This window comes from Chelonoidis abingdonii, chromosome 14 (assembly GCF_003597395.2).
Source record: "Chelonoidis abingdonii isolate Lonesome George chromosome 14, CheloAbing_2.0, whole genome shotgun sequence".
Classification (NCBI taxonomy): domain Eukaryota; kingdom Metazoa; phylum Chordata; order Testudines; family Testudinidae; genus Chelonoidis; species Chelonoidis abingdonii.
In genome coordinates, this window is record NC_133782.1 from 7,645,537 (window position 1) to 7,717,625 (window position 72,089).

Genomic DNA, 72,089 nt, shown 5'->3' on the forward strand with positions numbered 1-72,089 from the left:
CGCTGCCTAGTGTGTCTCCCACCCCTTTCGCAGCCACGGTTTCTGTTCCTGCTCCCTACAGGCCCCTTCCAGCTCCTCTCTCCTGTTACTCCCACCAGCACCTCTCTCATACCAAGTGCAGGCTGCTCCTTATAACTCCCTCAGAGAGGTGTTAGGTCAGTTACCTGCTGAGTCATCTGAGCCAGGCCTCTGAGCCCCATCACCTAAGAGGCAGCTAACTAGCCACAGGTGGGGCTGACCTCTCACTCCCGGGAAGGACCAGCCCACACTGTCACACCCAGGGGGTTGAGAAATTAGTTCCACATTCAAACACTCCTGAACGTTAATGGGAGTCAGGTCTCATTCCAGGTCTGAACAAGTAGAACATTGCAGCTTGCCACTACAGGCCAGATACACAAGGTGGGTTACAGTTCCTGCCCACCCCTCAGATGGCATAGTGAGGTTGCAATGATCCAGCTGCAAATGCCTAGCCGGGAATCCCCTTTCGGAGGGCCACTCCCTGTTGGGGCATCTGTTGGTTGAACCCAGACCTCCAGAAGGTGGCAGGTAGGGCTGTGCTATGCAGAGTGGGCACATCGCTTCTGCCAGATAGCGACAAACAGCCCTGGTTCCAACCTGCATTCTAAACAAGTCTGATTGCACACTCAGTAACTAGCCATTATAAAAGCATACACCAGTTGCTGCATTAAAATATTTTCCACCCAGTGAATCCGGGGAGCAGGAGCACTGTTTGTTCTGATTAACTTGGGAAATTGGCTTGGGTTTAAATAACATCACAATCCATTCTGCCATCATTATCCCTAGCATAGAAGTGAAGTTCATTTCTTGACAAAGCCAACAGGGGTATTTGTGGAGAACAGAATTGGAAACAGTTGGTTAACTCAGCCTCCTGAAGTCACCTATCCTTCCAAACTTGTGTCTTCTGCCATCATCTCCTTGATTCACCCAGGAGAGGAAGCCTGGGAGACCAGTATGTTTGTAGACACCAGGTAGGCAAGCTATAATACTAGGATCATCTAATGAGCAGAACCTTTTCATTCCTAGTCTCCTGCTTCTCCCATGATGTCATTCTGAATGGAATTAGTGTTGGAGGGGAAGAGGTGGGCTAGCAAGGAAAAGCAAGGTAGAAAGCACACTACAGATATGTGCTCAGAGGAGCTGCACCTCTGTGGCCAGAAAAGGATTTTAAAGTCTATATTTTGAAAACTAATTTTGCACAGGCAGTTTTCTGGGAGCTGCAAAATCCCACTTGTGGTGGCTACAAGGTGCCTGTGTGTGCTCAAATCAGGAATTTTGCAATTACAGGCAATTGATTGTGTGTGCATACGATTCCAGGCACACATCTAGAAACTGGCCTGACACTGTCTTGACAATTTCCCCCTAATTATCAAAGGGGCTTGACCAGGATGAAGGCAAGAAACACCAGCTGGGAAATTTGCTTGAGACTAGCACATCCTGACTCTCTCTAGCTAGGAATTTACATGCCCCTTATCTCCATATTATCTAGCTTCACTCATAAACAACCCAAAGGAAAGGAGAGTCCTCTATCTGCCTGACACTAGATCACACTTCACTTGGGCACATTCTTCAGCACTGATAGTGCCCGAGAAATCCTAAACTGCAATTTTGTAATGCTTCCCCTGGATGTCAATAGGTGAATCTGATGCAGAGCCTGATGGAGTGCAGCACATGTAACCAGTCTGAGACGCCAGACTTGGAACATGATAGAAGAGAAAACATCAAATGCTTCCATAGGGTTTGTTACTCATTTTTAAAAACAAGTATATCTTTATTTACACACACCTCAGTGGCCCCTAACTCTGTCCTGGCCACTTTATTCTGTATCCATCTGACAAGCCATTTTTCACACATGGCGCAGTTATTAATGGTGTCTATATACAGTGTTTTCATTGGCATATCTCAAAGTGCTTTACAAGCAGATAAGTACCCATTTAACAGAGGGTAAATTGAGGCATAGAGAGGTAGAATGACTAGCCAAAAGTCACCCAGCAACAGAGCTAGACCCCACATCCTCTGAGTAGCAGGCCAATGTGCTGTCCATTAAGCCACGCTGCCTTCCATAGCCAAAGCTTCACAGCTAACCTACTTAAAGGAGAGAAAACACAGGGTTTGTTTTGCTTTGGGCAGGTTGAAATAGCAATTGCCCAATGTTGTGTGGCCAGAAAGTACATTCATCTTCTAGTTCGTGGCTGAAGCCCTGGCGAACAGCATGTAAAGGGGGATTTCAACCATACCCAGTAGCTTGTGCTAACAATATGCATAATTTGTAACTAGAGCTGGTTTAAAAAAAAATCAAAAACAGTTTGAAAAAAATTGTGTCCCAACTGTTTTCCTTGGTTTTTTTTTCTTTGAAATTCAAGCTCAGCCTGCATTTTTCACTGAAATTTCAACCTTTCAACCAATTCTACTCACAACCCTTCTCAGTTCTCAGATGACACTATCGGAAGTAATAACTTCAGGAAGGGAGTGGGACCCAATAGCTACAAGTAAACGGAAGCGAGTGTCTGAAATCCTGAGCGTGCAGGCACAGGGATGGAGGCAGGGTTTATTCACATTCGACAACAAAGCCAGCCTTCCAGGAGCAAGCTACTGATTCAGAGGAACATTGCAAAAACATGAGGGTCCCTCGGCTTTGTGGGAGGAAAATGGATGTCCCTGCCATAGCATTTCATTTGAACTGAATATAGATGTAAAAAGAATGCTGAGCGGGGTGTGATATTAATACAACCTGCTCCAAATGAAGGAGGCTTGAGCAGTATTGCTAGTTGTCAGGTTGCTTGGGGGGAACACAACAGGGAAACAAGCAGCACAGAGCAGCTTGCTTGTTAAGTCCATTTGAGAACACGCACATATGCAATACACTAATACATTTAACTGCTGCCCCCAAAATAGCAACCAGTTCAGGCGCTCCAGCACGACCGCGGTAATTAAAAGCTTTGCCGAGTGTTCCCAGTCATTGCTGTAATCCAAGTTTTCATTCCATTTCAGCCAAATCTCCCATTATGTTGATGAGTTGTTAATACAATCCCTGTGTAATGTTCATACTTTAGTCTAGAGGGAGCAGACTCCAGCCTGGGCCATGTAAATGGATTTATGGGGTAGGGAGGGAGAAGTGACACATATACGCTATGTGTCTGAGGCTTCATTGCGAAACCCACCTTTCACATGTTGATGGCTGGTCAAACTCTGTGTATATAAATAGTGAGCTTTAATGGTCGACTGTTCAGTAAAGGGTTCTTTAGAAAACCAAAGCCTGTGTATCCCAGCTGGAGTATGGTGTTGGTTATATTACAGTCCTGTTATAAGGGATAAGTCTGTTAGGCTGCAGGGAATGTTCATGGTAATACAGATAGTCTCTTCGTGTGGGGAGAGCAGATTAGAGTTTGAAATAATGTCCCTCCATTTCGCATCTACTAGCAAGGGGGAGGGTTTAATAATTTCAGCTGTAGTGTAGTGTCTAAGCAAATGGAGATAATCTTTCATGGGCAAATCGAAAAAGGTGGATCAGGATTATGGTTTGTCTGCAGCTGATCCTGATGCTGGAGTAAAACCAAGACTTCGATTTGATGCCCTCCGTTGCCGCAAAGCAGCCAGGGCAGGTGCAAGGGGTTACATTGAGCGTGCTGCATTCCTTCTCATGTACCTGTTACGTCTCCTCTGATTGTGCCAAGAAGAAATGTTCAATGATTAGACCACAAAGAGAAGGGTAGGAAGAATTTCTGGAAGGAAAATTGTGCATTTGCTTTTCAACCTCATCTAACTTAAAAAAGGCCGCAGGGATTTGGCTAAGAATGTAAAAAATAAAATGAGTGACCTTTGGAGAGAGACCAAACAGGGAAAGTATCATCAGAAAAGCAATTTTTGTCTGAACCGTTCTGAGTGCAAGAAAACAGATGCAAGGGGGCTTATAATTTAAACTATGCTACCAAGAGCACATTACATGTGAATTGAGGTTTGATAGACCTGTAACTGTTACACGTCTTGGCAAAACAAGCCCAGTAAATCAGCTTGATGATCAGTTAGTCACTTGGAAGCTGCCCCTAAAGAACTGTATTACCTGACTCTGCCGTATCAAATAGCACGTCAGAAATCCATGCACACAGCATCAGATCTCAGCTGGGCTATTGATTAGGACTAGCTCATCCCAGTCATAATGTGGCTGGTTTTAATTAAATGACTATACAGATGGGCATAGCAGCTGGATTTTTTTTTTAACAAAGCTTTTGGGCTAGATTTCTTTTTTCCCTACATCGTGTCTGAAGGAGCAGAAGAGGAGTTTGGGATTGCGTCTTATTCTGGAATAGGATTTCCCCTCTCGCTACATTGGTGGACATTGGCTGCCTGGCCTCACTGTGTGTAGATTTGTGTTCCAGATTTGTGCATGCTAGAGTGCAGATGGTAACACATGCGACACACACTGCGTCAGGGTATATAAGTTGTGAACCGTGATGCTAATTTTCAGTGTATGGATGGGCCCAACAACAGTGTGAAAGAAGGCTGTGAATTCTCCAGTCAAACTCTCCAATGCAGGGCAAATCTTGCTTCCTGCAGTCTGAGTTCATGGGCTGCGTATAGAAGGTAACCATTGCTTGCTCTTTTACCTTTCTCCAGAGGTTTTGGCTAGCAGATCTGAGGTCATAAGATCCGCTGGCCACACAGCTCCTTGGGCCTGCTGCATAGCTCATAGCAGAGCTGTGCTTTGCAACACATAGGGGTGTGAGGTCTCACTGCACAGCCTGCCCTTTCTCATACAGGGGCCTTCTATAAGTGCCACCGTGGTTGGGGTCTCCTGCAGTCCCTTTGCACCCAGAGTGATGTGATCCTTAGTCATTCGCTTCACGCTTGAAGGCTAAACTAATGGTTCTGCTTTGTAACTGAAAACAAAATGGGCCAAGGTATTCAAAGTGACTGGTGATTTTGGGCCCCTCAGCTTTTGTCTGTCCAAATCAAGACCCCGTAAGGAGGTGTGATTTTTGGAAAGTGCTGAGCACATACCCTGAAGGCAGCCCAAGTTGGTCCTCCAAAAATGGAGGCTGCCAAAATAGCTAGTCAATTTTGACAACCTCAGGGTGTGTTTTTGCAATGGCAATCCCAGCTTCCCAAATGTAGCTGCTATTTATACTGTGATCACTGCGAGGGTATTTGAGCCCCTTCCCCAGACATGTAAAGCCTGCAGTTTAAACACTATTGATCTTTCATCCTGTCTCTCCCAGCTTTGCGCATGGACCTTCTGTTAGTTTGTTTTAATATTCTGTTTTCCTTCTCTTTCCTTTCCCAGGGGTTGTTATTGTGGGAAAGCTGTAGTAAAGAGTGAGCTCTGATTACACTTTGGTATTAAGCTTCATTATAAAGCCATTTTGCAGTTACAGGCCTACTTACAGTCACACGCTGCAGAGACAAACAGCTGTATATTTTCTGGCAGAATACGCTATTGCGATCCTTCCCTTTAAAAATCATTTTGATTCAGTACCGGGGGTTAGTTTTAGTTTTACAATACTGTAGTGAGTTTGCTTCTGGGTTTGTTCTTTTCAATCTATCCGCCCTTCTTTTTTTAGAATACAATTTCATCAAAAGTAGTTTTAAAAAAATACAGTGAATTTCTCTGAGGTCCTTTTCTGATCATATGCTCAATCATTTTATGGACAGAAATCTCTTTTTCCCCATGGGAATGCCTTTGGTTCCCACTTTTATTTGTTAAAGGTTTAGCATGAACCTTGATTGGTTTATTTATTTTGAAACTGAGGAACTCCCATGTTCACCAGTGTAAATCTGGAATAAAGCCTATTAATTTATGTTTGCGGGGTGCCTAACGCAATGGGGTCCCGTTCTCCATTGGCCCCTAGACCCTACCATAGTACAAACAAATAATATCAAATAACATTCACCCCTTACCCATACTGCACACCTTTCCTGGGCCTTGACACTACAGAATTTTACAAAGGCATTGTCTGTACTGCCATCTAGTGGTGCTGTGGCAACACTACATAAATGTTGTGAATCGAGAAATAAAACTGCAAACATTTTCTGGGGTATGCATTTCACTCTGCCTGTATCATCCATTCCAGAGATAGCAACAAAATAGTATCAGGCAGGTGATGGCTGTTACAGTGTGTGTGGCTAGCAAGGGTCAGAGAGCACAAGAACCTTCTCCTCCCCATCCTCCTCTCCCCCCTGCCCCAGGATCCGACAGGAGCAGCTCCAATCCTGGGTCTTGTATGCATTGAAGACAATGGGCAGAACGCATATAGGTGCACCCAGGGCTATGGCCTCTTAACCTCTACAGCACCTGCTAGCAAACTGCAGACCGTGCAGAAGGAATGCAGACCACACCTCCAAAAAGGAAAGGTAGTAAGTGCTATGATCTTCACAGGATGCCTTCCTCCAATGCTTCCTCCAACGTTTACTCCACAGGCAGAATGCCCCCAGTGGAACTGCACACCTCTGAATCCACTCCCACTGTGGCAGATGCTCACAGAGCCACAACAAAGCCTTAACTATGTGTTCAAGAGACAGGTTATGGATGGGCGAGCTCAGTAGAGATTGACAGACGTTACTGCAGATATTCTGGGTTTCATATAATAAGCTCAATACTTTGTGAAAACTTTGTCCATAAATTAACTCTATAATTATTTTGATGGTGAGCCAATTAAAAACACATGCTTTCCCCCCTACCTCCCAGGACGCATGTGCTATGGAAACAATAAAGAGGCGCACAAGGGAATCTGATATGCTCTTTTGTTTTCCTGTCTAGTAACAGTGGACATGATGATATAGTGGATTAGGTCTGATAAATCCAGCCAGATGGCTCCACTCATTCGTGACACCTTAAAACAATGCAGTCTACTGTGAAGTCAGAGAAGTCTAGTAGAACATGGAGCTGTCCCCACAAGGATTTAATTAAATCTTGCAAACTGGTCTTATATACAGATTCAACATTTATACTAGGTTTGTATCTCTGTAATGCATCAAGCCAAGATCTCAGATCCAAACACCCCGAACTTCAGGTTTGGGGAAGTGGGGGGTGGGGAAAAATTGAAATTTGGATTCAAATTTTACAGCTTAGGCCTGTCTCTAACGAAAACATTTTAAGGAATCATCTGCGCCATTGGAAAAGCTGCTCTTAGTTTTCCCATGAAACCTGAGTGGAGAGAGCTGACTGATCTAGTAAAATACTTTATTGATACAATAAAAGGGACTTGACATGTAGTTAGTTCCATTTGAAGGCATGACAAATGTAATTATGGAATGCCATAGTTTGGGAGACTGCTGAACCAAGTATAATGTGCCATAATTTAACGGTAGCCAAAATACAGAAACATCTGAATGCCTACCAGAAAATCAGCACTAGATCTTAAAAAAATAAATTGAAAGATGTTTTAATTTAATATTTTATTTCAATGCACCAATACCAAAACAATGCAGGCTTTTATATCTCACATATACACAATCTGATTGCCTTTGTATCTCTTAATGTACCTGTACTGGACACTGGTTCACCAATACCATGCTTTAAACATCCAAGAACCTGGAGAGTTTACAGCCGTAAAGCCCAACAAAGCTGTTATTTGTCCTCGTAATCAAGAAGAACAAAAGGAAGAGCAAGAGTGGAAATTCAGCCTGGCAGGTGGCAACTGTTAACGAAGGCCCTGATCCTGCAGTTGAATCAATGCATGGTGATCTTTACACTCACCTGGACCACTGCTGAAGTCAGTGCAGCTCCTCGTAGACCAGAGCTGCGTGTGTGTACAGCTCCAAGGTCAAGATCAGGTCCTAAAACAATTCACTGGGGGGAAAGTGAGGTTCTGATCTTGCTCATTTTGCTCTTCTTTGATAACCAAAGACCTCTTGTTTTGCCTTTGCAAGGCTGCTGATCCTGCTTGTGCAGAATCAGGGCCGAGTCCCCAGCGAATGAAAAGTACCATAGCTCCATTGACTCTGCTGGAGCTACCTCACTTTACGCCAGCTGATGATGTGTCCTTCAATATTTGACAATAATGCACTTGACACAAGAAAAAAAAAACGGTTTTGTTTTCTAAAAATAAAGCTATCATTGCATTCAGGTTGGCACAATAAGGAAAAAAAAACGAAAGGAGTCCCAACTGGGCTGAGCGTAGAAGAGAAATCTCTCCTCAGAGCAAAAGCACACTGGCATTCTGTTTTGTTTGGTTGTGCTCACACTCTGCCCTATCCTCCTTTTCCCACAAAGATCCAAGAATAGGCTCTTGTTTCTACACTTGTCCTTGACCTAAGGTTGTCCCAGGTTCTTAGATTCTCCATACATTCTTATCTTGGGAATTGCTGTTGTCCTTCCACGTTGTCTGAGCTCAGTACTGTAAGATGAACCCTAAGAAGTTCAGGGGATCTAATTCCCGTGCCACCAAGGCTTCTCTCTATAACAGCCCACTGACCTAAGCGGGCATCATAGTGTGCTTTTTTCTCAAAGGTACTAGACAGATCGAAGAAGTCTTAGTGGCAGAATGGACCTTCTCTGAAATAGAATCATATAGCTCCTCTTAGGTGTCTCCTTACCCTGAGCCTGGTCTGATGCCCAATTAAGTCAACAGGAGGCTTTCCATTGTCTTCAGTCTGTGTTGGCTCATTTTCCCTAACCCCACTTGTGTAACCTTCCTCCATGAGCGCAGGAAGAAAGAGATAGTAGTTAAAAAGAGAACCAAAGCTGTGGTGTATCAAAACTTCAATCACAATCCAAAGAGCTACCTGGCACTAAAAAGTATTGTGTCCAGAGAGTTGCTTAGCACCACACTTCTCACTGATTTCATTGAGAGCTGCTGGTGTCTATGCCCCAACTTTTTCAGTTGTGACTACATTATAGCTATGAATAAGCTAATTCATTCTGTTTTCCTCAAAAGCACCATTCAGAATCAAATGAAGCTGATCAAGACACACACAAAGGACCTGTCAAATATTGCTTATATTTCTGTGACATGATAGCAATACAATACTTCACATGAGACGGGGAAATGTCCTTTCAGATACGATGTGCACACACATACTTTTCTATACACAAATGTTGCCCTAATAGGAACAAGTTTTTTTTGCTATTTAATTAAAATCAAGGATTTTCAATCCCATGTCAACATAATAAAACACCACTATTCTTTTGCTCTTGAAATAATAAATTCAAATAAATTTCATTTTATAAACACCACTGAAGCATGTCATATATATAAATACTTCTAACATCATAAGTACATTATGCACAAAATATTTCCCCAAAATAATGTCGTGCAACTCATCAGGCTACTGCTTGTACCCAAAGTGTTGGCAAGCCTTTCTTGTTTCTCATGTACTGGAGTGGCAGACTCCTGTAGATAGTGGTTGTCTTGCTCACAGGGGCCTGAGAAAACTGTTGACAGTCATGAAGAACTGTTTACTATTGGTCAGGGTTAATCTCTTTTGGCCTAGTCACACCCCTTAAACCCCCACAGGTGTGTAAGATGGGGAGTGGGTGTCAAGCAGCAGAGAGGGGGGTGTCAAGCAGCAGAGAGGGGGATGCCACACCTAGAATACTGCAAGGGCTCTGTATGCACCAGTGCGTAGGCGTTTATTCTAGGCAGGCACTACCAACAGGTCCATGACTACCCAGACCTACTGGCCAGGGATGCCTTCCAGAATGTCGGTATTCAGCAGGAGTTACCATGCTATGATACCAGAGAGGTTGCAGTGTTTCCCAATACTAACTATTCTCTTTCAGGGTAGGTATACATGGCATTTTGGAGTGAGCCTTTCAGCCCAGGTCAATGGCTCTAAAAGTTGAGGTATAGACAGTGCTTTGAACTTGCAGCTCGGGCTGAAGCTGCTGAAGTTGGGGCTGGGGCTGGGGGATTCAGAGCCCAAGCTCCAGCCCATGCCCCAACTTCAATGTGTTACTATACAGCTATTTTTAGAGCAATAGTGCGACTAGCCTGAGGCTGAGAGGCTTGCTCCTAGACACTGTGGTGTGAAAACGGTTGGTAAATATGGGCCTTTTAATGGTGGCTTCTGCATAGTAAATCCATGGCCTTGGTGGAGGAGGATTCACAGATGGCAGAGGAACTCTTATTCAAAGCCCGTTCCCAGTGAGCGTCAAGGAAAGAATGCCAAGTATCAGAGGGGTAGCCGTGTTAGTCTGGATCTGTAAAAGCAGCAGAGAATCCTGTGGCACCTTACAGACTAACAGACGTTTTGGAGCGTGAGCTTTCGTCCTGCATCTGACGAAGTGGGTATTCACCCACGAAAGCTCACGCTCCAAAACGTCTGTTAGCCTATAAGGTGTCACAGGACTCTCTGCTGCTTTTAAGGAAAGAATGGACATTTTATTTCAACCCCGTATCTCCACCACAGTATCACCCTGAGTAGAATGGGAAACACCAGGCATGGTACAGGGCCGTTTTTAATGGTGCCGGCTGGGCTTGGGAATGTTTGGTCCTTTGCGAAAAAACTATAAACAGCTTTTTAACCTTCTTCACTCTTTTACAAAAACATAAACATAAAAAAATATACAAAGTAGCTACAAAATCTTTCTAAATATTTTGTAGTGACCATTACATGTTGATTAAACAGCTCATTAGTGGTTGTCCTGTAATTCTTCACTACAGTTTTATGCAGGGTAAGGATTTCAGGGGCCTGCATCTTCAGAGGGGCCTCAATCCAAGTGCTGAATTTTTACTTGCAATTTTTTCTTGTGCAACCATTTGAAGAGCCAAATAATAAGATTCTGACACCTGCCTGATTTCGTGGGTGCAGGTGAGACAGCCACGCATAAATCTGGCCATCAGATGCTGAAAATCCATTGCTTGGCCTTGCCAACAACATATGGTTAATACTGCAGTGCATATTTAAAGGGCACTTTTGAAAATGTGGCCCAGTTTATTTGCAAACAATGGATCAGATCATCATCTTGTGCAAATCAGCACAGAGCTGTCGGGGGAGGGGAGGGCAAGTGGGGCAATTTGCCCCAGGTTCCACAGGGGCCCCCACAAGAATATAGTATTCTAGAGTACTGCAACTTTTTTTTATGGAAGGGGCTCCCAAAATTGCTTTGCCCCAGGCCCCCTGAATCTTCTGGGCAGCCCTGAATCAGCATAGCTCCACTGAAATCAACAGAGCTATGTCTATTTACACCAGCTGAGAATCTGATTGATCTTTTCATTAGCTTCATACAATAAAGTCTGTCACTATGTTAGGTTTCTCTTTAAACTAGCAGTCTAAGAAAAATTAAATTAGTTCTGATTTTTCTGCATACTTAAAAACAATGTCTTTACAAAGCAGAACAAGCAAAACACTGCATAGATCCATATCTTATGTGTTTCTGTGACAAACAGCACAATAGCTCAAGGACAACAAATAATCCAACTGCCTTTACAGGACATTACAAAATGTGTCCATCTTAAAACAATGGAAGAAAAGCAGATTGTAACTATATTGCAAATCCTGGGAACGGAATTAGGAAACCAGAGGCAGTGACAGAAAAAGGCTTGGGTAGTGAGTTCAAAATAGCCGGTGGCGTTCAAGTTTCAACAGTGTGTTGTATGTGATCTACTGATGAACTTCCCAGGGAATCCGTGATCTCAAACATATCTTCCATTGCACAGTAATATGAACTATCGCAGTTAAATGTCTATAACTGAAATGAACAGAGAGAGAATACAGCGTGCATTACGAGCAACGCCATATGTGCTACAGCAACACAAAAGACACGGTTCCTTGTTTCTTCCTTGCTTTGCATATGGTAGCAGACTGTCAACACAAGGATAGGCTGTTGATCAGACCTAAAAAGCCTGAACACACGTGCTTTGCAACTGACGGTTCTATGATGTATGTGTTACAGGCCAAATTCTCAGCAGAAGTGAATGGTGCCAGTTTACAATAGCTGAGAATTTGGTCCCACAGTGGTACGCTGACTTCTTTAGTGTGGTTCAGAAGTGCTATAAACAGGGTGACCAGACAGCAAATGTGAAAAATTTGGACGGGGGTGGGGGAGTAATAGGAGCCTATATAAGAAAAAGATCCAAAAATCGGGACTGTCCCTATAAAATCGGGACATCTGGTCACGCTAGCTATAGAGCTACCAGTGAGTAAAACAACAGTGTCTAGCACCAATGCACAGATCCTCATATGGCATCAATGGATATATCCTCTCATGTGCTTCTGCCATTCAGAAAATGTTATGCCAAACCATAACTTACTTCAAATATCCTTCTTTAAATAGAAAAACAAAGTGTAAAGCAATAGTGATAATAACAGTGATCATAAAAACAGGAACAGAACAATATCTTGACATGGTATTTATGAGGCTGAGAGAAAGTCCCTTGCAGTATTTACAGTGCTAGTCAGCAGCTTGGGTCTGGAGAGATGTGTTTTCCCGGAGGACACAGTTCCCATTTTCCAATGCATCTGAGCTCCCTGGTAGGGATTCTGGAGGAGGCGGTTTGTAAAGGAAACAGGCCAGCAGGAAGAAGACTGTTCCAACTACCTGTAATCATCAAGACATCCCCTGTTACTAACAGAGCCACTTTTAATACCCAGCATGACTCTAATTTATTTAAAAACCAGGGCCAGATCCCCAAATAATGTAAATCAGCATAGCAACTGTGAAGACAGTGGTGTTGCTGGTGCCAATGGAGCTACGCCAATTAACAGTGACTGAATAGCTCCCTCCAGGTTTCCCAGATCCAGATTAAAAGAGTTTGAACACGTTCTGAGGGAGTTGTAAAGACAATTTGATATGCAGGTGATCTGTGCAGGAGGATTTGGCTGGATTATAAAGACAAGGAAGAGATTAGCCAGGAAAACATATTAGTATGTGGCTCTGGGAATATGCTCCAGTTGATTATGAGCAGGTGTGCATGCCTACTTTTTAGAAATGTGCATGAAACCTCAGTGAGCAGCCAGTTAATCTACACAGTTCTCTTGAATGTAGAGGCAGCAGACCAAGACTGCACAAGGGTGAGGCCCGAAAGCCTTATTTTAGAAGCTCTTGCTACCATGTGAGTAGTGCTTAGCATGAGGCAAATTATACCTCTACCCCGATATAACATGGGTTCGCATATAGCGTGGTAATCTCTGGGCTCTGGCAGCGGGGCTTAGGCGGCGCTTTAAAGGGTCCGGGGCTCCGGCTGCTGTGGGGAGCCCTGGGCCCTTTAAATCACTGCTGGAGCCCTGCCACTGCTACCCTGGAGCTGTGGCAGCAGGGCTCGGCCGGCGATTTAAAAGGTCCGGGCTCCCCGCAGCAGCCAGAGCCCAGGGCTCTTTAAATCACTGCTGGAGCCCTGCCGCTGCTACCCTGGGGCTCCGGCAGTGGGGCTCCAGTGGTGCTTTAAAGGGCTCAGAGCTCTGGCTGCTGTGGGGAGCCCTGGGCCCTTTAAATCACCGCTGGAGCCTTGCCGCTGCTACCCCGATATAACGGGGTTTCAGCTATAATGCAGTAGGGATTTTTGGCTCCCAAGGTACCGTGTTATATCGGGGTAGAGGTGTACAAATAAAAGTTCATGCCATTACACACACAATTTATGGTCAAACTTTTTAGACCGACACTGTACTATGCTGTGGGGGGTAGCGACTACCCATTAGTATTATGAGGGGGATTTATCCACATCAAACAATTCCTGACGATGATGAAGATCACATATAAACTTCACACATGCCCTCCCATTGTCATCTTTCTAACAGACTGACCCCAAAACCTCCATTTAAACCACTGCAGCTTCAGGAAAGTTCAGCTCTGAAGCTGAACTTTGCAGTCATGACCTATCATCACATAGCCTCAAACTCTGTATGTAAAAAGGAACCGTGCCATTATTTCGGAAACAAATTGGTTTTCTTGCAGCTGGGATTTGTTTTTAAATGAAGGACTGTTTGGATTGGGGTTGGGGGAAGGTCTGCTCTTTACCTTGTTCTTGACAATTAGCGAGGGCTAGATTCTCTGATCACCTGACTCCATGACAGTAGTGCACTGGGACCGATGCTCCAGCCATTTAAAACATCTGGAACCACATTGCACTGAGCTACATGGATTTAGAGCAGCTGAGGATCTGACCTGTAGTATTTTGCTGTGTATACTAGCATTGCTACACATATATACCTTCTCACCACAGCTGCTGATTCCTACTGTGACCTGCAAGCTAAGTGCCAATTTGGACTGAGCTAAAACAATGCTTTCTGCTCATAAATACTGAAACATTAGCCCTCTCGACATTTTCGAGCCGTGATCAGAGAATGGCTATTTACTCTTCTTTACAGCATGAGCAGAGTGACCTTAGACACACTAGCTAATAGACTGCATTTATACACTCAACTCTAGTTCTAGAGTGAGTGATTTTAATAAAATGTGGATTTTGTGGAGTTTTTCCTCTAAAATTTTTAGAGGAAAAACATTTAGCTTGGAAAATCATATGAAGTCAGGAGAATGATGGTACCCAGAGAGTTGTTAAATTGTGATTCATAAATGGAATATTTGCATTTAGTGACAAATGTCTGTTACAGCTATCCCCCTATTCCATTTTCTTTCTTACAGCTGTCCCCATACTCCATTTTGTTTTTGTCCTCCTCCTGTGGCCGCCCCTCCCTGGCTCTTAAGTTGTTTACCAGGGCCACTGCCCTTCTCAAAGGGAGGGCCCCTTAAGTTGTTTACCAAGAGCCATTGCCCTTCTCAAAGGGATGGCCACTTGTGCTAAGTGGGACCACTGCCCTGTTCAAAGGGTTAGTCCTGTTATCACCTTTGTTAAACCTTGGGCTCGGTGTAGGTAGGCATGTCGGCTGCAAGACCTATTGTGTTTTTTAAAGATCCTGGGCATGAGTCATAGGCCTCATGCTGCTTCTGAGTACCTGAGATGTGACATTGATTGCTTATCTACTCCATATTGTTCAGGACTCCTGCCCAGGCACATTTTCTGTGCTTCACCGCAGTTTTTTTCCCCTGTGTCTCCTCGCCTTGACAGAGGCGAGCCTATTCAGGATTGACTGGCAGGAAAACTCGCCATGAGTATTGCCTTTAAAACAGGCATTTTTGAAAACAAATTCAGAAAGGTTTCCTGCATTTGGCTGCCTGGTCGTGATAGCCAGGTGTTCTGGGGGTCCTATTTCTCCGCTTCTCAGATTTTATTTATTGAGGCGTGACCTGTGTTTTAAACCCCCCCTCCCATGAAGAATGGAATTGCTGCCTGAGAAACTCTTGATTATCAGACCCGTCACCGAGCCGCTCACTTGCTTCTTCTGCTTTGCTGCTGCCTTGACTGTAAATCCGCTCTGTGATTTCTATAGCGTTTTATTTTATTACGTTAGCTGCCGGCTCTGTTTCCCGAGCACCACAGACTCAGCTTAAACTCTTGGTCTGTGTCTTAAAACCTCTCTTAACTCCGCAGCGCTTTGCCGACTAAAGATAAAGTTATTGTGTGCGTGCTAAGGCTCTGGCTCCTGTGGGCTTTGCTTCGGGCTCACTGCTTTCAGCCGTATCCCTGCTGCAGCCACCATTTCCTTGGGCTTCCTGGGGGTGCCTTGGGAGCTGTATCCTGGGCACATTAACCACTTACTCGCCTTTCGTGATTCCCCCAAGAGCATAAGGATGCAACCATAAGGTTTTGCTTTTTAGTTTAATTAAAGTCATAGTTTGCTAAGAATTGTTGCGGCTATGTAAGTTTCACCTGCCTTGCTATATGTTTGCATGTATTTGTTGCTCCGTATAGCTGATCTGTTATAGTTTTTGCTAGAATTGTTATATTTGTTGTGTTGCCTAGTCGTTGGTTAAGACAGATTTAAAAGCCCATTGCCTGGTTGTTATCTCTACCTGTTATGGTACTTTGTATGCTCTTGTCATTTTATACTAAATTTGATTAAGTTAGACGATAAGAAAGGTTGTTGTTGTGAATTTCGTCTTCACCGCTGTCTTGATCTCTCCCTGAACTTCCCGTGTCTTTTCCTCCACTCCAATCTCCCCCTCTGTGTACTTCTCGTGTCTCCCTGTTGTAACCCTTTGCTGCTTTTCCCCGTATCGCACTCTCCCCCGAACTTCCACTCTTTGCTGATTTTCCCCCGCGTCTGCATACCCACCCTCGAACTTCCCCAGACCCTTGCTGCTTTCTCCCCCTGGTGTAACTTCCCAAACCCTTTGCCGCTGTCTTTCCTTTTTTTTTGGGGGTCCGCTTGATGCTTAAACCTCCCTTAGCCCTTCTTTACACTTCTCTGCTGCCTCTTCCCTGTATCTGTGTTCGGCTCACCGCGTTGTCTCCGCTGCTCCTCTCCCTACGCGAGGAGTCACCATCACACTGCTCCGTTTGTCTTCACCCGCTGGCTCCAAACAACTTCCACTGAAGTGCTCCCGCTGCTGGCATCACTGTAATTCTTCCTCAGCCGAGTCCCCCATTCTCCACTGCCTTTCTCATCCGCTTGCACGTTCAGCGCCCTCGCCCTCGCTGCTCCCAGACTCCCTTAAATGAGCTCCACTGCTCTTGTCTCCCGTACGTCCAGCCCCAGAGTATTTTGCTCCTGAAGGACTGCTCTGGGCTTAACCCCGCAGGCTTCCAGAGTCTTCTCGCTGTTGCAGCTGCAACTCTCCCTTCTCACAGTTTGCCACTGATCATTTCACTCCCCTCCCCACTCCTTGTTTTCTTGACACCAGCCTTAGTGTTCACCCTCTTGCAGATTATCTTGCTATCACAGCCTCACAAATTTAAGTCATTAAATTTTTCTTTCATTATACTGTTACAATTGGCATAATTTCACTTTATCGCCATATTGTATCTATTGCTATCTGTGATCACATTTTACTGTGGTTAAAACACCCTCCATGTTGGTTGCCTCCACTTTTCTGATATATTTTGTATTCGCATTGATGCCATTGTGTTACATTGTTGTATATAATGCTATTAAAAGCCACTAATACATTCTAATCTTGAAATTTGTTGACCATTTCTATATAGAAGACCATTTACTTTTGCATCTTCTTTTTGGTACATTTTTGCATTCACTACTGGTCAATCTAGAGTGTGTTCCTATATAAAGTTGAGTTTGCTTACTGACTGTACTGTATCCCATTTGTCGCTTGAACCCCATACTTACTGGGGTAATGCCCCACTGTTGAACTCCCTACAATGTTAATAAGAACCCCCCCATCTTGTCTTTGTAAACACCCTATAGCACCCCATCGCCATCGTATTTTCATTTGTTAAATTCCCACCACTTCCTTTTTCCTTTAATAAAGAAATTAATTGGCACCCCACCTGTGTGGTAATTGCTCCCCAAGATCCCATATACCTGCTGGCAGGGACAAAATTGGCACCCCACCTGTGTGGTAATTGCTCCCCAAGATCCCATATACCTGCAGGCAGGGACAACAAACACTGTGCTGTGTTTTCACACCAAAGTTGCGTGAAGATAGGATTTGTGTTGTGATCAGAACAGCATAAAGGAGGTTTCCAAAATTCTGCCACAGTTGCCGCTGCTCATCTAACCAGTCATAAGCAAAAAGCACAGGCTAGTAGATGTGAAAGTGAAATAATAACTGCGCATCACCTTGTAGACAATTCCAGCAACCAGAGTGTATCGGCTCATGGTGGAGTTCTGGTATACGTAGCAAGAACCTTGTTCTCCACACTGGTTCTGCCACACCAGACATGATAGATCAATCATTGAGCCAAAGGCAATAGGACCGGGAATGCCTCCTGCATGAAGACAGAATGGAACATCAGTTGATATAACTTCTATTTATCATCCTCAAGGTAGCCCAAAGCACAAGTTTTGCAGGTACAGTGACTGAGTAAGCTAACACTGCAACCTGCATGGCTGGAATTTCTAAAAGAGCCTAAAGGAGTTAGGCACCCAAACCTTATTGAATTGGGTAACTAATGCCCATCAGCTCCTTTGAAAACTCCAGCCTATGAACTCAGCAATGACATATGTAGTTATTCAGGGCCTTGGACAACACAGCCCATTTTCTTCTTGGAATGAGCAGTTGCCCACCGCTATTGTTTACTCCTTTGGAAACCTGTTATGGGAGTTGTAGTTTTCCGTCCAACAGCCAGCTTACATGATTAACAAGAGAGCTCACTTCAGCATATAACACTCGTAAGAGTTCAAATCTGCATCCCCACCGGGACCCTCAGGAACTTCTGGTGTCTTGGCCAGGCTGGCGCCCTGGCTTTACTAAACTCAAGCTAATGACATGGTATGAAGCTTTGCTGTTCTGTATTAAGTTATCTCTACAGTTGGGTGAGCTATTCATAGTGAACAATCTAGCTGCAAAACTGAGCTCTTTTTTTCTTCCTGTTTGCAAATTACATGCAACAGGATTGGATGTTTATAAATAGTGTAGGTGGGTGAGAGAAAACATTCTCCACTCAAACGGCATGTATCCCCAGTCCCCTGCCCTTAAACTATCTGTATTCGGCCCATTGACACTCCTGTGATAAGTGGTTTATAAATACAATAGGAAAGCCATACACATTCACTCCATACTATACCTAGAGTTCTTACTACAATCCACTGGATTCCTAGTGCAAACGACCTCTGTCTGTCGGAGACACACCTGGAGTACATAAAGGTAGAATTTTAAAATGTTGACATGAAGCAGTAGCAACTCGCCAGCAGCAAAGAGAAAAGCCTCTCCACACCCTGTAACACCATCAAACAGTGTACTCTGATGATAAAGGGATATACTTTCAGCCAGAATGAGGCTCATTCTCCCCTTTTGTGGACATAATGTGCACCAGCAAAATTTGTGTCCACGCTTTTGGGAATTGTGAGGGCAAGTCTGGGTATTTGCACATCTAACTTCCTCATTGAGGGCACAAATGAGCTACATACAGGCGCAAGCGCTCAGATTGTGCTCACAATTGGAGCAAATGGAGAATCACACTCAATATCTTCAACACACTGAAAACTGGGCCATTTTCATCAGGCCCTGTATCACAATTGCTAGGATAAAATGAAAATGTTTGCGTTCAATTACTTCCTGCTGAAAGGGGGCTTTGTACGGTAAAGAGAAAGTTCCGCTGCTTACCGTAGAGTTGCAGTCAGTGCCGGAATACTGCATAAGAATGTAAAGAAAATCATAAGAAACATGAAAACCAGAAGGACAGTCCTTCTCTCACAGGAGGAAGTGCATTTCCCTGCTATCGCTTGGGCAGACCCAGTGGGATCATTCTCCAGGATACAGCTACACTCATGGTAAACCTGGGAAACAAACACCTCGTCAATTTCCCAAAGAGACAGCATTTCTATAGTCATAATTTGGGCCATACTAGAATTGCACATGGTCAGATCAGCTATTTTTACAGCTAGGTTTTGCTCCTGGAGCAGAATAAGGCAAGCACAGCAGGGTCAAGGATTTGGCCTTATGCCAGTTTCCAGCGCAGATATTATCAAGTTGGGTGGCAATGAACTTCACAAGCCTGCTCTCAACTCTGGAAACATTAGTTATTGCATAGTGTGAACACCCTCACACACACTGTCCCCTATGTGCACAAAATACTAAGAGGGGATTCAGAGCACACAATGGGACAAACTTTGCTCTGAGAATGGGAATTATGTGCAAACAATGGGACAAATTCAGTTCCCAGTTATACCTGTGTAAATTCAGAGTTCAGTTCAGTTATCAGCAAATATAGGCTTGAAATTAGATGAAGATTTCTGACCATCAGAGGAATGAAGTTCTGCCACAACCTTCCAAGGGGACCAGGCGGGCAAAATACTTGACTCGTTTCAAGACTGAGCTTGATAAATGTATGGAGGGGACAGTATGATGAGACTGCCTACAGTGGCATGTGATGCATCTGCAACTGCTAGTAGCAAATATCTCCAACCTCTGGAGATGGGACACCAGATGGGGAGGGCTCTGAGTTACTACATTGAATTATTTCCCACGTGTCTCGCTTGTGGGCCTCACCAATGTGTTAAGGGGCTAACTGACCACCATATTTGGGGTCAAGGAAGGAATTTTCCCTGGGTCAGAATGGCAGACACCCTTTTGGGGGGGTTCGCCTTCCTCTGCAGCGTGGGAGCATGGGGCACAGGTGTGTTTAAACTAGAGTAAATGGTGGATTCTTTGTTCTTAAATTATGATGTGAGGGCACAGAGGTTAGGGGTCTATTACAGGCATGGGTGGGGAAGGTTCTGTGGCCTGTGATGTGCAGGAGGTCAGACTAGATGATCATGATGGTCCCTTCGGGCTGTAAAATCTATGAATCTATGAATTATGCAGGATTTACATCAGTGCAGCTGAGAGCAGAATCTGACCCACTGCATGGAGTCTAGACCCCTAAGTAATAACATTTGGAACTTCAAACTCCAAAATGGAACAGCAGGACTAGGTCAGTGCTGAGCAGCAGAAGCATAACCAGAATACGTGCATCTCCGTTGGTGCCCAATGCTCACGAATCCTATGTATTCACAGGGGGTCCTTCTACAGTTTATATCAGCTTTAAAGCAAAGCTCAAAACCTGAATAAACTTAATGTAACTTCATCAAGGCTGGCCAGAATTTATAAAGGCAGACGTGCTAACTAATGTTCTTTGCTAACACCTGGGTTCTTCAAACCATACCTTCTTGCCACTATCGAGGATTGATATTTTTTTGCACCCTGCATGGCAGGCAGAGTAATACATGACGTCATCGCTTCCACAGACTGGATTGTAGATCTCCCTTAGACAGTCACATTCAGTATTGCACGCTGCAGTCAGGTTTAGGCTGCTTTCCAGTAAGATGCTAAAGGAAACAGTGGATTAGTCAGCAGATGTTCCTTTAACCGTATCTTCCAGGGCCAGGTGGGGTGGAATAAGGGCTTGTTTACATTACCTGCTGGATCAACGGGCAGTGATCGATCCAGCGGGGGTCGATTTATCGCATCTAGCCTAGACACAATAAATTGACTGCCGAGCGCTCTCCCATCGACTCTGGTACTTTACCGGAGCGAGAGGCACAGGCAGAATTGAGGGGGGAGTGCCAGCTGTTGACGCACTGCAGTGAAGACACTGCAGTGAGTAGATCTAAGTACGTTGATTTCAGCTACTTTATTCACCTAGCTGAAGTTGTGTAACTTAGATCAATCCCCCCTTCCCCCCAGTGTAGACCAGACCGAAGAGGAAAAGGAGGGCACAGGGGTGTGTGAGAGGGGATGCTAAGGCAGTGGGATGCTGGAAAGTGCTAGACTGTGTGTAGTCATACACTTAGAACATGCCTATAAGGTTGGCCTTGCAACCATGCAACAACATTATTCTGTAGTGCATTAATATTAACCTCAGTGTTGATCGCTCAGGTTTATCCTTGTGTTTCTGTACCATCACAACACACGACTGATGGGAACTGTGATCATTATTATTACCTTCGGTCATACACCTGCGTTACTCCCGCCATAGGCATGTTAGGGCAATGAATGAAAAATATGAAAACAGCCAGTAGACTTGTCACTGTGCAAAGTAAACACAACTTGATGATTCCTGAACAGCGAAGCTTAAACTTATTCACGATGAATCCTCCCAGGAATGTGCCTCCTCCCCCTGCTGGCACAACAAGATAACCTAGGGGAAAAGAAACAAGCCTATAAATGTCAGGAAGGGAGTTTCTATTCATCTGAATGAATACACTACAGAGTTGGCATAATTCTGTGCCACTGGCCTATGCTTGTTTCTTGATGGGAATTTATAGGACTTAAAGAAAAGAAAAGAAAAGGAAAAGATACCTTCTGCCTTCAGTAGCAGCTCTGAAAGCCTAGCCCCAAAACTCAGAAAATAAGGAAATATTTTCTGCATATAGTGCAGTTCTGCCCTGAAAAATGACTCTCCAAGAATAGCATTATGGGGTTCCATGTTTTTTGTATCCCACTGAATTCAGACCAAATTTGCTCAGTTTGCCAATTTAAATGTATTAACCTATATGTGGATGTGTGTATATATCAGCCTGGGGTCTGAGAGTGAAGCTGGGTTCTTTCCAGCTGTATGTTACCAGTAATACAGGTTCCGCAACTCAGATACTCTCCTCATTTGCACTTGAGTAGATACCACTATTGACAGTTCTCTTGATGGTGCACAAAGAGGAACAAACCCCAGCTCACTCTGCGTTGGTTTGACAGGATCAACTGGTGTAAAAGTTGGAAAAACATTTCCCACTAAAGTTAGTAGATATAACACTGACTACGCACACGGTGCAGGTCTAATGGGTCGGAAGGTGCTATTTATATCTAAGATTGCAGCCACATTTTACATGATACACACAGTGTCATTACCGCATAGGGTCAGGACTGCATTTGACTCTGTGATAAAAGAGATCATCTCCTTGGTCATGAGATTTTAGTATTTTTAGACAATATAAAATTTACATGGGTATTATTGAAAATCTGTTTTCTTACCAAACAAGGTAGCAGCTTCAGAGGCACTTAAACTATACTGTGACTCGAGGAACTTGGGTCCAAAAGTAGACATTCCCGCAATAAGCGTGGCTTCAGTTGCTCCAGCTAAACAGAGGAAGATGAAGGTCGGGTTCTTCAGAAGCAGCAATAATGATCTATCGAGTCCAAGAGGCGTACAGAAAAGACAAATATGAGGCAATTGCACTGGGTGGTACAGTTTTACTTTGTTATTGTCTCTTTGAATTTGAATTTGAAGGGCTAGAGGGGGGGCTTTAGGCTCATCCGTGCATAAGGGTGGTACCCAGCTGCCCCACCTTTCATTGGAAGAAAAAAGAAAGGAAATAGTTGAGGCAGCTCTTTGAAAATGCAGCATGTTTCTCTCCTCATGCTGATTCAGTCATGGCACCAAGGAGCAGCACCCCTCTCTGACCACTCCCTCTTCACCTACTCAGGGTGGGGACTATTGGATGAACATTGTTGGGCAGCATCTCCTGTCGACAGTCTCCTCCCTTGGAAGTGGAAAATCTCAAGTTTGTCCACTGAGTTTGATCCACGTTGTAGAGGTTTCTCAATATTTTTTTCCACTTGCCTATTCATGTAGAATGATGATTTCCCAAACTGAATACCTGGATTGCACCTGCAGACTTTGTGAATGCATCTGTTGTGTCTACCTAGCTGATATTTACATAAGCAAACAGGGACCACCATATGCAAAATGGATGTCGCATATGCAATCATTGACGTCATAGGTACAAAATAATGTGGGTCTTGCAGACACCAAATGGTGAAATCACAAATTCTGCGGATGCAGTTTAGATGGTGAGTTTTGAAAATTCGGGGCTTGTGTCTGCAAGGTGTTGAGCATCCTCAATTCCCATTCAGGGCACTAAAATCTGCGGGTGCTCAGCACCTTTCAGAATTGGGTTGGAATTGAAGGACAACATACCAATAAATACCACTTTTAGATCCTGATTCTGCTAGCTGTTGAATACACTCAATTCTCATTACAGTTTATGGGAATTATATCATTAAGCAGTGATCTTAATCTTTGTAACCCTAACCCAGACCAAGTGACTGAGGTCAGGAAATAAAGCTGTGTCTCATACCAGCACTCCTGTGTGTCACACGTTTACTGTTCTACAACTCAAACCTAATAAGTTTTTTTCCTGCTCTAAGTACTTTCATAAAGATTTTATCGTCCTACTGTAAAGCAGCAATCAACACAGGCCAGACAAAGTGGGTCCCAGTTTAAATTTAACTAGTATATTTAGCAAATACATCTTCCTTTTGACTAACTGCAATTTATTAGGGGAAAGCAGACATTCCAGACAATTTGCCATGTGCCATATTTATGCAGAAAGATGATCCAGCAGTGATCCTTCTGTTGGACACAGAAAAAGCCCCAAGCTTGCTTGATAGTCTCAGTTCTCCTCCTCTATCTGCGATATTGATTTAGGAAATCTACACTGCTTTGCTGGGATTTCTTTTGTTAACTGGCTTGAAATTCTGTCATGTAACTCTATTAGCCTACTCCAATTGCTCCTCTCTGAGGCTGTTATGTGTAATGAAAAGTCCTGCCAAAAGCAATTTGGAACATACTGGTTATCTCTGAAATGACAGTGAGTCATGTACTCATCAGAGTTCTCCATACAGACAGATGATGTGTGTGTGTGTTTTTTGTCAAAATCACTTGACAGTTGCTTATTGCTTTCGAGAGAATGTGGAATGGGGGCAAAACTACTGCCATGCAACTAGATGTCACATGAGTAGAGCTGGTCAAAACATTGCTGATGGAACTCTTTTCTGCTGGAAAATACCGATTAGATGAAATCAAAATGTGGGAGTGTATTGATTCTGTCAAAACTTTTGATGGAAACCAGGCAGGAAGGTAGGTGGGCCAGCCTCCATATGTTTCCCAGGCAGCTGCCTCCTGGAGCTTCTGAATTCCCGGGGCAGCCGCTTCCCAGGGCTGTCTGCTCTGGTTCCCATGCTACCTACTCCTCGGAAAGCTGGCTGCCTGTGGAGTTGGGCACCAGGGAATTGGTCAGCCTCCATTTTGATTCTCCTGAAATGGAATTGAGATCTTTTTCCCTAACAAATTGAAACATTTTCAGTGGGAGGGAAGTTTTGTTTCCGGCCAGTTCTAATGCGAGGTCTCTGCATCACACGTTCTGGGCATTTAGATATTCCTGAGTGACTACCACTGTGCTGCATATGACTTCTTCACACTCAAGCAACCAAGAAAGAAAAGAAAGAAAGAAAAATGGTAAATTCCTATGAGGTAATTTCACAGGACCCTATTGCAACTGTTCTCTCTAATTGTTAGAATCAGTTTAATTCCTTGAATATTCTTCCAGGGATGACCTTTTCTTTTTCCTCCCAATTATTTCCCTTAACTGTAACATGAAAGAAATTAATCTGCATGACTGCATTTTATTTGGAAGCATAATGTCTAATCTGTTGACTAGAAAACATATGGCTGATTATGCATATTGTGTGATAGCTCCTACCTTCTATGCTCAAGAGAAAATAGAGCAGTAGGACAGCAATTATTCCATCACAGGAGAGACATTTTTGCCTGCAGAGTGAAGGTGTATGTGTCAGATCCTCAACTGGTATAAATCAAGGTAGCTCCAGTGACACCACTGGAGGATCTACATCGTATTCTATTGCTAACACATGTAGAGACTGATCCTGAGAGGTAGTGCCCAGTACAAAGGGCACTGAAATCAATGGGAATCTTTCCATTGATATCAATGGGCTTTGGATCCAGGGAAGCTGCTGGAAGTCCTGGATGTCCTCAACTCTTGAATTCACTGGGAGCTGAGGAAACTCACTGTTTCCCAGGGATAAGGCCTGCTATATATTAAAGTCTGATCCTGCAACCCTTACCCATATGGGTAGCCCTTACTCATGCAAATAGTCCTATTGACTTCACTGAGACCATGAGAAAGATAAATAAAATACATAGAGATATACCTATCTTACAGAACTGGAAGGGACCTTGAAAGGTCATTGAGTCCAGGGCCCTGCCTTCACTAGCAGGACCAAATACTGATTTTTGCCCCAGATCCCTAAGTGGCCCCACAAGGATTGAATTCACAACCCTGGGTTTAGGAGGCCAATGCTCAAACCATTGAGCTATCCCTCCCTCAACAGGTGAGGATCTACTCACCTGTGCAGAATAGAGACAATGGGTTGCCATAGCATTCACAGTCTAGTTACATTTTAGTAAGTCAATAACATGCTACTTAAAAACTCTACACTTATGTTTACATCATTTTGGTGAATGTGCATGGGGACTTTTTCATCTTTTGAAAGGGTTATTGTTAAAAAGCACCAAATGAAACGCAATGAACTTCCTCCCTTTCCAAAGCTAAAACAGTGTTAAAGTTGTGATGTAAACCAACACTTCCTCCGCCCAGGTAATCCAAAAGGCAGGAATGTAATATTGAACTCAGCTCTTTGTTTTGGAGATCAGTGCATTGTGCATGCCTAATATACCAATGAGCAATCCTCATAAAACAGAGGTTTATCAATTTTGTATAAAACTCCCCTTCTTTGATCAGCCCCAGCAAACTATTTATCAAGCATGCCTCTTGTATATTCTGTTTAAATGTCTATTGGATTGACACCAGTGGACTTTTTCATGTGCACTACCAAAGTGGAATATGTGATAGAAATCTGCAGAGGGAAGTAGAAAAAAAAGGCAACTTTTATCAAGCTTTTCTGAACAGGAATCATGCTGCAATTCACTGATCGACTGTTTCATCTTATTGGCTTCATTCCTGGTTGTTGCTGGCTGCAAGAATAGTATCATGTTTTAAGCAGTATATGCTTTCTCAGGAGCAGAATCAGGCTACTTCAGGGGTTCTCAAACTGGGGGTCGGGACCTCTCAGGGGTCACAAGGTTCTTATATGTGGGGTCATGAGCTGTCAGCCTCCACCCCAAACCCTGCTTTGCCTCCAGCATTTATAATGGTGTTAAATATATAAAAAGTGTTTTTAAATTTCTAAGGAGGGGTCAAACTCAGAGGATTTCTATGTGAAAGGGGTCATCAGTACAAAAGTTTGAGAACTACTGGGCTACTTGGATCACACTGAGTGGTACCTTATTCTACAGGTAATTCCACATATCTCAACGGAACCCTCTTACTCTATAGAACATGAGTAAATGTGCCAGAGTCCAACCCCTAATTAACATAAAACTGGAATGGTGCTCCTATAAAATTAAGCTGCCTTTTGCCCTTATAACTGACACATCAGCGTATTCATCCAAAGCTGCCTCATTTACAGATGTGATCCAACCTCTAGAACAACTTCCCTTTAGGGCATTTTCTCTTCTCTCAAACCAAACCAGAAAACACAGAAGCATGTATAGTTGGGTTTTTTTTTTTAAATAAAAGGGACAACTGACTCATCTTTTAAGATGCATAAAAATACATTCAGGTCTAGACTGGCTCTTACTTTATATGATCTGGTTTGCCCATCTCTAATTATTCGCCATGTGTTCTCCAGGGACTAGGCACACTAAGGAATGTTCAAGGCCAATGAACTGATCCTGCAGCCCTCACTCAGGCAAAGTTCCCCTGAGGTCAATCAGAGTTTTGTTTCAGTGCAGCCTGTGGCGTGTGAAGCACTGAAGTTTAGATACAGCTCCCTTAACATTATTTAAATGCAGTTTTTGAATTTAATTTCTGTGTGGCGAGTCATGACCTCCGAAAATGGCACTCGGTCAAGAATTTCATTTAATAACAAGGTGGAAATCAGTTCAATGCAATATTCTTCACAAAATGTACTTAACCCCTGGTGAACTGCTTTGGTGTTGCCCTGTGTGAATAGTTGCTTAGAGTCAATCAAAGTTGGCTATTGTATGAGGTAAATTCGCATGTGCATCTCTGTTTCAATCCTCTTTTTCATGTGCAGAGGCAGTTAATGATTCTAAAATTCACAAATGACCCGTAGCAACAGGATTATGGTTCTGCAGCAGCTATTATTTTTGTTTGCATTGTGTGGGTATAACCTGTCAACTGTAGTTGTATCTAAGAATGATACTTGGAGAGGTTGAGGAAATAAACCTATAGTTGTTGGTGTTATACTCAGCTGCTACAAAAAAAAGTGCATCACAACTAACACAGAGCATTTCTCCAAGATCCAACTCCTGTACATTCAGTTAAAACAGAACTCCAAACATTACGTATCATCATACTGCATCATTCAGTAACTCCCAAACATTGCCATTTGGTATCATGTAGCTTCACTACTCTCTACACTTAACTACACTCCTCCAGATAAATGCTAACTGAAAACAGCACAGAGAAATTCAGTAGTAAGATGTTACCTGTATCTTATTTAGGTCAATTGTTCATTGACATTTCCTGCTTTACATTTCCAGAAAATAATTCCCCCTTAAACTGGCTTTTGGCCTGTGCGTGTGGCTACGTTTACACTATGAGCTAGGGGTGTGATTCTCTCATCAAGCTTCTGTGACTATAAATAGCAGCGTAGCTGCGGTAACATGGGAAGTAGCAGATGAGGTACAGCTCAGCCCTGCCTCCATGGCTGTTATCCATGCTACCTTGGCCACACTGCTCTTTATAGTCACACTAGCTTGATCAGAGCTAGTGCAAGTATATGTGTACACAAGCAGGGGAATTACACCCCTAGGTCATAGTATAGACATAGTATAGACATAACTTCTGTGTGTGCCTATACAGACAGCTGAAGATTGGTCCTGGTCCCGGTCCTGCACTCTAACACAGCTACTTTGCATAAGGAGAGAACAGAGGGAAAACCACAAAGAAGCTGACTGGCATAGCAGAAAGGAAATGGAATAAAACAGAAAGGAAACCGAGATAAAACTAGGACAACAGGAAATAGATTCTAAACAGAGATACTGTATTAGACTTGCTATGAGCAAGAAAAGGAAACAAAGATGAAAATTAAAGGGACATATGAGGAAGCCAACATGGGACTAAAATAAGAGGAAAATAAGAAAAGCTCAGAGAAGACAAAGATGAGGAAACACTGGACAATAAACAAATGAGCAGTGATGCAGAGTGAGCAGTTTATAAGCAATTTAAGGGGAAGAATCAAATGATGTACATGTAGTTTAGATCAGTGTTTCTCAAACTTTTTGGTATCGGGGACCAGCTTGCTGCCTTTCTAAACTGTATCTGGGAGATCTCAGGGACCAGTGTCGGTCCATGTACCAGTCGTTGAGAAACACTGGTTAAGCCTAGTGGTGACTGGTATTAAGCCATCTGCCATAAATCCCACCATGTCACGTATCCCGGATGGTACAAGGGTCTCGGTGGGCACAAAATTGTGCTTATGAAAACAGGTAACAGTTGCTGTAACACACTGTGATGCTCTATGCACTGGACTGGGTTTTATTTCAAAAGCTGAACACAAACAGTTCCATAAATGTAAACTGTCCCCATATCAACTATGGAGCTGCACTTGGTGTCTAAAGTTCCTAGATTTATTCCTGGCTCTACCATTGAATCTGTAAAATGGGGTTGATGATACCTATCTGTACAGGAGCATTATAGTATTAATGTTTGTAAAGTGCTCTGGGGACGATTGGCTTGATCTTGGAAGATGTAGAGTGTCATCAACTCAAACTGATTTCAGTAGCATCCTACAGGATCAAGCCTCAGGTATTGCAAAGTATTTCAATTATTATTGTAGAAAGCCAGATGGAATTGGGGCCATTTCCCTAATTTTGGTAAAAGCTCTATGAATGTCATGCACACGCAAAGGTACTCACTGTGGAAGATCTTTAACTGTTTTCCCAAAGTCGGGATCCGAAGCTGTTTCTTGGCTCCCATCTTTCAGCTGATGAGCCTCTGAGACTCTCATGATGATGTAGCGCTGGGATCCTGAAAACATTGATGTACGAAATAGAGACTATATGAGAGGAGGGTTTATGTGCCACACAAGTCACAAATTCATGAGGGAAAAAAGCACCATAGTATAAACCTGATGCTAATATGACTCAGCTAGTCAGAAAATGCTCAACAAAAATGTTTCCATGTAAAAGAGGATTTTTTCCTGCGAAATTTTTTCCATTAGACACTTCTGTGCAAATGTTTTACCACTTCCCAATCAGCCCAACAAAGAGCAGACAGGCGCCCAACTCTCTTTGAAAGTCAATAGGAGTTGGGTGCTCGACTCCACTTTATTCCTTTGAAGCCCCCCACCTCCAATTCCTTTGTCTCACATTTATGCCCACTCTCTCCCTACTCGTTCATAAGAAGCATAAAGGGGCGGAACAGAGAAAGACAACGAAACACGGGGAAGACAGGTGGCTGTGAAATGAAAGGTGTGAAATCAATGTATAAAGTACACTTTAAAATACAAGAGCTTTTTCCCCAGCCTATTTTTCCTCATTCACTGGTATTCATCCAGAAGGGCAACATTTAGTCAGGCATACCTCTAAATAGGAGGAGACAGCCCGTAGGAGTTAATGACAATCAAAGTATTATGCACATCTGCAGGGCAGACAGAAAATGTCACATTATCTCAAGTGTTCAGCAAATGAGAACAAAAGACAAAAGACAGAGATGGAGGGGAGGACAGAGAAGCAAACAAAAGACCTTAATGGGGAACAAAATACGTGGGTGAAATTGGATCCTGTTCCTTCCCGGAGTATAGGCAGAGCTGTACAGCATACAAGCTGAGGATAACTGCCTGAATGCAAGTGGTAGTGGCATAAAGGACAGCATAAATAGCAGGCTAATAGTAACAAAACAAAGAAATAGGGTTCTGCCTCACTGGAGTAATTAACATCTAATGACTAAGTTCTTTCCGCTCCAGCCTAAAGCAGCCAATTTGCATGGCCTCATCCATAGACTTATCAAATCTGTGACACTGAAATGAGAAACAAGGTTTGTATCACAGCAGCAGCGGCAAGGCTCAGGCAATGGCTTCACTGAAACACAGGCTAATGAGTCTCGGCAGCCGTCCTCCATTAAGAAGATCCCCAAGTGTTCTACCCAAAGTTATTCAGGATTTCATTCTTTGTATACCTGGCAGCCGGCGAGGGTAACCCAGAATGGGAATGGCAGTGAGAAGGGCAGCAGCTCCAGCACCCAGGAATCCTATCCACCAGGCCCCAACCCAGAGAGTATTATCTGGGGTTAGATCAATTCTGTAAAAGAACAAAGGGGGAAGGCAGTTACCTAACTGGGATGGAACATTAGAGGCTTCACCCTAACACTGGCAAGGATCAGGAGTAGCAGGGGAAGTCAGCAAAGTAAAACTGGTGCAAGGCGGAGGGCAATCTGCCCCCAAGTATATTCTGTGCACATGACAAACTGAAAACTTGGAGCCAAACTCTGCTCTTCCTGACATGAGTATAAATCTGAAATAACTCCCTGGGCAACAGTAGAGATAGCAGATTTATACTGATGCATCTGAGAGCAGATTTTAGTCCTTGGATTTTACTTCTTACTGAAAAATAAAACCACTGTCCAAGGGGGCTCTGTGCTGTAAGGAACTAGAGAAGACTTATCTTTACTATTAAAACATCACTATGGGCTAAATTTTAACGTTACAGCCTGATTGGCTAAGAGACTGTGATGTCTCAGGGGCAAACCCAAAGAATGAATTGAGACCCAGAGAGTCACAGCTCCACCCTCCTTTGGTACAATATTTCCCCCCTTTTCACAGAACAGCTTTCTCTCCTGAACGTGCCCAAACAGCTACTGGGGGTGGGGAAGGGGAAGGGGACAGAACTAGGGCTCCTTCCACTCCCAGCAGTGGAGTATCAGCTGAGTAGCCCCTGCTGTCCCTCACATGGCTGCAATAACAATTTGGCCAAGGCTAAGCAGGGGAATTACAGGGCTTTATCCCCCATATTCCCCTGTATGGCTGAGTAAGGGCTGTGGCAAGAAGAACAACATGTGGCTGGGTGTTCCCAGCCTGGAGTCAGTGCTCAACAGCAGTGTGAAAAGTACTGTCAGCCCTTGGCATTCTCCTGTAAGTCAATCATAACAAACCCCAGTACAAAAGGCCGAGTATTCAGAACCCTCATCTAACTGTGCAATGGAAGCTCTGCCAAAGGGCTCTTTATTCGCAAATAAACTGCACAAATAATCCTTCTGAACTAAGTAAATTCAAAGGCTGGCACAGGTGAGTTCCTTCGGTGACACAACCCCTAGGGCTGCCGCTTCAAAGCTGCTCCAAGCTCAGATGTTCCAAACACCTATGCGGTTTGCCAGCGGTGTGTCTTATTACATGAGAGAGTAGCAGAGTAAATTTAGCGCTTGGCTTTCATGATTGGAATCAAAGGGGAAGCGAAGTACTCCAGCATTTTCCACCCCTTTCTGTATGTAACCAAAGAGCTGAAATCTGATCAATGTGTGTGGAAACAGTATGAAACTTAGCTGAGAATATAACATCAGACGAACTCAAAAGTGCTCAGCATTTGAGGCAAGATTTGCAAGAGAGCCCAGCTCTTGTCTTGGCAGCTGAGCAAAACGAGCTGAATTCCAAACATGCCCAGCACTCTACAGGTCCCACTTTGGCAACAAGAGCTGATGGGAGCACTTCTGAAAATCTGCCTGTTTCATTTAGGTGCTGACATGGGAGTCGAGTCTGCTGAAAATCTGGCTGCTTCTTTTGCGTGCAAAACTGGGAGACGGAGGTGCTGAAACCATTGCAACCAGGTCTCTAATGTGGTGCCCCTATGATTTGTGCACACAAGCAGGTTTCTGAATGAATAAACAAAATATTTTTACACCTGGCTACCTACGCTAATGCTCAAATGTGAGCTTGCTACTGTAAGCCACCCCAACATCTTGGCCAACACAATTTGTCATTGGTACTTATATGGCCCCTGCTACTGTAGTACCTCAGCTAGGGTGACCTGATAGCAAGTGTGAAAAATCAGGACACTTTGGTGGGGGGGGGGGGGGTATAGTTTCCTATGTAAGACAAAGCCCTTAATATTGGAACGGTCCTGATAATATCAGGACATCTGGTCACCCTAATCTCAGAACTTTATAATCCTTAATGTCTTTATCTTGACCACACCCCGGTCAGATAGGGGAGTACTATCATCTTCATTCCACGGGTGGGAAACTGAGGCACAAAGAGACTAAGTGACTTGCCCAAGGTCACACAGGAAGGCCATGGCAGAGCAGACAATTGAATTCAGGTTTCCCAAGCTCTAGGCCAGCACCCTAACCACTGGATCATTCTTCCTTTCAGACTCACAGCCCGATTGGCGACTATAACAGATCATTCATGACAATGAGCCTGAAAACACGAGCTGTTTAACACTGTATTTATCTCTGAGCACACATCAGTTCCGGGTTCCATTTTCATTTCTATTTTTGTCACCGAGGTCTGCAATCAATAGCAGATCAATCTTTTGCTACAAGGCTCGTTGCCGAAAGAAATAATAAAACAAAATGATTCTGTCCACTAACCTACCAAATGTCACATCAAAATGACAGGCCAGGCTTGCTCATAAAACACTTTTGCAAGGATCATTTGTTTGCTGCAAATGAAAAAAGGACCCCTCCCCCCCACAGAGTAAACCAAAGAGTGACGAGGTGGCACTGCAGAATCATTGTGAGGCATACTGGAAAAGGTGACATGCTGCATATACAGGGGAACTTATTCAAGAAATCCTCTTGCTCATCACAGCTCAGCTCCAGCACATGACAAATCACTAAGATGATGGAGTTAGAAAAATAAGGCTTGTGAGTAATTCTTTTCCATTAATGAAAACCCATCTTTCTGGCTTCAACCATATCCACACACAGCCCACTTACAAATTCACTGCTGGACAAAACCCCTTTGAAGTCAATGGGTAGTTTTCCATTTAAGTTGCTAAAGGTTTCATTTAATTTTTTTTTAAAGGAACTGCACAGCATAAAGGAAAAGGAACAAGATTATTTTTACCAACTTACTGTTTGCCTATTTCAGTATAAATATTTAGAAACATTCCTCCTACCAGATAACCTGCTGCGGGCCCAAGGATTGCAGCAGTGTAGAAAATAGCTGAAAAAGAAAACAATCAGTGTTACAGAATCCTTTGCATTTTACTGAAAGCCCTGACTCTGCTCTTTCTTTAAGCAAGCCCTCAAATGAAACGGTGCAAAAAATCCTAGGGTGATGGTAGACACTGCCCTGGGCAAGGGAGTGGCATGAAAGTGCCATGATCTTAAGTGCAGCTCTGGAAGGAAGTGTGCCTCAACAGGGCCGTAACCAGGGTGAGGTGAGTGGGACAGCTGCCCCGGGCGCGAAACCGCAGGGGCAGGAAAATGGACCGGACAAATGCTGAAAAAAATGGCAGCAAATATGCTTGCTCACCCTGGGCGCTAAAATGGGTAGTTACAGCTCTGGACTCACACACACAGCTCTGGTGTCTCAGCTCCCTTCCGCTGTGGGGTAACGGTCAGTGCTGTGGAGGCTATGGACTGCAGCCAGCAAAGATCCTCCTTCATTTTGCAAGGCGGGATTCTGGACTGTAGGGGGCAGAAGAGCCTGGCTGGCTGTAGTTTAGAGCAGGTTCTCACAGCGGTGCCAGGTAACATTTAGATGAAAATATATTGGTTGTTATTAAATACAAGCTCTCTGGGTGGTAAAAAGAATAGCAAGATCCACCCCCCGCTTCTTTCACTCAGGGAAGACAGTAATTTCCTGCATGCCTTTACTAGCAGCAAATCATGACACTCCCAACACTGTCTCCGTAAGCAGAGGGATGAACTATGACTCTTCCTCCTTCCTGACCCTCCCTCCCCACATGCTCGAGCAAAGGAGTAAGCAGGCACGCAGACCTGGATTCGTACGGACTTGCATGGGCGTACAGTCCAAGTCATACTTTTTCCATTTATTCCTCCCATGGTTGGGACATAGGCAGACGGACAATCATGTATTTGGGACTAGTCCAAGTATCCTTGGAGGCAATGCATGTGCATGTGTTTGTAAGATGCGAGTCGAAATTGGTTTTAGCAGAAAAACTACTATGTAATTTGGAGTCAACTTTTTTCATTATTTATCAGTCAAGGGCTTAGCACAGACTACTGGGCATAATGCTTAGCACAGACAAGTTAGCACAGACTACTGGGCATAATGCTGGGAATACTCCTGTCGTCTCACCACTGACTGTGGCAAGCAACATGCATGGTAGTGACGGCAGGATTGGAGCCTACGTTTTGCTTTACCCATCACTGCCATCAGAATAGTGACATGGACCATGGACCTGAACAGACCCTTGTGGTTTCTTCCTCTATCTCCACAGCCCTCCAGTATTACAGCTCAGGCCCATATGTCTATCCAAAGCCAACTGAAGTCAACTGGAGTCTTTCAATTGCCTCCAGATTAGGCCCTTAGTGAACATGTTCTCTATCACGCCAATTTATATTAGAGGTCTTTTGCCATTCCCATATGATTAGCCATGTATAGAAGAGGATCTTTATTATTATCAATGCCCTTCTCATGCTGTAGCGCTAAAAGGAGAAATGCGATCTTCAGGACAGCATGTTTTGGGGAAGGACAAAGAACCAGTGGATTGTGCTCTAAGTGTAGAAGCTGAGGTCAGACCTTATGCATGGGGGAGGATGAACCTGGAGATTTAAAGTAATGCATCTAGTTGCTGTAATATTCAGGCAACTCACAACATTCTTCCTGTCTGTAAAAGGGAAAACTCAAAATCTTCCAGCCTGTTGCTTCCCCTCTCCTATTTTCATCTCTTCTGATATTTGGAACAAATTACTTGGATTACCCTTGGCGAGCTTCTCCAGCACTTTACATTCTGGGTCAGCACAGATGCATTTGATTTCTCTTCAGCCAACATGACTGAAGAGAACAGAAGGCTCTTCCTCAGTAGGCTACTTGACTTACCGATATACACAGGGGAATAGTTAGACTTGACATTTTCATCTAAATAGGTCACTCCAAGAGTGTAGAGTGGTGTCGCTCCAATACCATGCAGGAACTGCCCGAGCATGAAGACAAATCTGTAGTTTGAGAGGATCGAGATGCTTTCCGCACATGGCATGCTCTGGTGGGAAGAGCATATGCCGGTCTCTTCTGAGAAGTGTACTTCAGACTGGCTAGTGGTGAAGTGTGGCAATGCAAAGACAATGGACCCGACTCCCATAATGAGCACCCCCCATCCCAGCCACCGTGGTTTATGCCCATTGCCCCCAAAGTAACTGACAAACATCAAGCAGACACATGCTGCTATGTCATAAGAGCTTGCAATCAGTCCGCTCTGGTAGCTGTGCAGGTCAAAGCGCCGTTCTATTGAGGTGATGACTGTATTAATGAAGCCATTCACTATCATCCCTTGCAAAAAAGAAGCCACACAGAGGAATAACAAAACGCCCTTAGGTGTGTTGAAGAACTGTAAACAAGCAGGCGTGAAAGCCCCCCACCCACACTCCAGTTTGTCTCCTTCGGAAGAGACAGATTTAACTCCTTTGTTGCTTTTCTTTTCGGATGCTGCACTGCAGAGAGGTTTCACACAAGAATCTGAAGGGCTGTTTATGTTAGAATGTAAAGTATCATTGCTCAGTGGTGTGATAAAAGGCTCCTTTAAGCTGTTCTCAACTGGACTGGATGCGCCGGGTACAGTTAAATTCTGGGGGGAATTGAATTCATTTTCTCCTGTCGAATTATAAGACATTTCCATCAATGGGCTTGTTTGCCTGTTTCTGGCTGAGGATCTTTTACACGATGCAGTGAAGATTTGGCTCCCTGTGTGTCGCAATTTGTGGTCAGTTGTAAGCAGGCAGAGGGTGAGTGTCAGGTTCTGGACCACTTCATTCTGTGACAAGAACATCAGAAGAAGTTAGTAAACATGACATGTCAAGTAGTTCACCGTTCTCACTGATTTCTGTACCAAAACTTCATTTCTGAACCAATTCTCCCTCCAAGTTTAGCAAATCACCCAAGCTGCAGTGAGAACTTCAGATTTACCCAAAGCCTAATCCTGCCAATGGATTGAAATGTGCAGAGTCACCTTGAAAAAGGAGTAAGAAAACCCACTGTACATTAAATAATAGTCACGGGCAACATAACGTTCTTACAAAAGCAAGGTGATTCTACGCTCATTGAGCAGCAATGTCTCCCTTTTCCCTTATTACTACAACAGTTTATGCTGAAAGTGTATCTCAGTGTGTCTCATGCCAGGAAATATTGGGACAAATTTTCTTCTCAGAAACACATGTGCAACTTCCATGGAATCTGAGGGCAGAATGCAGCTGCTAGTCATTCTGAAAATGTTCAGCACAGATGCTGCAATGTACACAACCAAACTCAGACCATGCCCAGCCTATTTGTCTGTTTTGTCCATCTGTTTTGTCCTGTCTGCCATGTACGTGGTGTGCTCCTTAGGTCAGAGACTGTCCTCCTTGTTACTCATCTGTACAGGACTGACCACAACAGGGCCCAGATCCTATCGTAGAGTCCCTAGGCACTGCAATAACAGAGATAATAAATAATGTTTATTATGACGCAAGACCTGACAGGTGGACCAGGCATAACAAACCACTCCCGCTCACAAAGTTGCAAGTATTACAGCTGCTCAGTGCTGTGGTATGCCAGACCTCTAAGGCAGTGCAGCAGGTGTACCATGACTTAAAGGCAAGTGTGCTGTCTCCCTGTAATGGTCCCTCGCCCTCCCACTCCGAAGGAGGCCACTCAGTCCGGTCCTGTCTGGCCAGGACCAGAGTCCACAGGTCTCTGTTGCTAGGCCATATAAGCACTAGCCCCAGGTGTCCCACTAATGACTAAAACACATGGCTGAAGTGAACAGGTATTACACTAGAACTGGCAGAAAGGGGACAATAGCAGATATCCTCAGTACAGTGGCTTAAGCAGTTGCAATCAGGGAGACGCTCTATTATAGCCCAACTAGGCAGCTGCTTAGGGCGGCAGATTTGAGTGGCATTGTGACCCCATGCACCGGGTTGCAATGCCATTCACTCACATTGGACAGGCGGCGGGGCCAAATATGCTGCCATAGGCCTATGAAGGGGGGTGTAGTCAGGCCGAGTGGCCTCCCTCCGAATGGGAGAGCAAGGGACCATTACATTTCCCTTGGAAGGCGGAGCCTAGATCACCCCATCCCCCTTGCCGGAAGTACAAGGGCGTGGCTGGAAGTATAAAAGGCAGGCCTTGCAGCACAGTTGGGGCAGAGCCTGCGGAGGTGAAGGACGCTCTGCTTGTTTTGCAGCATCCCAGAGGGAAGCCTATGCCTGCCTGTTCCTGATCCCCAGACACTGACGAGGACTGGCCCAGAGTGCCTACCGCCGTGTCCCTGAAAGAGCCAGAAGAGGCCTGGAGGTCACAGGTACCGAACCCCGGGGAGGCAGGAAGTGGCCCGAGGCAGCCACAGAGCAGCCGGCTGCAAAGCCCGGCGTGGCTCAGTCGGCGTGTTGTGGTTAGATCCCCACTGAAGCAGGTGCAGCTAATCCTACCCCTGCCAGGGCCCCGGGCTGGGACGCGGTGGAGTAGGGTGGGCCCGCGTCCCCCTGCCACTCCACCATAGGGTGGCTGACTCCTTACATTGCGCAGCGAAGCTCTAGCCCTGAAGGAGCCTCCCTTACCAGCACCTGTAGACTGTTTGCTTTGCTGGCTGCCTGAGCTCCACCCAGGCTAACGCCAGCCCTGATACACTGTTGTGTTGCTGGCTGCCTGAGCCTTCTCAAGCCCAGGCCCCAGCTCAGTTATAGACTCCGTTTAAAGGCTGACAGGCTAAGCCGCGCAAACCCAGGCTAAAGCCTGACTGTGACTATTGATTGCCCAGCCCTATTGTGGGCTCTTGGCTGTCCTGCGGACTCTGGTCCTGGCCAGACAGGACCGGACTGAGTGGGCTCCCTCCGAGTGGGAGAGCAAGGGACCATTACGGGGGGGCAGCACACTGAAGTTTTCCCTATGGGCACCAGATTGTCTTGAGCAGCCTATGGTTGCAATTTAAGGTAAAACAATAGTGGTTCCTATTTGGGCCCCTGGAAAGGATGGCAGTCCAATAATAGAGGGTTAGGGTTAGGTTTCCTCAGGCCTAGTGCCATATCTATTGAAAAGAAATATGGTTTCCAGCCAGTGCTGTATCTCATTGGGGCACCTCTGCAATGGCTCCGAATCACAGGGCAGGATTCTACTCAGTGCAAATCTGAATTAATTCCAGTGGCTGCAGTGGAATTACTTTAAGGACTTGTCCACTTGGGGACACTCGGGAAAATTAATCTGAAATAACTAAAGGTGTAACTTTAAAGTGGATTAGTTAAACTGCATTAAACGTCTGTGTGGGTTCATTCAGAATTACAGTGGCCTTACTTCAGTTTAGTTTGAACAGAGGTTTCGTGCAATTTTACCAATCCACTTTAAAGCCATATATTTAGTTAACTCAGATTAATTTTCCTCAGTGTCCCTTGTGTAGACAAGCCCTAAGTTTCTAACTAGGGTAAGTGAAATCAGCATCTGGCCCAAGTTGCTTACCCTTAATAGATAATGTACAGGAAAAGACCAGCGATGCAGCCAAGGCAGAGGGATTGCAAGGTAACAGTCAGCAAGCATCTGATCATTTCCACCATTTGTACTTGTTTTAATGTGTAAAGACAGTCACTCTTTAACCATCTCTGGGGAGAGGTGCAGAGGTGTGGCAGTGGAGGAAAGTCCTTTCCGAAGAAGTGAGTCTGAAGCGGAAGAGGGTATATCATTTGAATAGCTGTAAACTGCTGATCGCTGCAGTGGCCATAAAGCAACAGAGAAACAGCTTATCCTGTATCAGAGGGGTAGCCGTGTTAGTCTGGATCTGTAAAAGCAGTAGAGAATCCTGTGGCACCTTATAGACTAACAGACGTTTTGGAGCATGAGCTTTTGTGGGTGAATACCCACTTCATCGGATGCATGACATCCTGGTAATCAATGCAGATGTGACCTCAGCAAAACCCTGCTCTGTATTAAGAAACTTTTAACAACTGCTACATGAAACCATGAATTTCACATTGTAAAAGGTCCCACGTGCTCATTCTTGGATATTGTTTAATAACAGGTTGTAACTATCATGAGAACTTTCCACACTTGGATCAATTTTATTTCAGGCCCTGAGATCTATTTGCAATTATTCTGTGAAGTCCTCTCTATAGCTAATTAAACTGTACATGCCATTTTAAAGCCAGCCAGAGGGCACAGACAGCTGACTATAAACTGATTACTGATGAGGACTGCCTACTCTCAAAGAAATTCTTAGGCCGGGTACTCTTGGCGGCTCCAGTTTTCCCCCTAACTAGTTGTGCTATACACTGGCTGAACTAGAATATGTGGAGACAGTGAGGAGCCCCATTGAACACTGGTCTTAAATAAATTACAAAATAAGATCTTTGAATTGTTTAGTGCAGGATATTTTCAAAGCATCCATATTTCACATTCAATCCCTGCATATTGGGCTGTTGATGAACCTGTGACGTGCTGCCAACACTTGCATAAGAAGTTCCTATAAAAATGTTTCCTTTTAGACTGCAATAAACCTCATGTACCAACAGTGCCATGGGCTTGCAGAGAGCAGGGGTGAAGGAGAAGAAGAAACTGTTTGTTTGTTTTCCCTTTAAAACAAAAACACTTTCTGATCATCTTAACCCAAGGGGAAAGCAGCAGCACTCGGCAAACCAATTAGTACTAAACTGCATTTTGCTGGAAACACTTATAGATTATTTCTTTGTATCTATCTATCTATCTATCTATACTGAGTGCACCAGCTTGGTATAGATTCACCGCTCTGTGTGCCTGTATGAGTGAGAATTTGACATCCAGAAAACCAGTGGGACCAACTTGTGTGCAAAGTAGGAGTTTGTGGCTGCAGAGTACAGGTGCAAACACTGAGTGTGCAATTTTACACTGCCAAAACAAATGCTGACCTCGGAAAATTCAGGCCTATGGTGCTATGAGAGGTATGGACCTTATGCCAATATTATTAACTATTTCACTGCTGAGCATTTGAGGCTTGATCCTGCAAGTTGCTAGGCATGCCAGCCCCCAATCCTGTCTTCAGTAGTTCAACAACCCACACACTTAAATTTAAGTGTTTTTGGATCACAGGAGAAAGTGCCTAGCAATTTTCTGTACTGAGCAGTTTACCAGGAATGTCCCAACTACTGTGGGACTGTGCGTGGAGTGTGGATTTGTGCCAGATTAGAGAAAACCATTCTTTTTGTTTTCCCAGTTGAACTCCTTTCAACAGGCTCATAATCTAAGAATGTATTCACATTTCATGAGTCATTTTCACCGAGATAAAATTTGTATTCTTCAAGAACTGTCAGTTCTAAATCCTCAGGGCTACTGCTAGCATGTGCTAACACTGAAACTAACCATACACTTTGAAATATAAGTGCAGTGCCTAATTTAAAAAAAAGTATCATCATAAAACGATAATGTCATAAATATAAAGCTATCTGTGACTTTTTTTACCCAGTGGCCTTATTACTGCCATCACCCTTCATTTATTTTCACTTCTTTTAATACAGAACAAGCAGCAATAAATAAAAATGCATCATCAACATTCTGATCTACATTAAAGTAAAAACATGGCTACTGCTTTGAGAGAATCTAGGCTATACGCTAGAAAATATATTCAGATGACCATCTATACTATGCACCAGTTTCTTTACTGAAGTTTACTTTAGCATGAAGCCATAAAAAAATCAGTCTCCCAGAGTGTATCATTTTTGCAAGCTCATCTTTCTGGTATTCTGATTACACCTGCTCCTAATAATCTAAAGATAATAAACTCTTAAACTATGGATGTGTGTCGTGGTATACAAACTCCCCACCCTGGACAAGTAGGGGTTAAAGAACAGCTCTGGGCTCAGCCAGCCCTGCCTGCTACACCTGTAGGAAATGCTCCAAACGGGGAAGGAGTTAAAGGTGGAGGAACAGCTCAGCTGGGGGCAGACCAGAGAAGAAAGCAGACCTGAGCCCTGTAGCTCCAGCAGAGGAGAGCTGAGGGCAAGACAGAATCTCTCCACATGACAACTGCCCAAAGATCCCTCCCGGAGCAAAGGGAGCCCCTGCTGCTGAGACAGCTTGAAAGGGAAGCATTTCCCTCTGCCTCTCATAGGGACTCCGAGTTTTGTTCATTCCCCTCTATTTTGTTTCAATGACCTCAGCAGGGGAAAGCCCTAGGACACAGCTGGTCCAGGAGGGTGGGTAGGCCATACCGCTGAAGGAGGAAGTTGCTGCCCAAGAGATGTAGAGAGCTACACACAGCCGGCCGAAGCTGCCTTGTGGTGAGTGGACACCCTTCACTCCGCCTAAATGCAGATGGCAACTGTGGGACCATTGCGGGGGAGGGGAGGCCAGGCAGAAAGCAGCACGGGGAGGGCAGCCGTAAGCTGCCCAAGCTGTCAGATCACTCAGCCCTCAAAGAGCCTTGGGTTGGAGACTCGTGGTGTGGGAGGGCCCCAGGCTCCCTTACCAACACCCCCCTTGCAAATCATGGGCCTACGCCCTGACCACTAGGCAATGCTACCCTACTGTCCAGCCCCTGAGAGAGGACTGTCACAGGATGTTTTATCTGATTTTTTTCCCCACACAGAGAAACTTCATTATTTAAACTGTCAGCACTATCTGCCTTTGTAGTCATATTCTGACTGTCTCAATGTGCACCTACATGCCGCATGAAGGAAAACTGCACTGCTTGAATATAATTTCCAGCAAACCAATTTTAACTGAGGGAAGTAATTTAAAAATAGGGCCATATTAAGTAAGAGCAATTCGCTTCCATAGGGGAGTGCACCTCCTTCAGAGGACAGAATACAGCCTTTAGAAAAGAGAGCTTGATTTAACGACATACAATTCCTAATTGTCACTGTTTATAGCACCACATAAGTATCGCTTTTCACTGATCTCAATTTTTAATGACTCAGCTGATCATTTCCAGATTATTTTAAATACTTACAGATTACTTTGCATACTGATTACACTATCATTTACCCATCTTTTCAGAAAGATTACAGCCAAACTTTCTTGCTTGTAAATCTTCTTTTCTTGTAAACTTTCTGTACAGCCAAGCCTGAATGGTCAATTTCGCAAAAGCAGCAAAGCTGCAAAAGTATTTGGCTTGCATTTGATTATGAGATTAATAAAAGATCTCCCCATGCCCCACCCCCAAAAAAATATTTGGCATTATATCAATAGTGAAAATGACAAAGGTTTTCATTGGATTAGCATTGAATATAGCACAATAAGTCACAGGACCAATTAAAAACACCCTGGAACTCAGTTGCAGACCTCAGTTAGAGGAATGGCATCTGACATAATCCTATTTGCTGAAGTATGCCCAAGAACAGTTAATCTTCCTTTTTACTCTGTGGCGGTTGGACTTTTATAGGGTCCTACTATAGCAAATGACATCCTTTCAGAATTTATGCTTTCCCATCGGTGAAAGTGGCTTACGCTATGTGGGTAGACGCTGAAGTACCATAGTGTCGTAAGGAATATTTGCTTGAGTAACTGAATAAAAACCAAGCCCCTTCTTCAGGAGTGAGGAAGGCTCACTGATTCTGAACGCCCATCTATGACTCCCTGGTCCCATGGCTTTCTAGCAGCATCCATGACTCCAAATCATTTGCTTTCAGGCTAGATTGGCGAAAACACAGCCAGGTGGCTGAGAAGCTTGGTGGGTCAGACCAAGCCTCATAGCAACAGCAAAGCCTATCCCTGGGGGAGTAATGGCCTGTGGATCAACCAACCTGCAAAACCACCTACTGCTCCCTGCAGGCCTGCCCCTGCCTGGCTGTCAATTCACCTTCATGACAGCATGCTGAGAACTGATCTCTATAGCAACCCCTCCACTATGGATTCTGCACACCCATAGCCTCTCCCCCTGACCTGTTCTCTTGCATGTAGTAAAACTGTAGTTGTATTTGCTCCTGTGTGAGATAGAAATCTCCATTGCTGCAGGCTCCAAATAGATTAGTCAACAAATGTCTGAGTGGGAAATACGAAGCATAGAACAAACATTCATTGAGTATGTATAGCCCCAAAATATGGTTCATTAGAGTAATAGGTACTATACTGGTTTCAGTACTTCTCATACGGTGTATGAGTGATAGTCATTGTGTCCTGAACCAGTTAAAATGACTGATGACAAGATATGGTGCCCAACCTAAATTCTAAACCCAAACACCTCAGACTTTAGGAAAGTTCAGATCTAGACCCAAATTTTGCATCTCAGGCCCATCCATCACTCAAGAACAGGCTATATTCTTCTGGCCCCATCTGGTTAATTTATCTTAGTAACATGTATTAAATTTTTCATGGATTATTTAGGTTATGAGGATTATCCATATTATTTCTGTCACAGATAATAAACTCCATATGGATAAAGTATAATCCACTCATTGATTTATGAAAGGCAAAGCCTCTCAAGGAGTGTCACAAATCCATATGATGCTTCTGGGAACTGGCTTTTGTACTGAGAGTGCTGATTTAGTAAAAGATGGAAAAAAACAACATGTAGAATATACTGACTATATTGGGATCCTTCCCTGGTATGTGTGTCACACTGTAAATAATTTCACTACCCTAAAATGGCTAAGGGCCTGAGATCTTTTACTTTGTAATCAGTCCAGGAAACATTGAGTAAGAGCGGGCCTCAAGAAAATATATGCCATTTAATAATTGCAAGGTAATAGTCTATTTCAGATAAACTCCTCCCTTTCCCATCCAGTTTGATAAAGGCTCACTGTGGTTCATTGGGGCTGTGCAAGTGTGATAAGGGCAAAATTTGGCCCTCTACATGAATGTAATTTACTCCATTCCAAGGCCAGATGATCAGCCTAAGAGCTATCTATGGCACCACTTGAGGAGCAGGGACTACTCAACGCATGTAAGACTAGTAGGATCTGATCTTAAATGATCACTTCAGCAAGGCTCTATACTAAAACAAAATATTATTAATAAAGAAAGCTTAGCACTTACAGAGCACTTTGCACTTTTTCAATGCATTTTGCCATCATTAACACATTTATGTAATAACACTATTTTCTCACATAATATATTTTGATGGGGTTCAATTGGTTATTTGATAACACGTTGAAGATGAATCAACTCAGATTTTCAGTGTATTTATTTATTTCACTTTATCCGTGCAACTATAACAGTGCTTGTGCACGGATCTAGGTGTCTTAGACTCTAACAACACACAGCTTCAAGTCAAGGAAGAGATTTAACAGCATAACTTTCATTCTGGCAGAGAAAACATTACTCAAACATAAAAGTTTGGCCTTCTGTAATATAATACCCAAGCCTCTCTCATTAATACCATTCCTTTTTTAATGCCTTTCTCCCCAAAAGTTTGAGCAAATATATGGAAAAGTGTGTGCTCAGTTGTTGTGCTCACCATCCTGTACAGTAATGGTGCTCAGATGTGGCCAGTTGGATGTCGAGTGAGTGCACATTTACTGAAGCAAGATAATTGCCCATGCAAAATTAGGCACTCCAGTGCACATGGACTTTTGTGCACATGCATTTCTGAGAAAGAGTTAAGTATTATTGTTTTCAAGCAGTTATGTTCTTTAATCATATCTAGATAAGTTCACTGGTCAGAATAAAATTGCAGCATAAACCTTTCAAAATCAGCTTTTCCAAACTGTTGTCACAGTGTAACTGTGAATATCTCCTTTTTTAAAGAGAGGGGGAAGTATATTAATCACAATGTGGAACATACTGTGGCTGACATTTTAATGCCAACTACTATATCTCTCACTTCTGTACCCTCTCTATATATTCATTAACCAAAGTAGAAACCTGACTCCAAAAACTGTGCCAACATTTTAAAAAAAACCCACGGATTAGCAGAAAATAGATAAATCTCTCTCTCTTGCTCTGAAAGTACGCATCTATTCAGTAGACACATCAAACCTCAAAAGAGTAGTAAAAAGGACTCTAGCATTGTTTTCCACACTTTTCATTTTTGAAAAACTTCATCATTAGTGAAACGAAATATCATTACCAGGCATAATCTTTGCAGATCATCTACAAACGTCAGTTTAATCCAGGTAGCTACCGTAGCAACAACTAATAAAGAACTACAGTCTTCTTCAAATTCTTTGTGAATAAGACTTTTTTGTACAAGTAACAATTTATTAGCCATCTCCTGTAGGGCCCAGTCCTGGAGTAAGATCGGGCCCCTGAATGCTGTGGCTTGACAAGCCTGGCTCATTAAATTGCATTAGTGGCTTAGGCAAAAGTTATTACTGTTTTGTCCATAGAGTGGGCATATTAGAGCCATGCATAGGGACTCACCTGATGGAAGCAGAATATTGGGATAAAGTCTATTTATTTTTTATTTTTGCTGGATACTTAATGTTATGTGTCTTTAACAAGATTCAGATAAAAGCAAACTTACAAACTGTCATTCCCACTAGGTTACATATTTTCAAATCTTTAACCTCTATTGCTTTCCTCCAGGGCAGCAAAGTTTCACACTGATAAGAAATGATTAAATTCCAGTGTCTATCTTGGAATCCACTTTCCCTTTTAAAAAAGAAAGATAACAATATTAGAGAGGAAAGGTCAGAAATACGTTCACCGCGAAAGCATTCAGCAAATTTGTTCGCTTTATTAATTGTTCAAAAATACATGGCCAGACTTTTCTAGTACTTCCACTGGTTTTATACTATCTTGCTACTGTTGCATTTGACTTCAGTGGAGTGACTCATTTATGCTGGTGTCACTGAATCATGCCCAGTGGGTTCTACAAATTACAATTATCGCTAGCTCAGAAGAAAGCTAATTGTGAGATGGTCCAAGATTTTTTTTTATATAAATCTCTTTTAAATGTGGGACCTAATCAAATGTTAAATTACAGGCTGGGGTCGGCGACTTTAAATCCACTGATATAAAATTAATTAAGCCATGCATCAAAAGAGAAGGCTGGAGATGGCAGGGATCCAAGTCCTTCTTGAATCCAAGATTATCCAGGAACAGCTCATTAGTGATCTTTAGAAACACTGGTATTTTCAGTATGTGTAAACTGGACACAAATTAGGACTATAAGCGGAACTGGACATTGTGTCCAGGTCTGCCAATATTTTTCTATAGCTGACAACAGAATCATGCTCTGTCTTCTTCCTTTACATTAATTTTCCCCCTCTATTGTTATTATTTGATACTGTGGTCCTCAGTACATGCAGCAAAGTCAGGATTTATGTACTTTGGGACCGCCACAGTTTCCTCCAAGTTTTGGCCGCTGGCTGCCTGGGAAATGTGGTCAGCATTCAACCCTTCATCACATTCTTTCACTCCCACTTCTTGGGCTGTCACCAGCTGCACAAGCTCCCTCCCAGCATTGTCTAGAATGTGCACCTTTCGGAAGATGGAGGAGACAATCTTAGCAAGCAGGGAGGCCCTAGTTTTGAAACGCTTATGTGAGCAAAACACCCATTGTCTTTAATTGATGATAATACATAGGATGCTGATAGTGGTTTTTCAACATGCTTTAGAAAGGTGGGGAAGTGTTATTACCTCATTTTACAGAGAAGGAAACCAAGGCATGGAGAGGTTCAGTGTCCTGCTCAAAGTTACACAGCAAGACAGTGACTGAGCCAGGGATGGAACTCAATCTCCATTCCTGTAACAAACTTCGTGTGGCTGGACTTCTGTGCCCATGTGAAACATCAGTGGAGGTCTGCTCACATCCAGTCCATTGCAAGATCAGGGACCAAGTCTCTTGGCTCTCAAGCTGGAGTCCATTGCCTCTGCATGATTGGCCTTGCAGGAGCAACAATCATGTATAATTATACACATGGATCTATTAGTAGCTATGGAACGGCTAACCACAGTGTGAGAAATTTACCCCGTGCCTAAAAACCCTATGTTAAGTCATATTTAATTGTTCTAAGTAGGCTGAATTTCACCCCATATCAACAGAAAGCCATAGCAGATGATTAAAGCATTTTAAGTACTAGATTACGTAGAGCCAAGATTCCAAATTCAACCAAGAAATAAGATGGACATTTTTAGCAGAAATGACAATTAACCTTTGGAACAGACTACCAAGGGCTATGATGAACTCTCTATTGCTTAGAATTTTTAAATCAAGACTAGATGACTTTCTAAAAGAAATACTCCAGTTCAACCACAAGTTGTTGGGCTAGACTTCGGAATCACTGCAAAGCTTATGGCCTGAGTTATGTAGATCAGATGATCGGATTGCAGGGTTCTTCAGGTCTATCTCGCTTCCAAACAGCGCTGGAAGGGTGTGATCTTTACATGCCATAAAGGCTCCAGCGTAACAAGGTACACAAGGAGTGGCTGTCCAGCTGAAACAGTCGTGCTTTGCTTAAATCAGTTCCTTAAAAGTATTTTAACATTGTTTTTACTGTAAGTACACTGCTTCCCAAACAATGTGCAGAAAAGAAAAGAAAGAGTTTCTTCTTGCATCACTCTCTTCTTGACTCTCCCCAAAAGCAAACTAAATATAAGTTTTATGATTCTTCTTCTTACATGAAATACTATGTCAGCTTTTGGCTAATTTGAATACTGCGGTCTTGCTGCACAACACCACATTATTACATTAGCCAGAATTCTGCATCCTGAAAAAGCCCCTACATATTGCATAATTGTACTATTACATAGGCTTTTGAGAGGACCCAAAATTCCCATCTCCAAATGCAAATATCAGAACCCCAGGTTGCATCCACAGCTGCAGCAGTTGGCCAAGGACACTAGGAACTCCATTCTGCCGAGCTAGGGATGAAAGTTGTGACAGAGTAGCACTGAGTCAGCAACAGGGGCTACTGAGCATGACATTTGGGTGGTCACAATACCAGAGGGTGAAGTAGAGTAAAGAGAGGAATGGGATGACAAGAACAGTGTGGCCAATAGATATCATGAGACACTGAGCAGCGGGTCAGGAACAATATGGTTTTCGGTCAGTGGCTGGCCTCAGGGCTGCCTCAGCTGTAGGCTTCTACTGTGGCTCTGGACTGGAAGCAGGAGACACTGAAAATCCCAAGTGTGCTCTCTATGCATTCATTGGGTTGCACACAGGCACTCTGACTTGGCCGCACGCTGTCTTCATCCCCCTGCATGCCCGTTTCTCCCTCTGCTTGCTGCCCTTTCTTAACGGATGGTCGTCTGAGTCTAAATTAATAAAAATCAGACCATCGGTTTTGTAGCAGAACTCCCCTTTGATTTCAAAGAAGAAAGCAGATAGCACATTATGACCCTGTGTTGTTAAACCGGTCCAAGAAATTAAAATTCACATAAACCAGTGACCCTATACAAATACAGATCCATGATTTAAACAAACAAACAAACACAAACAAACAACTTTATTCCAAGGGCTAGAACACTGGCTTAAAAGATATAAGCTCAGAAGGCGTGTAAACCTCCCTGCTTCTCAGAGGGCATTTTCAAGTCACGGAGCCATTGATCAGCTCTGTGATTCGTTCCCATGGCCAGCCAGCAAATTGCTGCCAAATGGTATTTCTTCCAGAGATAGAGGAAGTAACGAGTGTATAATGTTTTCATTGTCAAAGCAAAACATCTGCTGGAATTCAGAGTGGTTTGTTGTCCGTGTGTGGCAGTGAGAAAGCCTACGTTCACAGTCTCCACTCTCTCTCACACATGGGAAATTACAGTATTACACAGCAGCTGTTGGAGGATACGTTTACTTGGAAATCTGAAATCTGTCTTTAAAGGATTCTTGCCTTCCATGAAACAATTGTGTGATTTTCATTCATGATTCGAGAACATTTTATTGTTGTCCACAAAGGGCCGTGTATCTTGCCAGTCCCCTTAGCCTTTAGAATGTTAAAGGAGATGAATACAATGGAAGAAATCCTGCCCTTCAATTATGAACAATGGATGGGTGTAACGGAGGGCAAAATTTGGTCTACTCGCCTTTTCCCTAACAAACTATGGGTCTGATTCTGCCACCCTTACTCACCTTGAGTAGGATTTATTCACACAAGAAGTCCAATCAAGGTCAATGCAACTTCTCACAGTAAGTAAATAAGACTCAAGGAAGAAAGAATCTGGCCCCCTATGTGATGGAGTGTGAGAAAAACTTGCACTTAAAAAACTGCATTGATTAAAAAAAAATTAAGGTGGAGATATTCAAAGCTGCCTAGTGAACACGGGTGCCTAATTCACATTCATTGTAATTTAGATTTTTTAGGTAGCTTTGAAAATCTCCTAAAATACTTCTTCCAATGTTTTCCCTCAGGTTTTAGGAAAAAAAAGCCCAACCAAATGAGTCACACTCTGCTCTTGGTTACCCTAATGTCAAAGGAGTTATTCTGGATCAGCACGGGTGTAACTAGAATCAGAATCTGGCTTCAAGGAGCCAGATCCTTAGTCCAGAGTAAATCTACTTCAGCAGCACAAAGAGGATGTAAAACTGCCTTCAGGAGGCTGCTAGGGATTCCCTTGTTATAGGGGAATCCCCTGATAGCATAAAAGGCCATGCCATCCACTCCACCCTCATTCATCTAGGGCAGGGGTAGGTAACCTATGGCACACATGCCAAAGGCAGCACACGAGCTGATTTTCAGTGGCACTCACACTGCCTGGGTCCTGGCCACCGGTCCAGGGCTCTGCATTTTAATTTAATTTTAAATGAAGCTTCTTAAACATTTTAAAAACCTTCTTTACTTTACAGACAACAATAGTTTAGTTATATATTATAGACTTATAGAAAGAGACCTTCTAAAAAGGTTAAAATGTATTCCTGGCACGCGAAACTTAAATTAGAGTGAATAAATGAAGACTCGGCACAGCACTTCTGAAAGGTTGCCAACCCCTGATCTAGGGGATGTATTGCAGTGCTAGGCATGGAAAGAATGCGCTATGCGTTAGCAGTTCTAGACCAGCAGAATGGACATTCCAGCTGATATGAGTTAGAGCAACCCTGCACCTGCTCTAACTTGCACCAGGAATCAGGGTTGAGTCCATGGTCTCTATGTGGCCCCCAAAATGGAAGAAATTTTAAAACAACAATTTAGAATATCTTAATGTTTTAAATTTAGACTTGAGGTGGTTTTCTGGGAAGGGTATATGTAGGAACAGAAAAGGGAAGCACTTTTGGGAACCCTTATATTTCTTTATCAGGTGCTATGATCATTTATCAGACCTCTATAGTTTGTATTTATTTTTCTATATCCTTGACAACTAGCAAAATAAAAGCCCTATCTCATTGCCAGAGTGTGTCCCGAGAGACGTATTTCACAAAGGTGAAATTGTATCTCTGGAAATATAGAAAAATACTTTTGCTAGAAATTTCTTGAGACAGACCATAACAAATCCTTGTGTATCTCCTTTGAAAAAACAATATATGGTCTTCTCAACATGTACAATTACCTCCTACCTCCTCTAAAATCAATTTAAAAAACCCGTTAAGTGTTACACGTTTCCATTTCTTCTTAGACCTGTTATCATTCAGAAGAAACTGTATTCAGTTCCCTCAGTTTGCCATTCTGCAAGTTTGCATGGTAAAAAGTTGTTCATGTCACATATAAAATATACATTATATTTTAAAATTAGGGGACAAGTCATCCCTGGGATAGTTCTATGTAAATCAGTGGCATTACACAAAGGACGGAACTGACCTAACGTGTTTAATTACAATGGGAATTTCAAAGACTAATCTAGATGCTTGCCATTTCACTGAAAAGTAAAACACAATCGAATTAGAATAAAAAGGATGTTTTGCACGTATATTGCGCTCCAGCTATGGATCACAATCATTTTCATTTATTAAACCCCTGAGAGACAGCTAAATATAATGACATTACTTTTTGACACCAGCAACATGGAAATCTTGTGAAAAAGGTTAGCTAGCCTCTGTCCAAACAGAGGTTTAACATCAGAAAAACTTTTCTGTGTAAATATTAAACATTTTGCTTAAACAGTCCACCTATTTACCTCTCTGTCTTAGGTATTCCCAATGCAGTGGCCACTGTAGCAACTAAGGGCATGGGGCAAACCTCATTGAAGTCGATTACAGACCTTCCATTGACTTCAGCGTTCTTTGAATCAGTTCTTATGTCAAATCAGTACATTTCCTATCATGATTGCCAAAGTAGGATGGACATGTTTGGTTGGGAGTCATAATGGGATGGAGTCTATGACTCCTAGGACGTCATTGTTTCATATGGTGATGAATATGGTAAAGACTGAATATCATGGCCAGCTAGTACCTCTTCAGTGGCCTGCATGACAGAGTTGGGGATGTGGGGTTGCTCCATCTAATTTATAATGGACAGATGTCCATATCTAGAAACCATCATAACAATGGGTCTGATCCAATATCCTTCCGTGAACACTAATGAGCATTGGATTAGGCCCAATATGGTAGTTGAGGTACATTGGCAGGGCAATGTATGGAGCTTTGAATTGTCATTGCTTTTGCACATCTCAAGCTGAAGATAAAGGACTTAAGACCCAGATCCTCACAGGCATTTATTTGCCTAATACCCTTTGAAATCAGTGGAAGTTAGGAGCCTAAATATCTTTGAGGATCTGGGTCTAAGATTCTGATGCTGTCACTCCAGCATCTTTCACAGGCTCTAAATTCACTAAGGCCAGAATGGAGCTATGACAATTTATGTCACCTGAGCATTTGGCTCTAAATTGCCTTAATAACAACAAGAACAACAACAAATAGGAAAGAGAAAGTATTTCAAAGATATTAAAGGAGCACACGACAGGCCTGGTCCTATTACCATTGAAATAAAAATCAAAACTCCAACTGACTTCAAAGGCTGTCACCCTGAAATGCCTGCTAGGTGGGAATTTGTAACTAGCACAGAGCGTGGTTTTTCAGACCCACCTTAAAGTAACAGCACTGGAAGGACATGATCTTACATACCGTAAAGGCTGCAGAGGCATCAGGCTATCAAGGGGGAGACAGCATTAAAAGGGGAACTTTTCCTTTGATATCACACTCTATTTGGCTAACCACCAAGCCTGCAACAAACTAAATACAAGCAATGTGATTCTTTGGATTAGAACAAATACAGCGTCAGCTCTTCGCTAAATATTTGCATAGCAGGATCTTACTATGCATTACTATATTATTATATTAACCAGAATTTTGCATGATGGAAAAACTCTCTCACTGCATAATAATCTTACTCCACACCTCACTGACAGGAAGATGGCGTAGTGGTTAAGGAACAAACTGGAAAAGTCAATATTCTATTAACGCTACCCCAGTGTGGTCTGTTCATGCTACTGAAACAGAATTCAAATACAGTGCCCAAATACTCAGTTTGTATTCCTAGAGTAACTGTGCCTGTATAATAGGGACTCAGTCTCGCAGGGGTCTGGAGGAGGTCTTGTGAGAGAGCGAGAGGCTGCTGAACACGGGGCTTTGTTACTCATAATCAACGTGGATAAAAATCAATGATTGAAAAAAAAATCAAAAAAATGGTATTTTTTTTTTATAAAATGCTTTTTGAAGAAAAAACATATCTAAAGATACATTATAGCTCAAAGATATCTCATCATGGAATAGAGATTATAAATTCTAATTCTATAGTATGAGACAATATATTCATGTCATGTTTAAGAAAAGTTTTGTAAATGAGTTCCAATAGTTCATGGATTAGGGACTCAATCTTATGGGGTTCTAGGGGCGTCTGTATAGATTATTTAGCTTAATCTTTCTATCTACCCAATGAGACTCAGTGTTCAGTCTAGAAGATACCATCAGAGATGTTTAGTTTTGCAGTTCTCAAACTGTGGATTTGTGTCTCCAGAGATAACATGCTTGTTAACAGCAAAAATGTTTTAAAATAAATAAATAAATGATATATAAAGGTGAGAAATAACAGACCTCAACCCTATTGTCCCTCTTCAAATGTGTGTACACAGAGTCAATCCCTTACCTCTCTCTAAAAGTACAAAGTTTCAAAAAGTTCAGTGAACAGAAGATTGTTGGGGACGAAATTCTCTCACGAGAAGGGAAAACCTATAATGGCAGCAGGCCATAAAAGAGACCAAGTTTGGGTCTCATCCATCTCCTCTATCTCTGAGTTGTGAAGAATATGCATTAAGGTTATAACAACCAACAAGAATGCACTTTTATGTAGAAATCCATGATTAAATCGAGTCTTCTTGACCAGTGATTTAAATGAAATCCACCTTGCTCATAATAAAAGTGAAGTAAACAAAGGAGAGTGATCACTGCCACGTGTTGGCTTGACAAGAAGAGTATTATCATCCGAGATCATTCTAAAGTGCTATGCCATCCACTCCACCCTCATTCATCTAGGGGACGTGTTGGGGTGGATTAGGCATGGGAAGAGTGCCCTGTGTTCTAGCAATCATTCTGATTGATTTATGGTGCTGCGGTAGTGCCTAGCGGCCCCAACCACACACCAGGGTCCCATCATGCTAGGTGAGGTACACACACATAATAAAAAGACAGAGCTTGCCTTGGTGTGTTTGGAATCTAAGATCACGCAGCACTGAGTAGTTGGATGCTAATTTCTTTGCACCCTGGTGTGCTTTTCCATCAGTGACTGACTCCCCACACTGTCTCTGCTAAATGTCTCTGCTAAATACAGCTCTGAAGTAGTAGCAACTACTCCTGGTTGGCAGTAGAAGAGGTTGAAAATCCTAGCTGCTACGCACGTAAACTGAACTCATGGGATTGCACTCACCCTCTTTGCCACGGTCACCCTATGAACCAGATTCTCTTCTGCTGTAAATCACTGTAGCTCTAGTGACATCAAAGAAGCTTCTTTATGTCACATCAACTGAAGATCCAGCCTTTCATCTAAACCTTCCCTCCCCAGCATGTCCACTCCCCTGCCCCAATCACCAGCTCTCATTTCAGAGCACACACAGGTGTCAACTCGGGTTGCTGAGCTCATTGTCCTACACTACATGGAAGCCTCTCTGCAATTCTGAGGGCTGAGCCCTGGGTATACGTATACATTCACTGCATGCATCGCAGCACCATGTTTTGTCAAAACCCCAGACACATTCTTCCATTCCCATTATTGCTGATTACCAAGATCTATGCAGTATATATACAGGGCTCACTTGTATCCCTTTCTGCTCAAGTGATTCTGCACAGTAAAGGGTTTGTTTTTTTTAACATAAATTCATGTCCAACACTGCAATGCATACACCAGGAAACAAGGTATGAAAAAAGCTGAGGATCATGTTGGGACATCCCCATGCCTGGGTGAAAATGAACAATCTGTACAAAGGTGATAATGGCAGTGCTTAACCTACCTCACCGGAAGTAGTGTGGAGCTCACTTTGCTAATGCTAAATGCCACTGAGATCTCAGGAATGCAAAACATGATATGAATATAATTATGATTAATAATATCCCAACAAATAGACTAGCCTTGCAAAGTATAGCTGGAAACATGGTTTGGCAGCTGCTGCACTGTGATCACTGCTTATCACACTGAAATAGCATTTCCCCCACCTGTTGTCTCTCATCTTATAGTTAGATTGGAAGTTCTTTGGAGCAGGGAGCATCTTTTGTTCTGGTGTTTGTACAGCCCCTAGCACAGTGACATACTGAGTCTTGATAGGGACCCCTAAGCAAAAAGACAACAATACACCTCGTAATTGATGTGGGTCAAAAATATCAGAAGACAACATCTTAGTGAAAATAGGGCCTTATTTTGAAAATCCAGTGAGGTTTTTTTGTGGAAAATTATCAACATTTTTCTTTTTCTTGTGAAAAACATGCTTTTTAATTTTTTTTTCCATTTTTAAAATAAAAAATGTGATTGAAATGCATTTAATTTTGTTTTCAGTAAATTACAAAAAACTGAAACATTTCAAGAATGTTTTCAATAAAAATGGAGGAGGGGATTTTGATTTGCAAAACATTCTGAAAACATTGAAAAACAGATCAAATGAAAACAACCTCAATTTTTTTTTTTTTTTTGTCCCATGAGAAAAGGTTTTTCTTGTATGACCAGCCCTAATAACAACAGATTTTGTCCCTTTCCATTGGGAAAATTACAAAGACTGAGACTGGGAACTCCATGGGATTCAGCTCAGGGAGTTCACAGTCAATTATATACTTGAAGAGAAGGGTATTGGGTGAAGTGAAATGGGCAGGTGTCGTGGCCTCCACTTCCAATGGATTCTGATGCTCCAAGACAGAGGAAGGCAGAGCAGAGTGTAATGATGTGTCTGCATAGAAGGCTGGCCCCAATTTTCCCCTGGCAGTGTAGTTTTTTTGTGGCAATCGCAACTGGAGAGGGGCCAAGAAGGAATTAAAGCCACTGAAACAGCATTAATTTTCAATCAGGTATCTACTCAGGTTTCTGTGGGATCAGCCAGGGATGTCACTGCATAGAGAAGCTGGTCCACTATTCCACTCCCTCCTTCCTCCATCAGCTTTAAAATCCCATCAAGCCACATCCTTGCATGCCCCTTCAGGAGTCTACACGCTCCCAAGAAGGGACGGTGCCGTGAAGTTTTCTATTTATGCCCACAAAGACAACCACTGGATTGGCATCCCCTCTGCCCAGGGAAGAAAAGCAAATGATCCAATTCAAGCTCATCATAAAAATGGTGCTGTGCTCTGATTGACAAAGTACAACAAGATAAAGATAAAGAAAGAGTAAAATGCATTACTATCGTTATTTTATTATTAACTATACTTATTGTTTACTTAAAATTTGGAACATTTCAATGGTACCTTGCGATACCATTGCACTGATAAAAATATTGCTTAAAAAAAATCACGGAAAACATCATGGAAATTGAAAAATGTCAAGATTTTGGACAACTTTCTTTCGTTGGAATTTTTTTGGAAAGAAAAAGAAGGCATTTTCACGTTACAAAACGTTATTCAAAAAAGTCAACAACCTATATGAAAATTATTTATTATTATTATTACAATAAGATAAAAGCCTTCACCACTGCACTAGAGTATTTCTACTTTCTAAGAGATCATATCATTTGATTAACACCAAGCTCAAAGCATGACGACGTGTCAGTACAACATGCATTGTGCCTGAGTTGCCTGCTACTGGATCAGCCCATGTATGAGGCAGTAAAATGTTCTGTGCTGCTCATAATGGTGTGAGTTGAAAGGTGACCCCGAGTGAGCCATTACCTCCCATATATTACTGGGCAATCCGCAATAATGCTAAAGGAAATAGAGAAAAGGGTGCGTAACATTTGAATGTGGTTTGAGTGACCTATTGTAGATCTGAAAGTTTCCAAGTGCGGCAGTGATCATTCATGTTCTGGATTTTTTGCTTATGCCACAGGATTAAATTTAGAACCAGATGCTGCTCTCACTTACACCAGTGTTAATCTGGAACTGAACTAAGGTCTGGTCTACACCTAAAGATTAGATCGACCTAGCTACCTCGCTCAGGGATGTGAAAAATCTCATTCCCTGTGCAACATGGTTAAGTTGACCTAGCCCCACACTGTAGATGCACCTATGTTGAAGGAAGAATTCTCCTATCAGCTATCACCTCTCGAAGAGGAAGATTAATACACCTATGGAAACCCCCTTCTGTCGAGGCAGGGCACATCTACACTGCAGCACAACAGCGATTTAGCCGCAGTGCCGTAGGTGTGCCACTATGGTATAGACATACCCTGATTTACTCCAGTGTAACAGAAATCAGGATCTGCCCCTTTATGAGCAAGATTTTAATGTATCTGGGTTAACTCCATTGGACTCCACACAATTACTCCAAATGTACACTGGTCTAAGCAAGAGCAGGATCTGGCCCTCTATGGGAAGCATTTCAGTTTAATTTGATCATTAACTCCAGCGGGGGAGGGGATGGGCAGGAACTGCAGAGTATAGAGGGAGACTCATTTCCTGACAGAGGCGCAGGCAGGCGATTGCCTTGTGGCAGCAGCAGGTGCATGACCGAGAATAACCCGACAGAGTGCTGGAGCACACGCAAATCTCCCTTCCTTGCCTCAATTAAATAAGCCATTAGACACCTCCATCTCCAGCCCCTCCTCCTCTATCCTCTTGTCTCCTGGAAAAACTGCTCAGAAGCCCCAGCCCTCCCCAGGGCCCAGGGCCTGGGCTGAGTGTACACTTACCACATGGACTGCTGCAGGAGGAACAATGCTGCACCACGCTACAGAAGCAGGCAGTTTTCAGAGCATGTGGCTGCAGTGCTGCATCTCCCACATACCCTCACCCAGCTTCAGTGAAGGTTTCTGAGGAGAGGTGAATAAGGTCACCCAGCTTAACATTAATTCAGATCACCATCCCACATCTTTGCCCCCCAAGCAGAACCCAAAACTGCCCCATCAGCATGCAGGCCAGCGGCAAAATGAAAAGAAGCAGAGCTTAAAAGACCAACACATGCCTATCGGCAGCCTCTTCCCTCCTGTTCTATTCCCCCAAAATACCCACAGCCAATGATCATAAATTATAACAAAATACTGCTGCGGAGGGGGGGATCCCCTGCTGTCTCTTTCATAACATGTCCTCTTCCTCCCTTGAGGTCTCAGCCCATTCCATGTGCTTTGTGCTCCCTCCCAGACACATGCAAAATTGAGCTATTTAGTGACCAAAACAAAAACCAATAAACACCAAACAAGCCAGGATTTCACCCAAATTGTGCGGCCTGATCATTCTGCTATAAAAACAGGGAGGGAGGTAATGTGACATCAAGCCCTCATTCATTTGGTCTTTTTACTACAACTTTGTCAGCCACCCCAGTTCCCTAGCCACGTTAATACATTATTTATATCTACATGATTTAAACGGGGTGTCTAGGCCGTGCCGATGCTGGCTGGCTGGCTGTATCCCCAGAGCTAAGTGCTAGGGCCCCACGATCCTGTGGAGTAACTGCTGCGCATAACCCGACAATCAGAACACATAGCTCCCATTCATTCTGCACTGCTGCTCTTGGTCAGCCACTGAACACAGAATAAATATAAACTCATCCATGCTTAGTCCATATCTCTCCCCAGCCTGTATTTCCTGCCAGCCCTTAGCTGCCATCCTATTTCTCTAAGGCTGCCCACCTTGACCATTTACCCCCCGCCCCCCCCGAGAACTGAAAATAATATTCAGCAGAACAGATGCTCAGAGCTCTGAGTTTTGCAATAAACCTCAGCACAAAAGGGACCTAGATGAAAACAGGAAAGTCTAATCTGGATCTCTATAATCATTATTCCATAGTCACTATATAGATAATTTATTACCTTACAATCTATTACACTGTCTCTCTGCATTATTCCATACACACAGTACTGGCTACCCCATTCTCCCCACCCAGCCAGCCATCCACATCTACCTCCTCCTGGCCTCTGGCAGCTGCTCTCTCCTTCTGTGCATGAGTTTCTATTTCTCCCTCCCTCCTTCCCCATTCAGTACCATCTGGAGGCCCGGCTACTAGAAATGATTGATGAAGAGCCAAACCAATCCAGGCGGATTTAAGGTGGTGGCCTTATCCCAGCTGGACCAATAGAAGCGCATCCCCAGCTCAGGGTGACTTTAAAATCGAAAGTAGCAGCCAGAGAGGGAGGGAGAGAGAGAGAGAGAAAAAAAAAAGACGAGCCGAGCCAAACCTCCAGGGGTGGGGTAGGGGTAGGGGCTAGGCTGGGGGCTTGTGACTGCCTGGGAGATCCCTGCAGTGAGGTGGGTGAGCAGGGGTGGGGTGCGGTTACCCTGGGGCGAGGAAGATGGGGAAGGGAAGAAGAAAAGGGAGAAGGAAGAGAGGAGGGGGAAGGGGAAGAGAAAGTTGGTGAAGGGAGGGAAGGGGAGATAGAAGGAAAAGGAAGAGAGGAAAGGCGGATGGGGGGCAAGGGGAAGGGAAGGGGATGGACTAGTTCAAGGGGGGTGGTCAGTTTTATTTCCTGACCCCAGACACTGAAAAAGATTATCTGTCTCTATGTGTGTGTCGGTCCATCCTTTTGGGCATTTCCCTTTGTCTGTGCACGTACCTTTTTGGGTTTGTGTGTATCCCCCTGCATGTCCTCCTTTGTGCACAAGCATCCCTGTGTGTGCATGTCCTCTGTGTGTGTGTGTGTGTGTGCACAAGCGCACACATATTCACCTGTATGTCTTTGTCTGTGTGTGTTTGTGTCCCTCTGCATCTTTGGGTGTGTCCCTGTTTGCGTGAGTGTGTCTGTGAGGCTGCATCTTTCCATTTGCCTACCTGCGTGTGTACGAATGTCTGTGCATGTACACCTGTCTATATCTGTGGGTGTGTTTGTGTGTGTGTATGCCTGTTTGAGTTGGTGTGCGTCTGTTTTGTATGAAGTAAGTGAGGTAAAATGCATAATTTCCTGTCCTGGCCAAGGAAAAAGGTGCCCTGGGGCGTCTGTATTTTTGAAGAGATTCTTGTTTTGGTTTCATTGAAGCCCAGGCTCTCCGGGAGAGGACAATGAGTCAATGCTATTTTCCAGGAAAGACCAAAGTAGGGACACGCTGCAGCTATTGTTCTCTGGCGTGTTTGGGTGACACACTCCAGCATACCCATTATGCACAGCTGGAGAGTTCAGAGCCACACCTCATAGTGCATGTTCCTTCTAAAATGTGTGGGGCTGGTAAACAAACGAAAGAAACAATTACTGGTGAAACTGACAAGGCTGCAACCAGCAATGACAGATTTTTAGTCTTTACCACCTTATATTACAATGGAAATCAAATAAAAATAAATATTTTCAAGGTTTATGTTGTTTTCTTTTCATACACAAGCAGATTATCACAACATTTATCTTTATGAATAAAATAGAGGGGAAAATAGACAGCGCAATAGTTCCTGCAGAACTAAGAATTCCAGCTGAAATGCCACTTTACCATTAAAATGTTTGAGGAAGAGCTCTGTGTGGCTTGAAAGCTTGTCTCTCTCACCAACAGAAGTCAGTCAAATAAAAAATATTGCCTTACTCCCTGATCTCTGAATAATCCTAGGAAGAAACAAGGTTAGCCAAAGGGAATGCATCAAATGCCCTGTAGGCAGAATGGGCCTAGTTTTCAAAATGCGCCCCACCCCCAGTTGTTTGTGTAAATAACTTGCATATGCAATTATTTTTCTGCGTTGTCACTTGCATTCTCTAGTGATGGATTTTATACAGATGGGGGTCCTGGTCTGAATTATTATGCTTGTGAGTCCCTTGACCCAGCAGGGATGTCTGTGCACACCACCGCATTCAGGTTGTTCATGCTGTTGGCTGAAATAACCTATGCGAGGGGGTTGTACACATGTGAGGCTGCTACCAACCAAATCATGAACACACATCAGCGTTTCGGCAGCTTGTATGGTCTCCCATTTTAAGGGCCATTTTATTAGGCTCTGATGAATATGAGATGGGGAAGCAGGCAGATACCAAACACAGAGTTGGTATATAATAGTCTAAATATTTTTATTGATTACAGTATAAACCCCACTCACTCCACATTCACACTCCTTTCATACTACACCAGAATCTGAAGATCCAAAGGAAACTCTGATGGCCTGTCAAAATTCATTCTGATCACAAGGTGTGGGGATCCTCACGTTACACACCTCTTCTTTTTCAGGACGCTGGGTCGATGTCTGATTCCGACTTCAGCTATAGTAAACAACCTTTTTCATAGACCAGTCCATTGCATCATTAGTTCTTTTTCTGATTACTAAGAATTTCATCCATCACTCCAGAAGAGCAGTTCTGGGCAGGCTGCCATAATCCAAAACATTCCATTTCCTCTTATAGACATGACCAAGTTTGTTTTGCACAGACAATTCTTGACCGCTCATAACCTTAAATCCTTGCTTCAGCTGCCAGCAGGCAACTCATGTCCTCATGTCAAGCATACAGCATTTATACCAGACCCATGCAGCCTATAGCGTATTACAACATCTACATTACAACAATTTCATATTGTTTAAGAATTTGACTCTGTGTTTGCATTTTAAAAGCTAAATCATTCCATAATCAAATATGTGCCTGTTTAAAATATAAGTATAACTTAAAGTCTGCCCATGCTGTCCACACACCTGCAGGAATGGCGGAGAACAGCAGGTACGATGCAGCAATGTAGCCCTTCCCTTTGCAGTTCGGCTCCAGTGATATTAAACAATGGCTTGTTGATGACCAGACTGCATAGGAAGCTGCTGCACGTCTGCTCTGGGCTGTTCACTCTGCCTCTATCAAGTTTTGCTAGCACTTAAGAAACCAAATCAGAAGCTCCTGCTTAAGCTTCTTAGGTGGAAGTTAGATGTGAGAGGCCTGTTGTCTGTGATGTGCTGATGGCAGTAGCAAAGGGAAGGATTCATTCAGGGAAACTTCAAGGATTTGGGCTTCACTTTTTGCCAAATCTTGGTTTATATTATTATTATTTATAAATAGGTCCTGGACGTCACAAAGGAAATTGAGGCCCACTGTGTCAGGTGCTGTACATACACATGATGAGAGACAGTCTCCGAGCCAAAGAGCTTATATTCTAAATAAACAAGCACAAAGGAAGGGGAAGCAAAACTCAGAGAGATTAAATGACTAGCCCAAGGTCACACAGCAGAACAGAACTGGGGTTTCCTTGTCTGTTGACTCATCCAGGGCCGGCTCCAGCATGAGATGAGAAAGCACGTGCCTGGGTCGGCACATTGTAAGGGGCAGCATTCCGGCCAATCGTAGAGCAGCACATTCTGGCCGCCCTGCCGTGGTTCTTTTTTTTTTTTTTGCTTTGGCAGCCAGGTCCGCAGCTCCAGAGCCCCCGGCTGGCTCCCCGCACTCCGCCAGTCCCAGCCCAGCCGTGGCATGGACCCCGGCCCAGGGGGGAGGAACTAGCAATCTCTCCGCCACTCACCGTGCCGCTGGGCTCCCCGGGACATGCCACTCCCCGCCACCTGCACCGGCCTCCGCCTCTCGCACTGCTCTGAGTCCGGCCCAGGCAAGTCGCCTTTAAAGGAGCTGCTGAGCCAGCACCTCCTGCAGCCCTGGGGGGCTCTGCCTGCCCGGCTGGGAGAAACACCCCAAGGCTGGAGGGGAGAGCCCCTCTCACCCGGATGTGAGCGGGCTGCAGTGCCGCTCTTCACTCCCCTGCAAGCCGCCTTGATCGCCCTCCACGCACTTCCTGCGACTGCCTTTTTTTTTCCTTCGGCAGTCCGGCAGGCAGTAGAAGGTGTTTTTTTGTTTGTTGTTGTTTTTTTTGCTTGGGACATCAAAAAAGCTAGAGCCAGCCCTGGACTCATCTACTAGTAGATCACATTGCTTCCTTTTTAACAGGCCACCCAGCTTGTGTTCAAGATTGCCTCCTCCCTGAGCCTCACCCATGACAGATAACTGTGCCCAGACACCACTGGTCTTTTAAGGCTGTCATCACTGCTGTGATGCAGAGCTTATGTCCCCGGGAAGTCCACTTGGGTGCAGACCTCCCTCTATTAAGCTTTTGAATAAAGGCTGCTTTTGAACGTTATTTATTTTGCTACCTTTCCTTATAGCATCCAAAACTGGGTGAGGTGTTTGTCTGATATAGACTAGAAGCCAGGAACCCTGTCCCTAACAGCTCTGCAAACCACTGTTCGATGTGGCACAAAGAGGTGTCACACACAGCAGGGAGGGGGTGGGCTGAGGATGGGCATGGGCAACCTAGATGAGGGATGTTTTTTATGCAGGGATTTGAATGAGGAGTGATAGTGGCTTGGCAGACCCAGTGGCACAAACTCTATTGGTAAAAGCATACCTTAGTTGATAGAATAACTGCATCTACACTAGGGACTTCTCCAGCACAGCTCTGTTGGGCAAGGAACACCTCTCTTCCCACCCCTGACTGGCATAACTGTGCCAGGAAGTAATCAGTGTAAATCATGTACAGGAGGCTATGAATTGGGTAGCAGCTTCAGTAGACGGGACACATTTGGTAGATATGTTTAATGATAGAAAGATTAAAGAGCTAACAATTTTACAATTCCTGAGTGTCTCTCACAGCCCTCACTCTGACAGGTTCTCTGTTATCATCTCAGGTTCTGTGTGATACATCCTATGTCAGTAAAACATATCTCCTGCACAACCCTTTGGGTTTACACACCTGTTTACTGACCCCAATACAACTACATGCATTTGTACCAGCTGAGGATCTGGCCTAATTCAGACATTTAAGACAGTGAGCTAGAAATGAACAAAGGAATTTTTTGCCCCAAATGCCATATGCAGCTCAAAAGCCACAGCACATTGGACCCTTGTTATTTTGGAGAAGTCCTGCAGGGTTCATCATTGTCTCAGGGGTTTTGATTTAAATTGCTTTGATTTTAGTCACTGATTTCAATAGATGTTGAAAGAAAATCTCTCTGTCTCTTTGTTTGCAGTGAGAGCTGCAGCATGTTTTACCCAATGGGAAATGTATTTTATTCCTCCTCTGAAGGAACCAAAATATCAAGCCAGATGCTTAACTACAAAGGTTGACCTTGAAAGTGGCTAAGCACCCTCATCATCAGGATCATCAAACGTGCACAGGCTACTGAGGACAGTTGCGCCAGTTACAGTGATCATGGTTGGTGGCACTGCACCAGGCATAGTGTAGTGAAGTTCCCAGAAGTTCTCAGTCCTGCAAATCCCCAAAGCACCTTCAGATCCCACAGAAATCAATGTCTTCCAGAAGGGACTCAGCACCTGCCAGGATTGGGCGCATAAAATGGTGGTTGATGATAACAATTTGATGCTAGAGCATAAGAACCTAACAGTAAAAATGACCATAAACAGAAGTGATAATGCAGTGGTTCTCAAACTGGGGCCGCCGCTTGTGTAGGGAAAGCCCTTGGTGGGCTGGGCTGGGCCGGTTTGTTTACCTGTCCCATCCACAGGTCCGGCTGATCGCAGCTCTCACTGGCTGCTGTTCGCTGCTAGAGGGCAATGGGGGCTGCGGGAAACGGCGTGGGACAATGGATTTGCTGGCCATCACTTCCCACAGCCCCCATTGGCCTGGAGCAGCGAACCGTGTCCAGTGGGAGCTGTGATTGTCCGAACCTCCAGACTCAGCAGGTAAACAAACCGGCCTGGCCCGCCAGGGGCTTTCCCTACTCAAGCAGCGGCCCCAGTTTGAGAACCACTGTGTTAATTATTTATTGACTTTCATGGCAGAAGATGAGAAATATATGAACAAAATAAACGGAGCATAAAGTAAAATATACATTGAATTTAATTACTCATTCGGTTTTAACGATCTGTAGTGTTATAATCAAATAGCTCAAGAAAAGAGTTTTTTTATGCTATTTGATTTTTTATAGAGTAAATATCATTTTAATATAATTCTTTCCCGGATGGGTTCTTCTGGCAGGGTTATATCCCAGAGTTTTTAAGAGATTTGTGAAGTTCTTGAGTCATCTTTGCCACATTTGCTGATTATATCTTTGTTTACAGAAGGAGGGACAGTATGGCAATGTTGAGTCACAGAAAGACCAGAAAGGACCAACTATTCTAACTTCCTCCATAGTCCAGGCCAGAGAACCTCATCCAATAATTCTTGCATCAAGCCTATAACTTCTGGTTGAGCTGCAGCATAGCTCTTAAAAACATCTAGTCTTGATTTAAAGACTTCAAGTAATGGAGAATCCACTCTGGCCTCAGATAAGTTGTTCCAGCAGATAACTACCCTCACTGTTAAACATGTGTATCTGATTTCTAGTCTGAATTTGTCTAGCTTCCGCTTCCAGATGCAAGATTTAATCATGCCTTTTTCTGCTAGATTAGAGAGCTATCTACTGTCAGAAATCTCCACCCCATGTAGGCACTTGTAGACTGTGATCTAGTCAACCCTTAACCTTCTCCTGGATCAATTAAACTGATGCCTTGTGTAGTCTGTAGCTCATACATTTTTGGTCTTGTCCTTCCGTGCTCTGCTTGTCAGAAAGTCTGATTTTCTCTCTTCAGCTTACAAACCTATGAAGGGGAAAGGTTCAAATGTAAGTAATGAAAAGGGAGAATATAGAAAATTAAAAGTGTGAACAAACTACCATAATTCTCAGACTAAATAATGCATTCACATATTGATTCTTCACTCTCACAAGGATGGTAAGAAAACCAAACAACGGGTACAATAATCAGTCTTCTTCTCTCTCTCTTTTTTTTTTTTTTTTACAGAGAGCTAAATTCTGCCCTAGATCCATATATGTGGCTGTAGCGAGGTGGTGAGATACCCCACAGCCCCGCTGAGCGACAAACCTTCCCTAGCACCAACGTGGGCAAAGCCAGTGGATCCTCCCCCGCTCCCCAGAGGTCACGACGCAGGACGGGAAGTAGAAAAGCCCCACTGCAAAACTCAGTTAAAAGCAAGCTGCCGGAAAGGCCAGATGCCTGTGGCCTAGCTCTGGGCTGGGGGACACTGGCAGACCGCGGTCGAACCGACGACTGGCCGGGCCAGCCGAGCCTACCCCTCCCCAGCTACCCTGAGGAGGAGCCGCGCCTACCCCTCGCCAGCTATCCCGAGGAGGCGCCGAGCCTACCCCTCGCCGGCTACCCTTAGGAGGCGCCGCATCTACCCCTTGCCAGCTATCCCGAGGAGAAGCCGCGCCTACCCCTTGCCAGCTACTCTGAGGAGCAGCTGAGCCTACCCTTTGCTAGTTACCCGGAGGAACCGATGATGCTGGGAACCGCTGAGGATGCCGGCCAAACCCAGGTACCTTACAAGGGGGAGTCCAGAAGTAGCCCGGGGGCAGCTGACCCTGGCCGCAGCAGGGCCAGAACCAATGTCAGTGTGTTGTGGTCAGGATCCCCACTGATGCAGCAGCTAGGGCCCCGGGCTGGGACGCAGTGGAGTGGGTGGGCCTGTGTCCCCCCTGCCACCCCACTCACGGGTGGCCATCTACCCCTCGCACCAGACGCTCAGAGGCCTGAGCTTCTGACTGTGTGTTTGCTGCCCTGCTCTGACCTAGGGCCAGGGCTCCGATTGGACTATTGGCTCAGCCCCCGCCTAAGGGCCCTGAGCCCCTGACTGTTTGTTTACCGGCCAGCCCTGACCCAGGGCTTGGGCCTAAAGCAAACTAGTGCGAGGCGGTGGGATACCCCACAGCTCCGCTGAGGGACGAGCCTCGGCCGAGTCCGTCTACAGTGGCCCAATGGGATCCCTGTATATATGTGCATCCAATGAAAAAAAATTGGCCAAAAGATTGGAATGATAATGAGGAGTGGTTCAACCATAAACCATTCTCTTTATAATCCCAGGATTGTCACTACGCAGTGATTATTCACATTTGTTTTCTCTAAAAGTATCTGGCCTAACTCTTTCTCACCTTTGCCAATATTTATTTTGGAGACTATCTCCTGTCGATCAGTGAGAGTTCCATGTCAGGCTTAGCCAAGTTGAATGATTCAGCGTAACTTTTAGCCAACACCAGCAACAGCTGCTATTTATAAAACGATTTAAAGGGTACACAATTTCTCATTGGGTGAAGCCTGACCTTCTATTTAGGGGTACAAATGTTGTGCCTGTAAAAAACAGTAGTCCAATATGTGAACCCTCAAGCCTGAAAATCATTCACATCCCGTTTTCCAAACCCCCCTCAAAAGTGTAACGAATAGCTAGTAATGATCGGGTTTTGTAAAGAACTGTCTAGCACTGATGTAGGAGTGGGAATTGTGTAGACAACTTCCATACGTGTTTATGAAAACAACACTCTAAAACTATGTCTATATTATAGCTTATGTTGGCAAACTTATGTCACTCAGGAGTGTGAATAGCCCCCATGCCCCCGAGTGATGTAAGTTACACCAACATAAGGGATCGTGTGCACAATGCTATGTCGGCAGGAGAGCTTCTGCTGTTTGCAGAGGTGGTTTTATGATGCTGAGGGCAGAACTCCCTCCCATCAGCATACAGCATCTTCACCAGATGCATTGCAGCGGGGCAGTGGCATCAGTACAGTGATAACTGTGATAACTCAGTAAGACCACACTGGGTTTCAGAAATGCAACATTATAATATATTCTATTCAGAGTCTTGAACTGTGTCCATCACTATGGTATCTGAGGCTCAGATTACCTGGGAGTTAGGTGCCTAAATACCTTTTACGATCAGGGCCTCAGTCTCTTCCAGGTAGTGTGACCAGACAGCAAATGTGAAAAATCGGGACAGAGGGTGGGAGGTAACCGGAGTCTATATAAGAAAGAGAGCCAAAAATCAGGATGTCCCAAGTAGGGTGACCAGATGTCCCAATTTTATAGGGCCAGGGATGTCCATATAAAATTCAGACATCTGGTCACCCTACTTCCAGGAGAACATAAAGGCGTGTGACTAGTAATTATCATCTGTATTCTTATGATTTATCACTAACAATTCTGATAAGGCTCAAGATTTTCTAAAGTCACTAATGATTCTGGGTGCCTTCATTGTAGGGTGCCCCACTCGAGACACTTGATTTGCAGATGTTGGATGCTTAGAACTTTCTACAGTTTTTGGCCAAGGCCTGTAGATGCAAAATAATGACACTGAATATATTGGCACTCTTTTTGCATTACATTACATGTTCTGTTCTTCTTTATGGGAAGCTGTTGTACACATCCTTTTATCTTATTCTCTTTAATCAATAAGGTAACTAGTACAATCCAGCATGACTTTAGTTGTAAATACATAGGTTGTAGAATCTCCATCTTTGGCAAGTTTTAAGACCAGACAAACACCTGTGTCAAGGATGTTCTAGATAATACTTAGTCCTGCCATGCGTGCACAGGACTGGCCTAGATGACCTCTCAAGGTCCCTTCCAGTCCTATGATTCTATATTGTTTGAAAAGGTAAAGAAGATGAGTTGGGATAAAGTTTTCTCTGAAAGACAGATCTTTCATGAATAGCTGTTATGGAAATCTTCATTATCCTGACTCCATATATGCCGCCAGCACTATGTTTAATGCTTGACAGTTTTGGAGAGCCACCTGTCGGATCACCCCTTTTTCTTTGGCCAGGGTTTTTAAACTTTTTCCGGTTTTATTTGCCATTATTTTAACCACTGCTTGTAACCTTAGGAGTTTTTTTGCATGATGTATTACTCCCCCAAGTGGGATAAAGGAAGTGCCAATGGCCTTTTCCCAAGTTAAGGGGCTTATGTTATGTATATACCATTGGGCATCTGGTAAGTCCCTTTTTTTTCTCCTGAAATTTCTCCTGAAATTTTTTCTCCTGAAACTTGGAATTGTGGGAAGAGTTGGGCTGGATAACAGATACCTGACCAGCTAGCTGGTAATACAGTATAAGCTTTGGTTCCACAAACCCAGTGATGGCCTATTAAGGCCGGGAAGGGTCGATTGCATCCATTTGTTACATAGGTATCTGCAAAATGAGGAGTAATATCCTCCAAAGGGCACAGGGTAATCCTCCTTACAAGGAGTGGTAGTGTTTGTATGGCATTGGAAGATTGTATTATTTTTACTAAGATTACTGTAGGGGGAACATGAGATTGATTTTTCTGTTTGATCCCAAGTTGAGAAAAAATTCATATCCCCATACCCAGCCTGCCACTGTTTAGTTTTGTTTGAATAATCCCATACACCATTTGCCACAATAAACTGAAGACAACGGCTTTATCCCAGATCCAGCCCTGTCCCCTTACACATCCAACACCAATGACCTTTTCCCCCCACCACACTTATCCATTTAGATACATCTATTTCCACTGTTTCCCAAGTGTCATTGCTGTTCCATGTTTTGTTAAATGGATGAGGTCCTCCAGTAAGGTCTGGGGAATTCAGTGGGATAGCCAGGACAGGAACACCAGCTTGAGAGTGGGCTGGGATGTGGCTGCAGACCCAGCATTTAGAAATATTAAGGGTCTGAGTTATCCACACTTGCTGCTGGATAAAAGAATTGTCTTGTGGGCTCCCCAAATCTTAAGATACCAGCAGCCAAGGAACAGGCGCCACCAGAGGTGCATGTTGGAGGCAAGGCCCTTCTGGTTCTGACAACCTCAACTGAGGGAACCGCAGTCGCGGTTTTATGTCTACCAGGCAGCAGGCACTAGGCTCACTACTGCTGCTTCTTGGGCCTTACTTTAGGTTGTCGTCTGCTTCTGGCAACCCTTACGAGAGCATAGATTGTAAGGTATTGCAGGCTGTTCCTCTACGTCTTTTTCTGGAGTCAAAACTGACTCTGTGCAGTCCTGAGGTGTTGATTGGTTTGCCAGGGAGGGTATCTTCCTATACTATGAAGCATGTATCCACGCTGCGATGCCAGATAGCTTAACAGCTGTCTGGGTAGTAAGCAGTACCTGATGAGGACCCTTCCACCGAGTTTCCAAGGCGTGTTTTCGATGGTGATGCCGTACGTAGACCCAGTCACCTGGCTCAAGGTTGTGGCAGGAGTCAGAGGTGGGCTCCGTCGGCCAGGCGGCTTGAACCTGTGAATGGAAGTGACTTACAGCTTGCATTAATCTCTTGCAATATTGAAGGAGCGTACTGTGAGATAAATTCAAGTCTGGGACTGGAGTAATGGTAGCCACAGTTCGCATAGGGAGTCCCATAACAATTTCAAAAGGACTCAGTTTATGCCTTTGGGATGGAGTGGATTGCATTTTCGTAAGGGCTAGTGGTAAAGCTGCTGGCCAGCTTAACCCTGTGGAGTCACAAATCTTAGCAAGTTTATTTTTAAGTATACCTTTTCGCCTTTTCACAGCACCTGCACTTTGTGGGTGGTAGGGACAGTGCAGCAGGTGTGTGACATGTAATATACGATGCAGGTGTTGCACAATTTGTCCGGTAAAGTGTGTGCCCCGGTCACTGGACAGAGTGGCAGGAATTCCCTTGGCAGGCATAATATGGTTTAACAAACATTTAGCATCGGACAGTGAGTCAGTCTTGCGACAAGGAAAGGCTTCAATCCAACCAGAAAATAAACATACCATAACCAAAATAAATTCAAATCGTTGACACTTAGGCATTTGTACAAAATCAAGTTGCCAATGCAAGAAGGGTGCTTGGGGCAAGCCCCGGAATCCCTGTGCCACTTTTACAGGTTTACCAATATTGTGGCTTTGGCAATGGTGCAGGCGGCACAGTGGCGGGCTGCAAAAGAGCTGAAATGGGGAGCCCACCATCCCGCCTTAGTTAGAGCAGAGACCATTCCCTCCTTTCCGACATGCGAAACACCGTGTAGCAGGGCAGCTAGTGATGAGTAGAATGAAAAGGGGGCCACAAAGGCACCAGTGGGCGAACGCCAAAGGGAATCAGGATGTAGGGAGCAACCCTGGGCAACCCGGGAGTCTTTTTTGGTTTCTGGGGCAGAGTTCTGGAGCAGGGTGAGGTCAGTGAGGGATGGCGGTGATATAGAAACAGAGAGGGAACCTAGAAATGCATCTGGGGAAGGTTCTATGGCAGCAGCATGTTTAGCAGAGGCATCCGCAAATGCGTTACCCTTAGCAACATCAGTGTTTGGCATCGAGTGGCCAGGGCACTTAACAATAGCCAGGGCAGAGGGAAGTAAAACTGCATACAGGAGAGCAGCGATATAGGGGCCGTTTTTAATAGGGGTACCAGCAGATATAAGGAAACCCCGAGCTTGCCAGAGGGTACCAAAGTCATGTACATCCCCAAAAGCATAGCGGGAGTTAGTGTAAATGGTGGCAGAGCGTCCCTCCACCAAAAAGCAGGCACGGGGAAGGGCAACTAATTCAGCAACTTGTGCTGAGGTTACAGAAGGTAAAGGCGCAGCATCTAGAGTTTTAGAGAGTGACACTACAGCATAGCCTGCAAGGAGATGACCTTGGTTGTTTCGAAAACAGGAACCATCAGTAAACAAAACAAGGTCAGAGTTAGGGAGAGGGACATTAGAAAGGTCAGAGCGCGGGACGATGATAGCAGAGACAGTTGCAAGGCAGTCGTGAGGATCACCGTTATTAGACAAAGGAAGGAGAGTGTCAGGATTTAACTGAGAACAGCGCTTTATAGTTATATATGAGGCCGACAACAGTAGAAGTTCATACCTGGTAAGGCAAGCGGAGGAGAGGTGGCTTGTATTGCGTTGTAATAGCAGAGTTTCTACAGAGTGAGGGACCATAAGAGTAAGGGGAGATCGAAGGACAAGGGATTCAGACATTTCGACTAGGCGTGCTGTGGCAGCCACAGCACGCAGGCAGGGGGGCAGGCCTTGGGCCACAGGGTCCAAAGTGGCAGAGAAATAAGCTACTGGGCGGTTCTTGCCTCCGTGCACCTGAGTGAGAACTCCAAGTGCACATCCAGATTGTTCATGGCAGAAAAGGGTAAAAGGCTTAGAATAGTCTGGCAGCCCTAAAGCGGGGCAGAAGCCAAACTTGTTTGAGGGAAACAAAGGCAGAGTCTGCTTCAGGTGGCCATGGCATGGGATTAGGCACAGAGAGTCGAGTGAGTTCCTGTAGAGGTTTTGCAAGGGAGGCATATTGGGGAATCCATTGCCTGCAAAATCCAGCCATGCCCAAAATTTTTGGACCTGGCGTGGAGGCAGGGTTGGGGAAAGCTAAGGATAGCCTGGACGCGGGGGGGAGAAAGCGTACGGGAACCCTGGGAGAGGAGAAAACCAAGGTATGCGACAGAGGTTTGACAGAGCTGTAGTTTAGAGCGAGAAGCCTTGTGACCTTTGTTTGCTAGGGCAGTAAGGAGCAGTAAAGAATCAGTTTCTGAGGCAGATAACGACGGGGAACAGAGAAGCAGGTCATCTATATATTGGACTAGAGTGGACCCGGATGGGAAAACAAGGTCAGTTAGGTCTCGGGCTAATGCCTGGGAGAAGTAACATGGACTTTCCGTATACCCTTGAGGGAGCGTGGTCCATGTATATTGCTGTCCCTTGCAGGAAAAGGCAAAGAGGTACTGGGAGTCAGGGTGAACCAGAACAGAAAAGAAAGCAGA

At 44.0% G+C, this 72,089-nt stretch overlaps 1 protein-coding gene across 3 annotated transcripts; it reads right to left on the reverse strand.

Moving 5' to 3' along the window:
- Window positions 1-10,325: 10,325 nt before the first annotated feature.
- On the reverse strand, window positions 10,326-58,755 carry SLCO4A1 (solute carrier organic anion transporter family member 4A1). 3 transcript variants are annotated; one of them, XM_032802288.2, is made up of 13 exons: window positions 58,600-58,755; window positions 57,392-57,511; window positions 35,219-36,146; window positions 33,283-33,373; window positions 30,391-30,512; window positions 29,130-29,241; window positions 22,358-22,512; window positions 21,335-21,530; window positions 20,556-20,718; window positions 19,016-19,188; window positions 18,477-18,541; window positions 17,530-17,678; window positions 10,326-12,496 (listed from the first exon to the last, which is right to left on the reverse strand). In XM_032802288.2, the coding sequence occupies exons 3-13, from the start codon at window positions 36,009-36,011 to the stop codon at window positions 12,350-12,352; spliced, it is 2,166 nt and encodes a 721-aa protein (XP_032658179.1). In that variant the 5' UTR covers window positions 36,012-36,146; window positions 57,392-57,511; window positions 58,600-58,755; the 3' UTR covers window positions 10,326-12,349. The 3 variants fall into 3 exon arrangements, with proteins under 3 accessions (XP_032658179.1, XP_074928327.1, XP_032658181.1); XM_075072226.1 differs by lacking the exons at window positions 57,392-57,511; window positions 58,600-58,755 and adding an exon at window positions 43,211-43,297; XM_032802290.2 differs by lacking the exons at window positions 35,219-36,146; window positions 57,392-57,511; window positions 58,600-58,755 and adding an exon at window positions 33,725-34,403.
- Window positions 58,756-72,089: the final 13,334 nt, after the last annotated feature.

Coding starts and splice junctions, on each gene's coding strand:
- SLCO4A1 (XM_032802288.2), bottom strand. CDS start 36,011: ATGGAAATGTCTTATAATTCGACAGGAGAAAATGAATTCAATTCCCCC. Junction 30,513..33,282: donor TATACTGAAATAGGCAAACA/GTAAGTTGGTAA, acceptor GTTCTTTTACAG/AATTGATCTAACCCCAGATA. Junction 19,189..20,555: donor TCCTCGATAGTGGCAAGAAG/GTATGGTTTGAA, acceptor TTTGTTTCCCAG/GTTTACCATGAGTGTAGCTG.